The 69,377-nt window shown below is 53.8% G+C and overlaps 5 protein-coding genes across 5 annotated transcripts; 3 read left to right on the plus strand and 2 right to left on the minus strand.

Annotated features, from left to right (window-relative positions):
* Positions 1-906: 906 nt before the first annotated feature.
* LOC132321342 (olfactory receptor 14A16-like) lies at positions 907-2,877 on the plus strand. Its single transcript, XM_059834849.1, has 2 exons — positions 907-1,742; positions 2,544-2,877. The coding sequence occupies exons 1-2, from the start codon at positions 907-909 to the stop codon at positions 2,875-2,877; spliced, it is 1,170 nt and encodes a 389-aa protein (XP_059690832.1).
* An 8,107-nt stretch (positions 2,878-10,984) lies between these two features.
* Positions 10,985-11,908, minus strand: LOC104260577 (olfactory receptor 14J1). The gene has a single exon (XM_009816339.2). It carries the CDS (start codon positions 11,906-11,908, stop codon positions 10,985-10,987), a length of 924 nt encoding a protein of 307 aa, XP_009814641.2.
* Positions 11,909-22,486: 10,578 nt separating this feature from the next.
* Positions 22,487-23,548, plus strand: LOC132321343 (olfactory receptor 14J1-like). Its single transcript, XM_059834850.1, has one exon. It carries the CDS (start codon positions 22,535-22,537, stop codon positions 23,546-23,548), a length of 1,014 nt encoding a protein of 337 aa, XP_059690833.1. The 5' UTR covers positions 22,487-22,534.
* Positions 23,549-53,366: 29,818 nt separating this feature from the next.
* Positions 53,367-54,332, minus strand: LOC132321344 (olfactory receptor 14A16-like). The gene has a single exon (XM_059834851.1). The coding sequence runs from the start codon at positions 54,330-54,332 to the stop codon at positions 53,367-53,369; it is 966 nt and encodes a 321-aa protein (XP_059690834.1).
* A 10,064-nt stretch (positions 54,333-64,396) lies between these two features.
* Positions 64,397-65,320, plus strand: LOC132321345 (olfactory receptor 14A16-like). The gene has a single exon (XM_059834852.1). The coding sequence runs from the start codon at positions 64,397-64,399 to the stop codon at positions 65,318-65,320; it is 924 nt and encodes a 307-aa protein (XP_059690835.1).
* Positions 65,321-69,377: the final 4,057 nt, after the last annotated feature.

Genomic DNA, 69,377 nt, shown 5'->3' on the forward strand with positions numbered 1-69,377 from the left:
TCTGACCCTCCCTTCAGGACATCCCATATTTAGGACATTTGACTCTTTCCCTGGGGGTCCTGCAGGGCTGCAGGCTGCCCTCCAGAGGGTCACAACTCTCCCACAGCATCACTGTGTTTTCCAAGTGCCCAACAGAGAAGACACTGCGAGGCTAAGGCCAAGGAAATGCTGCTGGAGGGCTGGATGTGGGCAGCTGCAATGAGCCCTCGGTGTCCCTGGCTGGGAGGGCAGAGCTGAGAGCCTCCTCTGCTACGATGAGATGGGATGCGGGGTTTGGAGATCCGCACTTGGAAACTGGACTCCTCAGCTCTCAGCATTGTCCTGGATCTTGTGGGGGGAACACCTGAGTGTTATTGTCCTCCAGCTCAAGGAGGTGCCAGCACAGGGCAGCTGAGAGCAGGGCTGATGGACACACCGTCAGTCCTCACTCTGCACTGAGGGACAGTCCCTTTGCCTGTCAGCACCCACAAGATTTCACCTGGAGTGCAGCAGGAATGCCAAGGACTCCAAAACTCCTCAGCAGTGGTGGGGCAGCTAGAACAAAATGCACAAACCAAAACCCCCTCAGCTCTGCTCTGCATTCGGGTGATTTGGGAGGGACAATGCTGAAAAGCTCTTTGATATCAAAAGTGGATTTAATCGGGAATCACCTTGTGTTCCTACTTACTTATTGGTGTAGGGCAGGACTGCATCCTGCAGAGCCCGCAGCAGAGCTCCCTTCTCCCAGGGGCACCCTCAGCCAGCACCAACCACAGCTCATGAAAGGAACCTGCAAAAGGTCTTCCTGAAAGGAGAGAGGAAATTTTGGAGGTTTCCACGAGAAACTGAATAGATTTTGTTCAGATGAATCTATCCTAACTTATGTATATTCCTTCTAGGACAGGATCCCATGCCCAGAGAAAGAACATGTCCAACAGCAGTTCCATCATGGATTTCATTCTTCTGGCATTCGCAGACACGCGGGAGCTGCAGCTCTTGCACTTCTGGCTCTTCCTGGGCATCTACCTGGCTGCCCTCCTGGGCAACGGCCTCATCATCACCGCCGTAGCCTGTGACCACCGCCTCCACACCCCCATGTACTTCTTCCTCCTCAACCTCTCCCTCCTCGACCTGGGCTCCATCTCCACCACTCTCCCCAAAGCCATGGCCAATTCCCTCTGGGACACCAGGGCCATCTCCTACCCAGAATGTGTTGCACAGGTCTTTCTCCTTTTCTTCTTTATTTCTGCTGAGTATTTTCTTCTCACTGTCATGGCCTATGACCGCTACGTTGCCATCTGCAAACCCCTGCACTACGGGACCCTCCTGGGCAGCAGAGCTTGTGTCCACATGGCAGCAGCTGTCTGGGGCAGTGGGTTTCTCTATGCTGTGCTGCACACGGCCAATACATTTTCACTACCCCTCTGCAAGGGCAATGCTGTGGACCAGTTCTTCTGTGAAATCCCCCAGATCCTCAAGCTCTCCTGCTCACACTCCTACCTCAGGGAAGTTGGGCTTCTTGTGGTTAGTGCCTGTTTAGCATTTGGGTGTTTTATTTCAATTGTGCTGTCCTATGTGCAGATCTTCATGGCCGTGCTGAGGATGCCCTCTGAGCAGGGACGACACAAAGCCTTTTCTACGTGCCTCCCTCACCTGGTTGTGATCTCCCTGTTTGTCAGCACTGGCATGTTTGCCTACCTGAAGCCCCCCAGAATTACTTTTCCCCTTCTAAATCTGGTGGTGGCATTGCTATATTCATTGGTGCCTCCAGCAGTGAACCCCCTCATCTACAGCATGAGGAACCAGGACCTCAAGGATGCCCTATGGAAACTGGTTGAATGGACGCTGTTTCATCAGCAATAACCAGCTTCCCCTTCTCTTCATGTTTCCCCGAGTTTATCTTAGGCCACAAAAGTGCATTTTTCTCTTCTAATAATCCTGCTTGTGGAATTTTCTCAGTTCATGGTACTTCACTAGAGGCTTGATGCTGTTGTGCCTGACCCTCGCACAACACTATGTCAAATGTCACCTGTCCAAGAGCAGCTCTTAATAAAAGGGCATCTCCCAGGTACAGAACGTGGAGGTTGGGCTCTTCCTCTAATGGTCCTGCCAATACAACATCTAAGGAACGGGTCTTTTAAAGAGTTTGTTCTTGTGTTCTCAAAGTTTTCTGGGTGAAGCTCACTGTGATATTGGGTTCCATTGGACCAAATGTTCTGGTTTTACAGGCTCTCTTCTTGGCGTCCAGTGGCAGTGGAGATGGTGCATGAGCTCCCCTTTATCTCCTCAGGCTGCTTCATGAATGTCAAGACTCATGGCATTTAGCAGACTCTCTGGAAATTAATTTGGAGGGGTCAGGAGAGGATGGGGACTCACCACATGCCATGGAGTGGGAGTGAATGGAGACACACAAGGGGCAACACCCTCAGAGGTGAAGTCCACTAAAAGCAAAATATTGAATTGAGGTATGCACTGGAGGGGTGATTAAGACGCCTTGGGCTGGTCCTCTGCTGCTGAGCTGGACTGGGCTCCTGGGATGGAGGGAGCTGATGGCAAGTGGTTAGTGCCTGTTTATCATTTGGGTGTTTTGCTTCCATCGTGCTCTCCTATGTGCAGATCTTCAGGGCCGTGCTGAGGATCCCCTCTGAGCAGGGACGGCACAAAGCCTTTTCCACGTGCCTCCCTCACCTGGCTGTGGTCTCCCTGTTTATCAGCACCAGCATGTTTGCCTACCTCAAGCCCCCTTCCATCTCTTCCCTTTTCATGGATCTGGTGTTGGCAGTGCTGTACTCGGTACTACCTCCAGCAGTGAACCCCCTCATCTACAGCATGAGGAACCAGGAGCTCAAAGATGCGCTGAAGAAGCTGATTCAATCAGTAGTCTTTCAGCAGCAATAAGCTGCCCATCTCTCTTCACAAGTGATTTCCAATTCATGGCAGGAACCTCCTGTGTTTGGGCATTTTTTCTGCGACAATCGTATTTGCCCCGAAACGTCTGCATCCACTCCACTTCTTCAGAGGCACAAACCCAGCCTGTCTGACCCAGAGGCTTTTGCATGTGTCTGGCATGATGGCACAGCTGGCCTCCCGTGCTCCATCTCTGTAAGAAAAGGGGGGTTCCTCAGTGCCGGTGTCTGGAGGTTGGGTTCTTCTTCCAAAGCTGAGGTCAGGCAGAGGCTGAAGAAGTTGTCCCCATGAGGCCGTGCTGCTGTGCTGGGCTTCCCCACGGTCTCAGGGGTGGACAGCATGGGGTGATGTGTTAGGGAATGGGACTGGAGAGAGCTGTCTCTGGTGGCCGCGCTAATCGGCCACTTCCAGCAGCGGCCACTCGCCACGGGTTTATGGGTGAGTTTTGCTGCACGGCCATTTCCCACCTCCTGCCGTGCTCAGTGCCTGCACTGGGGAATGGCCAGCCCTGCTCGACCTCTCTCCTTGTCCAGACCCCGTCAGACGCCGGAGCAGGGATGTCTGCAAAAGCCCACATGGGATGCAGACAGCACTGGGTAGGTTCCAGGGCCTGGAAGAGGCTGTCTCAGGTTGGAGGAAGAGAAGGGGGACAGGGCATAAAGGGATGGCAGGGGGATCATGCGCGAGAAACTGTTCCTCACACCAAATACAGCCTTTGCCATGCTGTGTCTGCACAGCGGGGCTGTGGGACCACGTATGGGGCAGAGGGGCTAGCCCGACACAGGGCAGGACGCTGCCGGGGGCCGTGAAGCAGCTGCCGGGGGGTCACCACTTGGAGTTGGTGGCTGCAAGGAAAGTCACGAGCAAAGGGCAGAGCTTCACTTGCTGTGTTAGAGACCAAGGCTGCAGAAGGAAAATGCAGGGCTGCTGCTGAACGAGGACGGTGCTCTCATAACCAGCAGACGCCGATGGGGCTGAGGAACTCAATGCCTTCTTTGCCCGAGTCTTTGCCGAAAAGGTGTCCCAGGCCCCTGTGCTCCATGAAGGGGTTCAAGGAGGAGGAGAGCACGTGTTGGCAGGAACCTCAGGAAATCCCAGAAGGACAAAGGCCAGTTTCTGCCCCTGCAGGAGACTCACCCTGGCAATGGCACAGGCTGGGGGCTGCCGGGCTGAGACCAGCCCTGTGGGAAAGGTCCTGGTGGGCAGGGAGCTGGACAGGAGGCAGCGTGTGCCCTGGCAGCGAGGGAGGCCACCAGCATCCTGGGCTGTACGACCAGGAGCGCGGCCAGGAGATCGAGGGAAGGGATTCTCTGGAATACTCCATCGGGCTTTCAGACCCCCATTCAGGAAAGATATTGTCAAGCTGGAGCGGGTTTAGCAAAGGGCCCTCAGGACAGCCAGGGACTGGAGCACTTTGCCGGTGAGGAGAGGTGGAGGGAGCTGGGCTTGTCCAGCCTCGAGAAGGGAAGGCTGGAGGGAGCTCATCACAGCCTGCTGGTACCTGCGAGGAAGTCGTGGAGAAAACAGAGCCAGGCTCTCAGTGATGGTGCATGTGCATGTTGGGAGGGAAAAACCAATGAGCTTTCAGCCTGGATATAAGGAAAACCTTTTCACCATGAGGCTGAGCTCCTCACTCCCGGGCTCTTGCTTCCAAGCGAACACCCTCCAAGATGAAGTCCCAAGTGTGGATCTGAGGCTAATTTGGCCCGAGATACCCTCCTGACAGTGAGGTATAGATAAAGCCAAGCAAGATTCAATTACTTTGACCTCCAGTGCTGTCCAAAAAGGCCTTGTAGAGGCATGGAAGAGGCTGAAGATCTCATTGCCTCACTTCCCTACTCCTTTCCTCACTCTCAGCATGTTTGTGGATGACACATGACTGGGGGAGCCCTCCATTGAGTAGCCGGCGGGGAGGGGAACAAGACAATGCCCAGAAATAGCTCCCACATTTAATTACTCCATAAATCTTTACTTGGAGTTCTCTGGAAAGACAAAACAGGTAGAGGAAGGAGAAAGGGCAAGGAGGCTGAAGAAGAGATGGGAAATATGTCAATATAGACAGAGTAGGTTTTCAGAACAACATTGCTCCACTCAGAGCACTGGTAGGAAATGTCTTTTGATTAACAGCTCTGTATTAATATCTTGGCAGAGAGAGATTATTGTAGTGTACGCAGGTGGTCCTCCCAAATAAAAAAGTAAAAAGAAAAAAAAATTGCAAGAACTCAGCCCAAATATCTGACATTCTGAAAATGGAGATGGTTTTCAATTATTGACTAGAACAATTTTTAAGTAGGTTTCAACTCAAGACTAAGACCTACATTCAGGTCTGGATTCATTTGTCCACATACAGAGCTGTCCGAGCTGTCCTGGGGTTCCAGAAGTACCCAGAAGGTGATTGGAAATGTGATCCAGGGCTCCCTTCCGGCGCATGAGCTGGTCACCACGAAATCTCCAGGCCTCTCGCTTGAAACAACTTCTTTCTCTCCATTTTCTACAAAGGGAAGTCTGGACAAGGCGATTAGATGTAAACATCTGCATTGAGGTGCCTGGTGTTGGATAAGGGCAATCTTGTCCCTTTCCTCACCTAAAATAGAGTGACCATTCATGTACCCGGGAGGGAATGGGAAGGGAGTGTGTGTTGCTGATGTAGGGACTCCGAGCAGCATATGGGTACTTCGGTGACCCCAGGGCATCTGAGATAGCAACAACGGACAAATGTGGGCAAAGGAGTTAATCAAAGGAATTCGCTCCATCACCTTCCCAGGGACTGAAATGCAGCTGACCAGCCTGTAGTTCCCTGGATGATCCTTCTTGCCTTGCTTGAAAATGGGTGCAACCTTTGCCTTTTTCCCATCACCAGAGAACTCCCTGCTTGCCCTGGCACTTCAAAGATGATCAAGAGCAGCCTTGCAATGACAACAGCCAGCTCCCTCCGCACCCCTGGGCACGTCCCCTCTGGTCCCATGGACCTGTGTGTTCCCAACTGGCTTAAGTGCTCCCGGAGACACATCTTCCACTGCCATGGGTGCAACCTTGCTAGCACAGATGTTGGCAGGAGACTCGAGGACCGGGGAGGCCTCCGGGCAGATCTTACCAGACGAGGATGGGAAAAAAGCAATGAGGTCCTCAGCCTTTTCCAGGTCTCGTCACTACATATCCTGCCCCACTGAGCCATGAGACTCTCTTTTCCTCAGCTGACTCCTTGGGCTGCTGGTGAACTTCCAGAAGGCCTTCTGGTTGCTATCCCTATTCCTTGCTAGTTCCAGCCCCAGCTGAGCTTTGGCTTTCCTGCCTCCATCCCTGTCCCCCAAGGCCATGGCTCTATCTGCCTCCCGGACAACCTGTTTCCTCTTCCAGCCCTGTGCAATGCCTTCTGGTGTTTGAATTCTTCAGCCAGAAGATTCCTGTTCATGCTCCTCAGCTGGAGCAGGGGGAAGAGAGTGAGGAGGAAGGAGCGGCAGAGACGATGTGTAATGAACTGACCGCAAGACCCTACGAAGCTCGGCGGGGAGGAGGTGGAGAAATCAGGAGTGAAGTTGAGCCTGGGGAGAAGGGAAGAGTGGGGGGAAGGTGTTTTAAAGCTTGGTTGTATTTCTCATTATCCTGCTCTGATTTGCCTGGTAATACATTAAATTAATTTCCCCAAGTCAAGTCTGTTTTGCCCATGACGGTAATTGGTGAGTGATCTCCCTGTGCTGTCCATGAACACCAGGAATGTATTTAACAGTCAAAGGGGACATTCAGCTTCCCTGACGCCTGCCTTGCTGTGAGGTGTCCTTGAGCCTTCCCTTCTGCAGGCAGAACAAGCCCAGCTTCATCAGCCTTTCCTCACAGAGAAGGTGATCCAGACCCCTGACCATTTTCAGGGCCCTTCCCTAAATCTGCTTGTCATGGTTTAGTCCCAACCGGCAACTAATCACCACACAGCCGCTCGCTCACTCCCCTTCCTCAGCTGGACAGGAGAGAGAAAATATGACGAAAGGCTCGTAGGTCGAGACAAGGACATAGGGACATCACTCACCAATTACCATCACGGGCAAAACAGACAAATCAGAGTAGGATGATGAGAAATAAAACCAACTCTTAAAAACACCTTCCCCCCACCCCTCCCTTCTTCCCGGGCTCAACTTCACTCCCGATTTTCTCTACCTCTTCCCCCCGAGCGGCGCAGGGGGACGGGGAATGGGGGTTGCGGTCAGTTCATCACACGTCGTTTCTGCCGCTCCTTCCTCCTCACACTCTTCCCCTGCTCCAGCATGGAGTCCCTCCCACGGGAGACAGTTCTCCACGAACTTCTCCAACGTGGGTCCTTCCCACGGGCTGCAGTTCTTCACGAACTGCTCCAGCGTGGGTCCTTTCCACGGGGTGCAGTCCCTCAGGAACAGACTGCTCCAGCGTGGGTCCCCCGCGGGGTCACAAGTCCTGCCAGCAAACCTGCTCCAGCGTGGGCTCCTCTCTCCACGGGTCTACAGGTCCTGCCAGGAGCCTGCTCCAGCATGGGCTTCCCACAGGATCACAGCCTCCTTCGGGCATCCACCTGCTCCAGCGTGGGGTCCTCCATGGGCTGCAGGTGGATATCTGCTCCACCGTGGACCTCCATGGGCTGCAGGGGCACAGCCTGCCTCACCATGGTCTTCACCATGGACTTCAGGGGAATCTCCGCTCTGGTGCCTGGAGCACCTCCTCCCCCTCCTTCTTCACTGACCTTGGTGTCTGCAGAGTTGTTTCTCTCACATATTCTCACTCCTCTCTTCCCCAGCTGCCGTTTCCCAGTTTTCCCCCCTCTTCTTAAATATGTTATCACAGAGGCGCTACCACTATTGCTGATCAGCTCAGCCTTAGCCAGTGGCAGGTCCGTCTTGGAGCCGGCTGGCGTTGGCTCTATCAGACATAGGGGAAGCTTCTAGCAGCTTCTCACAGAAGCCACCCCTGTAGCGCCCCTTCCCCACCCCACTACCAAAACGTTACCGCGCAAACCCAATACACTGCTCCAGCTTGCCGGCACCTTTGCAGTACCGGGGCTCCCAAAACTGGACAAACACAGTGTTCTGGACGTGGTCTAACACGTGCTACATTGAGCGGGAGAGTCCCTTCACTCCATCTCCTGGCCATGTTCCCGGCCGTACAGCCCAGGATGGTGCTGGCCTCCCTCGCTGCCAGGGCACACGCTGCCTCCTGTCCAGCTCCCTGCCCACCAAGACCTGTCCCACGGGGCTGCTCCCAGCCTGGCAGCCCCCAGCCTGTGCCATCACCACAGTGAGTCCCCTGCAGCGGCAGACACTGGCATCTGTCCTTGCGGGATTTTTTGAGGTTCTCCTCCGCCTTGAACCCCTTCATGGAGCACAGAGGCCTGGGAGACCTTTTCAGCAAAGGCTCAGGCACTGAAGGCATTGAGTGCCCCAGCCTCATCTGCGTCTGCTGTTATGACCCCTCCCTCATCATTCAGCAGCATGTTCCTTGTTCAGCCTTTTACTGCAAACGCAGGGACTGAAGCCCTTCGTTTTGCTCTTGGTGTTGCCTGCAGCCCCCATCAGCTCCAGCTGAGCTTTGGCTTTCCTAAACACACAGCTGCATGCTCAGGTCACAGTTCTAAATTCCCCCTTCCTAGCCTGTCCTTGCTTCCACTTCCTGGTCGCTGTGTTGTGGCTCCCATCTGTGACTTGTCCCTGAGCCAGTGCAGCCCCATTGCCCAACACATGTCCCCACGTCCCCCCTCATCAGACACTGCAAGGGAAAGGGTGTGTTTGGGGTGGGGAAACGTCCCCCATCACAAATCCCCATGGCAGCCCTCATGTCCATCCCCACCAGTCCTCTTTCTTTTGCAGCTCGCCAGTGCCCAGCCCTAGCCAAGCCCCAGCCGTGTCTGACCCAGGGGTTCGCAGACAGCCCTGCTCTGGGGTCCGCCACGGTCTGGGCAATAAGAGAGCCTGGGGCAGGGCTGGCTCTTCCTTTGACACAGGCACCAAGACCAGCAGGAGGAAGGAGATGGTTGCAGAGCAAAAACACCGATAAATTGGGGGGAGTGGCCAGTTCTGGAAATGGCCGATGGGAGAGGCTGGGGAGCGACAAATGCTCTGGGGCACCTTCCTGCTCTGTCCATGCCACCAAGGGCACAGACTGACCTCCTTTCTCGGGAGGTCCCCTCCAGGAGACCTAGGTCTGTACCTGACACGCTGGAGCGCGGCCTCGCCCTGCGTGGTCAAACATCTAAGCTAACATTGGTGCTGTCCTCTCCCAGGCACTTTGCAGCCCAGACCCTCCCCAGCTCTTTCCATCATCTCCCCTGCCTGCTCCCCAGCCCAGCCCTGCAGAGCAGCCCAGCCTGGGCTGGCCCCACAGCAGTACCTGCCGCAGGGTGCTGCAGAGCTCTGAGCATTAACCCCATGGCCCCAGCTCCTCTGAAGGGCACAGCAGCTCTGGGGGGCAGGGAGACGTCTCAGCCTCCCCATCAGCTCCAGGGCTGGAGGCTCACCGTGGCAGGAGAAAACGGAGGTCAGCGAAACTGCAGGTCTTGGGTCAAGGAGACCCCCACCACAGACTGACTGTGCCCTTTCCATGTCAGCCCCTATCCCCAGGCCAGCACAAGAGTCCTGGCGAGGCGACAGAGCAGCCTGCCCTGATCGGGTGCCTGCAGAAAGAGGTTGCTTTTTCATTGATTCCTCCCTGCAGGCACAGAAATGCTGCCTTGCTCTCCTCTGCAGTGACCCCTGCTCCCCAGAGAGCCTTTCCCCAGGTAAGCATGTCCGTGCTGGCCTGGCCTGGTTCCCTCCCCACGCTCCCTGCAGGGCCCCAAGCTGGCAATGCTGCCCTGCAGAGGGAGGGGGCTGTGGTGCCCTGGGGCCATGGAGTGCCCCTGAACTGGCCATGCTGGTCAGGGTGCTGAGCAGAGCCAGCTGGATGCAGATCACTGCTGCTGAGACCCTTTTCCATCTTCCCTTGATGGCTCAATAGTCAAAGTTGGGGCTCAGCGGGACCATGGGGCGTCTCCGGTGGCACAGAAGACAGGGAAGGGCTGCACTAGATCCAGCCCATGGCTTTCCATGGGGGTGTCCTGAAACACTCTCCACTCTTAAGTCCCTTCTGGCTCCTCACAGCCTCTCCTGGCATGGCAGGGGCCGTGTTAGCCCCTGGTCTCCCCAGGCTCACCCCTGAGCTCTCCTGGCAACTCCCGATTCGTCTCCAGGATGGCATCTGCCATCAGCCTCACTGCAGGCAGGACAGTTCCAGGTAGAGAAATCAAAGAACCATTGCTGTCTGCTTGGACAAGTGCCACCAGGAAGAGAACTCTTGGTCCAGCCGTCAGGCCCTAACAGATTCCCCTGGGACTCTGAGCTTGTCCCTCCAAAGCCATCAAGAACCCGAGAAGAGCAAAAGTCCTTTTGAGGGAGCAGCTCCTTGGGTGTATTCCAGCTTTGGAAGAGGTGTCCGGCCTTCCGGCCCTGCCCTGAGGAGCCCTTTTGGTGATGGTGGTGCTAGCAGGGAGGCCAGCTCTGACACAGAGGTTCATGTGGCCTGTTCCTGCCTGCAGCCACAGGGATGCCACTGTTGAGAAAATAGGACTGTCTCAAGTTGAAGGAGACCTTAGGGCTTACCCAAAGCTAAGGACACAGCAGGAGAGTGTGAGGAGAGACCAGCACTGAAAAGACCACATCCTGACGCGGTCCAAGGCCATGGCTCCAGAGCAGTGGCAGCCCTGACTCGAAGACGGCAGCGAGGGAGTGCCCGGCAAGGCAGCGAGAGGCAGCTCTGAGGGCCACAGAGCTGCTCCATGAAGCATCTGGACTTTGGGCTCCTTAACCCCTTCTGTAGGTTGGGGCTGGTCCCCGACCTCTGGAGAAGATTGGAAGAGATGGGAGCTCAGACAAACGATCTTCTGCTGGCTTCATTATTTATGCAAGGAGACTGGTTCCTTAGGGACATTAGGATACTTCCTCAGATAAACCATGCTGAATGTCAAGAACTGGGATGAATAATACTATTTACATGCAATTCATATTATCACAGATGTAAAAAGCAAATATAAAATAAAGAAAAGAACAAAAAATAGTCCTGACTTTTCCTGACATAGCCTGAGTGTCATGAGAAGATGATGGATTCCTTAATGATGTTGAAATGATAGTTTCTTCAGACCATGCTTGATCTCCTGGTTCCTCATGCTGTAGATGAGGGGGTTCACTGCTGGAGGCACCAACGAGTACAGGACCGACACGACCAGATCCAGGGATGGGGAGGAGATGGAAGGGGGCTTCAGGTAGGCAAATATGCCAGTGCTGACATATAGGGAGACCACGGCCAGGTGAGGGAGGCACGTGGAAAAGGCTTTGTGCTGTCCCTGCTCAGAGGGGATCCTCAGCACGGCCCTGAAGATCTGCACATAGGACAGCACGATGGAAACAAAACACCCAAAAGCTAAACACGCACCAACCACAAGAAGCCCAACTTCCCTGAGGTAGGAGCGTGAGCAGGAGAGCTTGAGGATCTGGGGGATTTCACAGAAGAACTGGTCCACAGCATTGCCCTTGCAGAGTGGTAGTGAAAATGTGTTGGCCGTGTGCAGGAGAGAATTGATAAACCCACTGCCCCAGACAGCTGCTGCCATGTGGACACAAGCTCTGCTGCCCAGGAGGGTCCCGTAGTGCAGGGGTTTGCAGATGGCAACGTAGCGGTCATAGGCCATGACGGTGAGAAGAGAAAACTCTGCTGAAGCACAGAAAAAGAAAAAAAAGACCTGTGAAGCACATCCAGAGTAGGAGATGGCCCTGGTGTCCCAGAGGGAATTGGCCATGGCTTTGGGGAGAGTGGTGGAGATGGAGCCCAGGTCGAGGAGGGAGAGGTTGAGGAGGAAGAAGTACATGGGGGTGTGGAGGCGGTGGTCACAGGCTACGGCGGTGATGATGAGGCCGTTGCCCAGGAGGGCAGCCAGGTAGATGCCCAGGAAGAGCCAGAAGTGCAAGAGCTGCAGCTCCCGCGTGTCTGCGAGTGCCAGGAGGAGGAACTGGGTGATGGAGCTGCTGTTGGACATTTTCTTCCTCTGGGCAAGGGGCACTGTGCAATAAGGAATCGACAGTGACAAGTTAGGAGAAACTTCTCAGGACAATCCCATGCCATTTCTCATAGAAATCCCTGTCCCTGAGCTGAATGAGGGACAAGTCAGTTCATTCCCCAACCCTATCAACTGAATGACATACTGCCTCACAGTTTCAAATACAACTTGGCCACGTAGTTCCCTTGAAGACACCTCCATTGAAGGACCGCAGTCAGAGTTAGAACAGAAGCTGACTTGCACCATCATGCCAGCCCCGAGAGCAAGAGCACAACGAGCAGGTGCGGAAAAAAGGAAGGCTACTGCTGTGCTCCAAAAAAATGAAGCAGGGACAGAAAGGCAGACAGGCATGCAGGGCAGCCTTCTCCTTACCCGGCTGTGCTCTCCACCTCACAGACACATGCACACATGCATATTCATTGTAGGACCCACGTCTTTCTCTTCTGGAGGTCCAGCTGTGGAGGAGGTAACGCATGCCCTGGACTGGGGGCAGAGGCTCTTCTGGGCGGGAGAAGAGACCGCGGGTTGCTCTGGGGGAGGCACCTGCTCTGCAGGGGATGGCAGGGAGGTGCCCAAATCTTTCCTCCCATGGCGTTTCTGGTAGCAGCTCCCTCTCACTCCCGGCCCATGTCTCTGCTGCCTGGAGCTGTCCCTGCCACCCGAGCTGTTTCTCTGTGCCCTCTTCTCCCAGTCGCTGCTCACAGAGCCCATCCCACCCGCTGTGAGCTCAGCTCTGCCCTGAGATACCTCCTGGCAGCGAGGCACTGCCCAAGGGCATTTCTGGGTGGGCAGGGGCTAAGAAGCAGCTCAGACAAGTGCTATCAAGAACTGGGGTCTCAGTCCCTTCTCCAGAGAAGAGAAATAAATTCATATCTCCCACTGCCCACCCAGCCCACCAACAGTGGGAAACTGAAAGCACAGATACCTTCCCTTTCAAGTAAATGCTGCCTCAATGTTCTTCTTCAAAAGGACACTCTGCAAATGCCCCGAGGCTTATCTGGAGCTGTGAGAAGCCCACGCAGCGCCCTATCTACAGCAGAAGCACCCTGCCCTGCCAGGGTTGCTCCTTCCACCCACAGCTTCTCCCCACAGCGCCGTGGGGAGCTCCCCGGGCAGGCTGAGTGCTGACCCTGGCAGACAGCAGCGTCCCTGCCCCAGCACACAGCCCCCGGGACACAGGGACCCTGCTCTGAAGGACAGCCCTGGGCACCCCTGGCTGCACACCCACCTTCACAGCCCTGCAGCCATCCCTGGGAGAAGGCAGCGAATGTGCCCTGTCCTTCTGACGGTGCAGCAGGGAAGCCCTGCTCTGGAGCACGTCCTCCTCCTCTACGCTGGAGAAACTGAGAGAGTCCTGATAGATCCCGTCAGCTCTCAGATGTACCAGGTTCAGGAGATCCCTCCAGGAACTGAAGCAGCACTGCCCTGCACCCAGAGACTTCCCATGTAGAGAGAGGGCTGTGACGATCTCTCCCCCAGTCAGCTCTCGCACCCTGCCGCTACCAACTGCCTTTCAGCTCTCTCAGCCTCCCTCCTCTCCCCTCGGTGCCTGCAGGCAGTGCCCTCAGCCCTGCTGCGCTTTGCAGAGGAGCTGCTCCTGGGCAGAGCTGTCTCTCTGCAGCGCTGCCCGCTTGCCATCAGCTCCCTCCCTCCATCCCAGGAGCCCAGCCCAGCTCAGCAGCAGAGGACCAGCCCAAGGCGGCACTTTCTCTGCCCCCTCTGGGCTCCCTCCAGGTGTCCCTGGGGCTCCAGGGGAACCTGCTGTGAAACAGGCTGAAGGGATCACTCATCTTCCCTCCTGCAGCTGGGGAGAGAGACTTCTTTCCAGATGCGACATTCAGAGACACAGTTAAGAACCAGAATCCCCTTTCCTTGTCCCATCGTTAGACAGGACACCCAGAAACTTACAGGGAGGGATCTCCTCTAACCCTGCTGAGGGAAAGGATTCACTTGGGTCATTCAAGACATCCCATCCTGGGTTTGAAGTTTTGGGCCTAGAAGAGGACTCAGCTCCCTCCCAGGCACACCACAGTCCCCAAGGATGTGGGATTTCTCCCTCCCCTGTTCCCCTGTGCACAAAATAGGCACCTGCATGTGAGCTGTTTGTCTCACTTGTCACACTAATGGAGATGGAGGGAGTTGTTCAGGTGGGAACATCTGGTGACATTTGAGGTGATACCAGAGCGTGTCCAAGCTATGTGCAGGTGAGTGCAAGCTCTAATGGAGCAATGCTGAGAGACAAGGCAGCATCTGGGGGCATCCTCTTGGAGCCTGGAGGGGAATTCCTTTGGTAGAGGGAAATGACAGCAGATGTTTACAGTTAGGAGAACTAAAACCTTCCCTTTCCCTTATGTCCACAGCACCTACAGAGGTAGCCAGCTGCCCAGATGGAGCCAAGTCCCTCTCCTTCTCTTCCCCATCAGCTGTATTTCCTACATCTCCACGGACTGTAATGGCAGTTGTCTCATGGACATCCCCCAGTGCTTAACCTGGTTCAGGGCAGCTGCTCAATGGCCACACACAGGCCTGGAGTGCTACACGAGATGCCAGGGCTCTCCAGCACAATGGCCTGTGGCTGGCAGGGACAGCACAGGACCTATGGGAAAGCCATTCCCGTTCAGAGGGGATGCGGGACAGACACCCCAGCCAGCGTTGCCGACAGGTTCGCTTCCTTTGTGCAAGCCCAGGTGGCATCTCCGGCAGATTCGGGCTCTGTTGGCCAGCGACTGAATCCCAGCCCTGCAGTGAGGCAAGGTCTGACCCAAGTTCATCCAGCCGATGCAGAGCAGTGCATGAACAGGAAGCCCATCGCACGGGCGGCTCCAATCATTTGGCTGCTCCCAAACTCTCTTGGTGCTTCTTTCAACAAGCCTTTGCTCAGCCCCTTGATGATACAGTCAAGGAAGAGGTGAATGATTGTCACCGTGTTCCTGGATCACCGCATGTCCAAAGCCAAGGACATTTTCAGCAGCACCTTGTCTTCCTGGAGATCAGCTTCACCTCCACCACAGGCCCTCAGAACCTGCAATCAGGAGAAGGCAGAGGAGAAAGGCTTATTTAAGCAAGCCATGGAAGTCTCCAGATCCATGGCCCCAGGTCTTGTTGGGGACTGTAATGACCCCGACACTCACTGGGAGGGGAGCACAGCAGGATGCAGACTGTGCAGCTGGTGTCTGGGGTCTCTTGGGACCTCTTCTTTGCACAGGTGCCAGGCCAACAAAGGTGATCTTTGCCTGAATCTGGTCCTTGCGAAAGAGGCAGTGCTGATGAGGGATGTGAAAACCAGTGTGAGCCTGGGCTGCAGTGACCGTGAAATAGTGGGGGAAGAGTTTAGCCTCTTCAAGGGATTTTTAGTTGTAAGCCCGTGGGCAGCAGAGCTCCGTACAGCGGGTCTTTCTGGAAAGCATCTTCAAAGCACAAGGCGTTTCCAGACCACTAAGCAGGAAAACAACCAGCCATTTCAGGAGAGCAGCTTCGTTAAAGAAGGAACTAATTAAGAAGTTTCATAGAAAAACAGAAGCATTCCGGAGGTGGATGCAAGGACTCAGGGACAAATTTAGAAATGGGGATGGCTTTAGGGAAGCCAAAGCTTCCCTGGTGTGGACCCTTGCAAGAGGTTCGAGGGCATCAAGTGGAGCTGTTAGTACTTCCAGAAAGAGTTTTAGAAAAAAACAAAGAGAACGTGTGGCCACTGCTGAAATTAGTAAGAGCAGGTGTAGACAGCTCTGAGATACTCTATATCTCCTTTGCCTTAGTCTTCCCAGCAAGGTCTCCCAAGCCTTTGCGCCTTGAGGCAGGACTCCGGAGGAAAAGAACCAGCAGTGGATGTGGATCAAGTCAGGGGTCACTTGAGCAAGCGCAATCCTTTCTGGTCACTGGGGCTGGAGGGGCGGCATCCCAGGGAGCTGAGCGAGCTGGCCTTTGTCACAGGGAGAAAACTCTCCATCACCTCTGAAAGGTCATGGAGACTGGGGAACATCCTGATGACTGGCAGCACCTTTGTACATTGTACGCACCTTTCAAAAATGCCCAAGGGATGAGCAGGGGAACAGAAGGCTGTGCCCCCGAGGACGTCCACTCGCGTCCCCTTTCTGGGTGTCTGAAAGGAAGGTGACGGGATTTACCCAGGGAGATTGTGCCTGGCCAGCCTCTTTGCTCTTTCTGAAGAAAGGAGAGGATTGCTGCACGGGGGAGAGCAGTGGTTGTCTTCTACCTGGAGGTCAGCAAAGCTTTCGCCATCATCCCTCACAATATTCAATGTTAGGATATTATGGTCTGCATGGGGGGATAGGTAGATGGGTAAAAACGAGCTGGACAGGTGGGCTCAGAGGTACGTGGTCAATGCGTGGTTCTCTGCCTGCAGGCATCTAGCTAGCAGGGTCCTGCTGGGGTCTACCCGGCAACCTGCCCTGTTTAACATCTTTTTGATGACCTGGAGGAGCTGAGAGAGGGATTATTCATAACATTTGTAGCAGAGACCACATTGAGGAGAACAGACACTACACTGGAGGGCAGGGTGGCCATCCCAAGGGGCATAGACAGGCTGGAGGGATGGACCAGTAGGAACCTCATGGGGTGACAGTGATGTGGGCAAGCAGGGGTGGTGGATAAAATCTTCAAAGGAAGAGGCAGAGGCATCGGGCAGTGTAGGACAGCCCGTGGTGGGGATGGCCCCGTTGCTGGGGCTGGCACCTCCCAACAGAACTGAAATCCTTGTCCTTTTGACTATGGCTGCTGTCTCTTCCACCGAGGTCCCCAAGAGAACACCAGGTCCCTACAGCTCCAGCGCTTTCTTGCCTCTTCACCCACCCACTCACTCCATAGAGCCTCAGAGGAGTCCTCCTGCTGTCCTGCACTTGGCATCGTATGCCCCCACATCTCACTGCCCCCAGCAGCAGCCCTGAGCATGCCATGAGGGAACAGATCCCCATTCCTAGGGGGTCAGGGCTTGAACATCCTGCTTGATCACAGAATAACAGAATCACTAAGGTTGGAAAAGACCTGTAAGAACAGCAGGTCCAACCATCAACCCAACACCACATGCCCACTAAACCATGTCCCGCAGTGCCACATCTACTCGTTCCTTGATGAAATGCATGAAGGCCTTTCACAGTTGCCTCCACATTTGATTTTCCACCTGTAACCAGTGCCTCTGAGTTCCTGCTTCAGCAGCCCCCAGGGATCGTCCCTTTTCTGGTCATTCCCTCCATGGCCTCTTCAGGGATGGCCCTCGCTGGGGCCCACTAACACCCTCAGAAACCTGGAGGCTGTGTGCTGACTTTTACTTCTCCAGAGCCTTGTTCAACCTTCCTGCAGTATCTGCAGTTCAGGAACTTGGCACCAGAGGGCTCCTTAACATGCAAAACTCACTAACAAGCCAAGGCAGTCCACTTTCCACTTTTCTTCATAGCAGCTAGTATGGGGCTGTGTTTTGGATTGTATGGGGCTGTGTTTTGGATTTGGGCTGGAAACAATGTTGATAAAGCGGGAATGTTTTAGTTACTGCTGAGCAGGGCTCACACAGCACCAAGGCCTTTTCTGCTCCTCACCCCACCCCACCAGTGAGTGGGCTGGGGGTGCACGGGAAGTTGGGAGGGGACACAGCCGGGACAGCTGACCCCAACTGACCAAAGGGATATTCCATACCATATGACATCATGCTCAGTATATAAAGCCGGGGGAGGAAGAAGGAAGGTGGGGACATTCGGAGTAATGGCGTTTGTCTTCCCGAGCAACCGCTACGCGTGATAGAGCCCTGCTTCCCTGCAGATAGCTGAACACCTGCCTGCCGACGGGAAGTGGTGAATTAATTCCTTCTTTCACTTTGCTTCTCCGCGCGGTGTTTCTTGCTGTAGTTATTAAACTGTTTTTATCTCAGCCCACGAGTTTTCTCACTTTGACTCTTCTGGTTCTCTCCCCCACCCCACCTGGGGGGAGTGAGTGAGCGGCTGTGTGGTGATTAGTCCGGCTGGGCTTAAACCAAGACACTGCCCCACGCTCTGTTCGTCCATATTCACTCACAGCGAGTCTCACACTGAAGCCGTGAGCTCCCGGAAATCACAGAAGGAAGCAAAGGAACAAAGTGAATCAAATGCTCTCTTTGGAATAGCCGAATCTGCACTGATGCCAACATATCGGGGTCACAGGAGTGTCTTCAAGTAGACTCTGCAGCATCTGGACCCACTCATTTCTCATTCTCCTCCAACGCTGGAGCCCTTGGGTGCACTTGTCCAGGCTTCCCTTTCTTCTCAAGGGAGAGAAATGAGCTGTCTCAGCTGAGATGCTTTGGCCTATCCTGCCTGTCCACCAGCTCCTGCTCCACAAAGGCTCCCATCAGCCCTGGGTCACATTTCCCAGTAGCATGTGGGGTCTTCAGCTACCCCCAGGAATCTTGGAGGCAGTGGCCACCTCTGTGTGGGCAACTGCATCAACCGCTGAAGGAAGGTGTTAGGCAGAAGTTGAAACATATGTGGGAAAGACCTTGGTGTAATAATTGGGTAAGAAGGCTTTGACACTTGTCTGTAAATTCTCATGATTCTTTTACAGGCCATGGCCATGGACCAGCAAGGTAATGACACTTTCTCTCCCTCTATGTAAACACAGATTTATACATCTTGTCCCTTTTGACTGGTAACATTTGGGTTTCCTCAAGTAGCTACTGATTTGGTTCCTATCCACTGATGGCTGTTTTCCTCTCGAGTCCTGCCTTGAGGCACCAAGGCCTGGGAGACCTTGCTGGTGATAAGAGCACATAAACTATCTCAGGTCTATTTAGACCGACTCTCACTAAATTTAGGGGTGATCCCATGTTATCTTTACTTCTTCCTTCACTGTCCCTGAAGTAGTAACAGCTCGTTATGGTGCCCTTGAATTCACTTGCAGGTTTCAACTGAGTTTTGCTATAGACCATTTCTGTGCTTGGAGGACGTTGTCCTTGAAGACCAGCTGTACGGAGCTCTGCTGCCCTTCAATGCTGCTGACCATGAGACCCCACTACAACTCCCCACAATAGGCCAAAGTCTGCTGTCGGGAGTTTCCCGAAGATGTCGGGAGTTCCCCGATGCCAGGAGTTGACCGACGGTTCACAGCTGAAGGAACAGATGCGTCTGACTCAATATGAGTGATAAAGCATAGTTCGTCTTTATTATTCAAGCAACACATATTTATACAGTTAGACCTAATACGCGCCTACTTGTCAGATCCTAATTGGCTGAGCCTAAAAGTTGCTTTTGTTTATGTTCTTCTACTTGCAGTTTGAGCAGCTGTATAACTCCCTTCTACTTTGATCATAACTTCTTGTTATCTACATCCTCATTTCTCAAGGACGCCCAGTCCTTGCCATGTAGCCCTTATTTATTGCTTCGTTTGTAATTTTCCACAGGCCCGTCTTTGTCTCTCTCAGAACAAGTTCTGATCCATCAGCTGCACAGGACCACCCCAGGGGCCCGCATCCTGCCTTCCCACAGACTGCCCCTCTAAGATCCGGCAGCTGCAGTCTCTATTTTCCTTCCTCACTCTCCTCGGGAGCTGGGACCCCACTATTTCAGTGTCACGACAGAAAAGGCTTACGCTGACCTTCAGTTCACTGGCCAGCTCTTCCTTGCTGGCAAGTGTCAGATCCAGGTTGGCATGACCCTTGTTGGCCCATCTGCCAGCGGTGCTAAGACGTTCTCCCAAGACACTCCAGAAGCTGCCTGGACTGTCTGCATGCTGCTGCGTTCCTCTTCCAGAAAATGGCAGGGTCATTCAAGTCCCCAGTGAGGACCAGGCTTCTACATGCCGAGACGCTTCCTTGGGGTGCTTAGAAAAGTCTATGCCAACTTCCCCACCGTGACTGTGGGTTCCTCGTCTCCCACCACGATGTCACCTTCACTGGCCCCTCCTCTGACCCTCACTCACAAGGGCTCACCCAACTTGTCCCTTGCCCCACAGAGGAGCTCCAGACATCCCAGCGACTTCTTCCCTCTGAGGGAACCCCACCCCAGGTCCTTCCAGCCTGTCTCTCCTGAACAGCCTCTGCCCATCCATTGCAGCACCCCAAGCTGTGTCACTTGTCCCCCCATGCCTTGGCCGTTACTCCACGGATGTCAAAAGCACAGGCTACAGCTCGTCCTGGCTGTGCCCTGGCTGAGGGCATCAGTGCGCATTTGGGCTGTAGCCCCTCCGGTGTAGCCCCAGGCCAAGCTCTGACTTGTCTTAGGGAAAGCTGGTACCAAGTGTCCAAGAGCCCGTCTGTGCAAAGGCTTTGCTTCAGAGCAGAGATGTGCGGGAGTGGACCCCAGATGGAAACATCAAGCTGAAATGGGATGCCAAGAGAGTGAGCAAACCCTGCTGTGCCAAGGCCAGAGAGAAACAGGGCTGGGCAGTGCAGCGCAGAAGGAAAAGGGTTTTTTGTCAGTGGTGTCTGTGCTGCCCCTGAGGGCTTTTGCCAGAGGTGAAGCTGATCTCCAGGAATGCCAAGGTGCTGCTGACAGGCCCACTGTGAAAACTGTTGGTCTGCTCCTTGGCTGTGTTATCCAGGGGGTGAGTAAGGGTTGGTGGAGAGAAAAAAGAGCAATTTGAGAGTGTAGGCACATGAGTGGAGACCCGGTGTGATGTGCCTTGTGTTCCTGGACTGCCCTACAGCGACTGGCTGGAGAAGGAACAGACCTTGCCACGCTGCAGGGGTGGCAATCAGTTTCTTGCACAAAGGAACTCTTAATGGGGATGGCTTTGCTGTGCTGTACCTGCCAGCCACATGTAGTTACGTGTGAGAGCCTTGGCATCTCACATCACACTATGGGCCTCTATTTGGACATTAAATACAGTAACTGTCCGGAATTTGATTAGGCAACGTGGGGATGAAAACTGTCATTATAGTGAATGGAGATCTAGTCAACCCAGCTGCTGGAAAAGAGAGAGAGAAACTTAATTCTGCCTATGATACAGATGGCAACATAGGCTGCCAAGAAAAGAGTAAATAGAGACAAGTGCAGTCATCTTGCACATGCCTTGGCCAACCTCTGGCACCTCAGATGTCACCAGGCATTTCATCTGAAGAGCCAACTCCTGACCTACATCTTCATTAATTAGCACAGGAGCTGAGACAAGCAGCTCACATGCAGGTGCCTGTTCAATGCACACCGGAACTGAGGCGGAGGAATCCCACCTCCTGTGCGGTTGTGGCAGCCATGGGAGGGAGCTGAGTCCCCTTGCAGTGCTAGCAATAGAAACACAGGATGAGATGCCTCAACTGACTCAGCTGAATCCTATCCCTCAGCAGGAGTAAAGAAGATCCCTGCCTGTCATTGTCTGGGTGTCCTGACCGACAATAAAATATAAACGGTTATTTTTAGACCTAACTCTACCTCTGATGGGAGAAGTGACACAGCTGGAAAGAAGTCTCTCTCCCCAGCTGCGGGAGGGAAGATGAGTGATCCCTTCAGCCTGTTTCAGGGCAGGTTCCCCTGGAGCCCCAGGGACACCTGGAGGGAGCCCAGAGGGGGCAGAGAAAGTGCCGCCTTGGGCTGGTCCTCTGCTGCTGAGCTGGGCTGGGCTCCTGGGATGGAGGGAGGGAGCTGATGGCAAGCGGGCAGCGCTGCAGAGAGACAGCTCTGCCCAGGAGCGGGGCTGGGGGTACTGCCTGCAGGCACCGAGGGGAGACCTGCGAGGCTGAGAGAGCTGAAAGGCAGTTGGATGAGTGCTCCAGAGCAGGGCTTCCCTGCTGCACCGTCAGAAGGACAGGACGCGTTCGCTGCCTTCTCCCAGGGATGGCTGCAGGGCTGTGAAGGTGGGTGTGCAGCCAGGGGTGCCCAGGGCTGTCCTTCAGAGCAGGGTCCCTGTGTCCCGGGGGCTGTGTGCTGGGGCAGGGACGCTGCTGTCTGCCAGGGTCAGCACTCAGCCTGCCCGGGGAGCTCCCCACAGCGCTGTGGGGAGAAGCTGTGGGTGGAAGGAGCAACCCTGGCAGGGCAGGGTGCTTCTGCTGTAGATAGGGCGCTGCGTGGGCTTCTCACAGCTCCAGATAAGCCTCGGGGCACCTCCCTGCCATCCCCTGCAGAGCAGGTGCCTCCCCCAGAGCAACCCCCGGTCTCTTCTCCCACCCAGAAGAGCCTCTGCCCCCAGTCCAGGGCATGCGTTACCTCCTCCACAGCTGGACCTCCAGAAGAGAAAGACGTGGGTCCTGCAATGAATATGCATGTGTGCATGTGTCTGTGAGGTGGAGAGCACAGCCGGGTAAGGAGAAGGCTGCCCTGCATGCCTCTCTGCCTTTCTGTCCCTGCTTCATTTTTTTGGAGCACAGCAGTAGCCTTCCTTTTTTCCGCACCTGCTCGTTGTGCTCTTGCTCTCGGGGCTGGCATGATGGTGCAAGTCAGCTTCTGTTCTAACTCTGACTGCGGTCCTTCAATGGAGGTGTCTTCAAGGGAACTACGTGACCAAGTTGTATTTGAAACTGTGAGGCAGTATGTCATTCAGTTGATAGGGTTGGGGAATGAACTGACTTGTCCCTCATTCAGCTCAGGGACAGGGATTTCTATGAGAAATGGCATGGGATTGTCCTGAGAAGTTTCTCCTAACTTGTCACTGTCGATTCCTTATTGCACAGTGCCCCTTGCCCAGAGGAAGAAAATGTCCAACAGCAGCTCCATCACCCAGTTCCTCCTCCTGGCACTCGCAGACACGCGGGAGCTGCAGCTCTTGCACTTCTGGCTCTTCCTGGGCATCTACCTGGCTGCCCTCCTGGGCAATGGCCTCATCATCACCGCCGTAGCCTGTGACCACCGCCTCCACACCCCCATGTACTTCTTCCTCCTCAACCTCTCCCTCCTCGACCTGGGCTCCATCTCCACCACTCTCCCCAAAGCCATGGCCAATTCCCTCTGGGACACCAGGGCCATCTCCTACTCTGGATGTGCTTCACAGGTCTTTTTTTTCTTTTTCTGTGCTTCAGCAGAGTATTTTCTTCTCACCGTCATGGCCTATGACCGCTACGTTGCCATCTGCAAACCCCTGCACTACGGGACCCTCCTGGGCAGCAGAGCTTGTGTCCACATGGCAGCAGCTGCCTGGGGCGGTGGGTTTCTCAATTCTCTCCTGCACACGGCCAACACATTTTCACTACCACTCTGCAAGGGCAATGCTGTGGACCAGTTCTTCTGTGAAATCCCCCAGATCCTCAAGCTCTCCTGCTCACGCTCCTACCTCAGGGAAGTTGGGCTTCTTGTGGTTAGTGTCTGTTTAGTCCTTGGGTGTTTTGTTTCCATCGTGCTGTCCTATGTGCAGATCTTCAGGGCCGTGCTGAGGATCCCCTCTGAGCAGGGACGGCACAAAGCCTTTTCCACGTGCCTCCCTCACCTGGCCGTGGTCTCCCTGTTTCTCAGCACCGGCATGTTTGCCTACTTCAAGCCCCCCTCCATCTCCTCCCAGTCTCTGGATCTGGTGGTGGCAGTGCTGTATTCGGTGGTGCCTCCAGCAGTGAACCCCTTCATCTACAGCATGAGGAACCAGGAGCTCAAGGGTGTTGTGAGGACAGTGATTTCAAGGACTTTTTTCAGTAGTCATAAACTTCCCATCTATCCACAAATGACTCCCATGGGAACGCATTCTAAGCCTATACTTTGTGAAGGGTTTTATTATCATTAACATCATTATAATTATATTTATAATTTTCATCATCATTATCCTTATAATTATCACTATCATTATTGCTGTTTTTATTTGTGGTTATTACGTTCCTACACAACGTTTTAGATTCGGGTCACTTCTCCTGTGGAATGAATCTTCTCTGCCTTGCCTGTTGCATGTATACAGGTATGTCTAATGCTGGGTCAGTGCCGACTCACTCACAGCAGCTCTTTCATAAATGGGTTCTCCCCAGTGCAGTTCCTGAAGCCTCACCTTGTCTTCCAAAGCTGTTGCCAAGGATGGACATGAGCAACCTCACCCCAGAAAGGGCCTGTTGCTCCATGGATTCAGGAGCAAAGAGCTCAATGTCATGTGGTGACCTGTTAGAGACCAAGGTTTGGATTTACGTTTCTAGTTACAGTGGAGATGGTGAATGGTCACTGAGGTACATACGTGGGGCTGTCCCACATGGGGGACTCATCCCAGGGCTTCCAGCTATGGCAGGCGATGTCCTTAAGGACGGGAGTCTGGAGTTGCCTGGGGCATCTCCATGGGCAGCGTGTGCTTGGGGTGGGCAGTGACTTTAGCCCCACGAAGTGAGAGATCGCCCAAAATGGAGTCACCCAAAGGGAAAGTGCTGAACCCAGGGTTCTAGAGGAATCGAGGGCTCTGCAATCCCCGGAGAGGCAGTGGGCACCAAGCAGGTATGAAAAAGGAAGACTGGAAAGTGCTTCATGTGTCCTTCAGGCACAAATGAACACATCTCCTGTCCTCCAAAAAGCACCATAGTCCCTTCAAGCACCTGCCACATCCAGAGACCCCCAGGGAGGCGGATTAGCAGTAGTGATCCCCATCCAGCCCAGGACCCTGCAGCAAACATGGGGAGGGGGCCAGGAACCGTCCAGCCACATCAGAGGAGAGGTGGGGGAAGTTGAGGTGGCAGCTGTTGTGGCCTGGAAATTGCCTGGGGGAGAAAAATTCTGGCATTCCGCTCATCAGCGGTAGCATCCAGACTCTGGTTAGCCTAAAACATGTTCACAGTGCAGAGCCAGAAGTCCTTTCTGTCCTGGTGCTCCACGAGGCCTGGGAAGTGGATGAGGAAGAATTGGTGTCCCTCACGCCCCACCCCTTCGTGCCATCGTCCCTCCTGAAGCGTGGCATTGAAAGAGAGGCTGGGAACCTTTGTCAGGGCTTGCACTGAAGGAAGCGCAACCATGGGAGTTCCTGTTGTCCCTCGGTCCCTGTGGCCAGCACCTGCCCTTGAGACAGTCTCCCTCCACCCCCTACGCTGGCCCAAAAGTCACCCCCAAGCCTGACCCTTTGTACCGTCCATTTCCAGCCCTGGCCATTCACCGTGGTCCAGGTGTGGGCTGATCATTTCAATGTGACCGGCTCCGCCTGCACTGGGGGAACATCCAGCCCTTGCCTGGCTCACACAGGCCCAGACCCTGGCAGAGCCCACAGCAGGGCCATCTACGAACCCCTGCATGGGATATGGCCAAGTCTGGGGAGGGACCAGTGCTGGGGAGGGCTGCCAAAGCAGGAGGGCTGCAGAGGGATGTGGCACCGAGGTCTACTGGGCAGACCATACCAGGGGGACGGCTTCCCACCCTGCCCTGTTGATGCCTGCACAGCTGGGCTGCGGGGCAGCAGAGCTGCGCTGGTGCAGGGATGAGAACAAGCGCCATGATGCTCCAGGAAGCTCCCACACTGCCAGGACACCAAAATTACCCTCAAAATAGGCTCAGACAGGCAGGGCTGTCACCCTACTCACCGCACTGGCGGTGCAGGGTGAGCACCACCCGCTCCAGCTCTGCCAGCAGACTCTCTGAAGCCAGAGCAGCTCCCCACAGTCAGGATCGGACTCACTAGTGCTCGCAGGCTTGGGGGTGCCTTGGGGTTGCAGCCCCTGGCACCACTTGCCAGGAGGCCCAAGACACGAGGGCCAGCATCGGCTCCCTCTGCCGCAGCCCATGGTGCCTCCTTTCCTGTGTCACCACCCTCTCTCGGGAGCACCGCTGGGTGCATTGCTCCCTGCCTTGGTTGAAGGGAAGCTGCTGGAGGTCTTGTCTGCTGTCCCCCATGGCCACTGGCTCTGTCCCAGCATCAGCTCACATTCACTACCGCAATCCTTCTGAAAGGCACGTCTTTGCTCGGATCTGGCCACCACAGCCTGCCTGCATGGTTCCAGAGGGTGCCAGCAAGGCTGTGCTTGGACAGTAGGTTGTGATGTAAGGGTGATGATCTGGCTGGGGATCATGAGGAGAAGGAAAAGACAAGAAACCATAAAGACAAGAAGCAGTAAGGGGGATTTCTTATCAGGTTAAGAAAGAAAAAACCCCATGTACATCTATATACTCATACACATATAGATATACACTTATTTCAGCATATATATACACATACATCACCACGATAGAGATTTTCAAAACTCAGCTGGAGAAAGCACTGACCTGCCTGATCGAACTGTAAACTTCTCCCTGCCCAGAGCAGACCTCCAGATGTCCCTTCTGACGCAAAGCCTCAAGGAAGAAGGGCCTGGACATGGACTCGGGGGTAGGGGACACTGCTGTATGTTGAGGCATTGCTGCCATTTATCATCACTGGTCCACCCTGTCCTCAGGGTTGCAACGTGAGGGAGATCCTCCTCAGAAGGAGGCTCTGCTCCAAGGGACACCAGGAGTCCAGGTGGTGCGGGGATACTACAGAAAATATCTCAGAAACACTGCCAGGCAGTGCAGAAGCACAGAATCCCAAAATAGTTGGGTTTGGAAAGGATCTCGATGTTACAATTCTGTAATACAAAAACTCATCTACACAATGTATGTAGGTGAGCAGGCACTTCTTTACTGCAGCGCTGGACGCACAGGGGATCACTCCACCTAGTGTGGGTGCTTAGTTTCTCCACTACAAAAGCTACATTCAATCAAAGTATACATATTCATTGTATTTCCAAGAAACAATTAACAGAGTCATACAATTTCCAAGAACTCATTAATATATGCAAATGCTTCTGACGCATGCGCCTCCAGGTACAGAGGTGGTGGTCTAAGGTCCTCTGGTGGTCGTCCGTAGTCTTCCTCGTGGTGTCCTCTAGTTGAACCCAATCTTTGCGCAGGCTCAGCTTAGTTGCAAAATTCCATTCTTGGAATCTTCCTAAGTTTTCCTCGGTTTACTGACCAGGCCTACAACTTATCATTCTCTTGACACCAAATCCTACCTATTCACAATGCTAGATTGTTCAACAGTTAGTTTATAATTAAATCACAGATAAATCATACCTAGTTACCATCACACAAAATACATAATTTAATTTCTCATTAATTGCTCTCTTGATTATACCATTCTATCAATATCCATACTTAAAATAATCCATGGTTATTTCTATTAATATCTATTGATTGGCATTCTTGATATCCGAATCAAGATGGGAAAGGTAAGGAATTTTCCAGGCAGCATCACCGGTGCATATCAGGTCACATTGTCACGGGACTCAAACAAAACTTCTCTATTTGATTCTTCATTGTTCCATCTCGTTACGATTAGTTCCTTAATAGGGAACAGTGACTCCCTGGGGAGGTTCCTATGGTTATTGGTTCAAACTTAACAATCCTAACTTAGGCATTTGTATTTTACTGTTTTATTTATTAATCAAACTTAACCTTTCTATATCATCAAATCTTGTTCATTTAGACATCAGAGTATTTGCAACAGTATGGCATCCATTGTCATGCCCAGGCTGTTTTGTTTAGGAACACTCCTCACCCAGTCAGGTCGCAGCCCACACTGCTGCACAGGGTTATTCTGTCCCTGGTGCAGAGCTTCTCCCTTCTCCTTGTCGATCTTCGGGAGGGTTTTGGGGTTTTTTTGACCAAATCCCCAAGTGTGTCGGGGTCCCTCTGGGCTGGAGCCCTGTTGTGCCAGCATATAGGGTATGTTTGCTGATGGCAAAGAGGAACTGGAGAGGCTCCAGAGGCGATCTGCCAGGATGGAGTTTGGAGCCTGTGTAGAGAGCCTGAAGGTGCTGGGCTTCTTTAGCCTGCTGAAGTGGGGACTCAGGGTGCTACAGTAGTAGCCTGCAAGAGCTTGAAGGCTGGTTTCAGAAATGATAGAACTTTTCTTGGTAGTGAGAAGAGAAGGAAACCTCCACAAGGTGCAGCTTGGAACGTTCAGACTGGAGGTGAGGAAAAAGAAGTCTCACTCAAAGGGTAGCCTTGTGGTTCAGAAGGTCACCCAGAGGGAGTCTGGATCAGCCCATGGCTTTGTGTTTCAAGGAACAGCCAGCAAGGGTAGAGAGACATCAGTGAAGGTATACAAATGCTGGGATGAGAGCCAGGTGGGAAAACAAGAAGGGTGTCAACAGCCTGAAGGGAAAGAGGTGCGGGCATGGGACAGTGTAGGACAGCCTGCAGTAGAGATGGCCAAGGGCTCTATCAAGGCTGAAAGATCCAACAGGACGGAGGTCTTTGTCCTCTTGGCTATAGCAGTTGCCTGTGCCACCAAGACCAGTGAGATGAAACTTTCAGGGTAGCAGGATCAGCCTTCCCAGGGTCTGAAGTTCAGGGTTTGGCCTTTCTGCTTCATGAAATGAACAAAGGGTTATTTCTTATTTTAAAGGCAATATTTCATTACTTTTTAGTTTAGAGAAGAGTTTATAACAGCATTCTCCAAGTGATAGTGACCTAGGGTGTCTCCTCAGGAGGTCTGGACAAGCAGTTCCTTGAGGTCTGTCACAGTATGGACAACCTTGCTCCTCACCTCCCCAACCCCACCATTTCTCTCATTCTCCCCCTGGGACTTGCATCACCTTTCCTTACATCAGACTTCTGCACCAAAGTCTGCAGCTGGAAGCTACAGCTCCTTTGCACCATCTCCCGCCTGCTTTCCTTAGAGAACTGGCGGCACACAGGCACAGGAGAATTTTTCCTATTTGCAAGCAAAGAAAAGCAAAGCGCGGTAAAGTTTCATAAACAATAAAACACACTCCTCCACCATATGCGGAGTACAAGCTGTCCCGAATGAGGTTGCCTTTCTTCAGGGGATAATCTTATGAGAAATATTTCAGGTAGGTAGGTGCAAAAAGGTAGATATAAAGACAATTAAAGAGTTGCCTAAGGAGACAATTAGACTGTTGAAAGACACGTAAGCTTTTACTCCCTGAAGCTCAAAGCAGCAGCTGAGGTGAGAGGTATCTGAATGAACAAAGAATAAAGGAAGGAGAAAACTGGAGAATAATGGAACTGGACTTTGCCCAGCCAGTCTGCATCTGAAGAGATGACTTTAGAAATGGTCATTGTATCCTGGACCGATGCAGATACATGAAAGAGTAGAGAAATTAAGTATGTGGTATCACAGGCAGAATAGTGGTAGTGACGTTAGAGGGGAAGATTGCTATTTCTTTGGAAATACACTTTTGAAAGGTCATGGGATTGGCAGAGGTCTCTTGTGAGAGAGAACAAGCCAATGTTGCACCCAGCTTTGAAGGAATCCAAAAGGGCAACCCCGGGAACCACGGGCTGTACAAGCTCACTTTGGTGAGGAGTGTGCCATCGACTAGAGTCCTCGTGGGTGACAATTCTGGGCACCTAAAAGAGGGTAACTGTCAACACGGACTTCCCAAGGGTAAATTATGCCTCATCGACCTGATAGCCTGCAGTTGTGCGTGAGGAGATAAAAAGCGGATGTCGTTTCCCTCAGCTTCAGCAAAACTCTTGGCATGGTCTCCCTCAACGTTCTTCTACCCAAGTTAGGCCATGACATTCTGGACGGGGAGACCAACAGATGGGCAAAACACCAGTTGGCTGATGAGGCTGAGAGCGCGCAGTGGTGAAGGGGTCATACCCTACCTGGAGGCCACTGGGACATACTGGGGCATTGTGGGGCAGCACAGGGGACTCTCCTGAGCCCTGTGCAGTTTAACATCCATGACCCGGAGGAGGCAACTCTCACCACATTTGTCGATGGCACTGAATGGGAGGACCATTCCTGTGGTCTAGGGATGCCATTCAGGGGAAACGTGACAGGCAGAAGGACTGTCCTGTCAGGAACTTCATGAGCTACAAGAAGGACAAAGGCCAGATCCTGCATCTTGGATAGACTAATGCCCTGCAGTTGCAGGGCCTTGCGGATTGCCTTGCTGGGGGGTAGCTCTGCAGAAAAGGCCCTGGTGGTGCTGGGAGACAGAAGGCAAAACACGATCCCACCATGCGACCTGGCAGCCAAGGCAGCCAGCAGTGTCCGGGAGCGTATAAAGAGGAGCCTTGCCAAAAGAGTGAGGGAAGTGATTGTCTCCCCATGCTCATCGCTCGCTAGACCACCTGTACACCACTGTGGTAATTTTTGGGCCTCCACTGGCGAAGGGAAGGAGGGAGTAAGCATCTGGGTGGCTGCTGGGCAATCGGCCAGAGACAACCCACCACAGCAAGCAAGAAGATGTGTATAACTGGGAGGGAGTTCAGTGGAGAGTCACCGAGATGCTCAGGGGCTGGCGCACTTGCCTGGGAGGAGAAACTGAGGGAAAGGGCCTTGTTCAACCTGCCGAAGGGAAGGGCTTGGGAACCTCATAGTGACCTGCCAGTCCCTATGGGGAGGTTTACTGGTGAAGGAGGTTCCCACAAGGAGAGCAAAAGCTGCAGTCCCCAAGGCCAGAGAGAAACGGGCCTGGGCTGTGCAGCCCCGGCAGGAGAGGGCTTTGCTCTCCAGGTGACTCTGCAGCACCGCGGGCCCTGTGGCACAGGAGAAGCTCATCTCCAAGAAGGAGAAGCTGCTGCTGCTGCTGCTGCTGAGAAAGTCCGAGGGGGAGGACAGCCTGTGATCCAGCCACGCTGTGGACATCATGCTGGGGGCCGACCGGCTGGAGAGCAGCTCTGCAGAGAAGCACCTTGGGGTGCCAGAGGAGAAGCAGCCGATCACGAGCCATCAGTGCACCCCTGCGGCAAAGGCCAAGAGCCTCCTGGGCTGCATTACGGAAAGCATTGCTGGCAGATGGAGGGAGGTGACCCTCCCCCTCCTGTCAGCACTGGTGAGGCCACATCTGGAGTGCGGTGTCCAGTGCTGGGCTCCCCATTACAGGAAACTGGACCTACTATAGCAAGTCCAGCAAAGGGCCGTTAAGCTGGTTTAAGGGACTGGAGCGTCTTTCATAGAAGGAAAGGCTGCGAGATGTGGGACTGTTCAGTCTGGAGAAGAAAAGGCTTGGAGGGATCTTCTTAATGTATTAATTCCATCTGAGCCCAAGAAAACACTTTTTGGCTCTGAGGGCTGTCACTCACTAGAACAGGTTGCCCGGAGAAGTTGTGGAGTTTCCATCCATGGAGATATTCCAAACCCACCTAGATAAGGTGCTGAGCAACCTGCTCTAGCTGACCCTGCCTCAGCTGGGGGTTTGGACTAGATGATCTCCAGATGTCCCTTCTAATCTTAACATTTCTGTGATTCTGTGAGTATAAAGGAGAAAAGTAAGAGAGAAAGAAATGAACACCACATAGCCTTGACTGCAAATATGGTGGGATGTGATGGAGAAGACCCATGCTGGAGGAGGGGATAAGTGTGAGGTGGAAGGAGGGGCAGAGATGTTCTGTTCTGACTGTTAACCCCCTCTTCACCATCCCCCCTGTGCCTCTTGGGCTTGGGCCGGGTAGATGAATTGAGAACAATGGAGGAGTTTGAGCCTGGGAGGAATTGTGAGCATTTCTGGTTTATTTTCTTTCTTCCATTGCCCTTTTGAGTCAGGAGAATGACTGAGCCTCTGGGTACTGCGGTGGCTGCTGCTAGCAACAACCCACCGCAGGACCGCATCAGGAGTGCTGCATCCAGATTGAGGCTTCCCTGCACAAGAAAGACCCTGACAGACTGGAGCGAGTCCTGCAGAGGCCAGAAGGATGGCTGGGGCCTGGAGCACATTTTGGACAAGGAGAGGCCGAGAGAGCTGGCTTTTGAGAAATACTTCAGAGCAAAACACTGGAGCAAGGACCCAGGCTAGTTGGTGGGATCTCAATCCATGGAGATGTTCAGTATTTGTCAGGACAAGGCCATGAGCACCTGGCCTAGCTGGGGCTGTTTGAGAATGGGCTTGGCTGAGAGACCAGCTGTGGCAAGAGCTCTGAGACTTGTGTGTAACGAGTGTCAGTAGGAAACTGGTTCCCTTTTTATTAAGAATGGCAGTGGAGTTGGGTATCACTGAGCCCCAGAGGAGGACAGAGATGACCATGCAGATAAGGTCCCTCGACAGGGCTGGGGTGTATGACCAGACAAGGAAATGGCCAGTGTGTGGGATCGATCTGGTACAATTTTGCTGGGGCAGCTTCCCCAGGGTGTCCAGGGAACGTGGCACAGATGAGGCCCCTCTCTTCCGCACCTTTGGTGCCTTGCTTCCTTCACCATGACACCTGGCTCTGCACGGTGAGCACACTGCTGTGTGCCCCCACCCTGCACACTCACTCAGCTGAGCTCTACACTGGCGTTTTCCTCTCCCAGGCTCTTCCCAGCCCACCTCAGTCCCACCCCAACTCTCCCCACAACCCCTGCCCGCTCCCCAGTCATACCAAGCACAGCAGACCAGTCTGGGCTGACCCCACGGCAGTGCCCACCACAGTCGCTGCAGAGCTCTGGGCACTGACCCCACAGCCCCAAGACCCTCTGAAGGGCACAGCAGGTCCTGGGGGGCAGAGAGGGGTCTCAGCCTCCCCATCAGCCCCAGGGCTTGTGCTGCCCTCAAGGGAATGTGGAAACAGAGGCTAGGCACTCTCTGGCTCTCCTGAATTCATATTGTAGGTGATCCCCAACCCTGACCGAATTTGCCCCCTCCTCTGCTCCCACCAGCCCCACTCCCCAGGGCAGCACAACAGTCCTGGCCCTGGGGGTGCTCAGGAAGCTCCTGCACCTCTCCAGTCTTCCCTCCCTGTGCCTGCTGGCTCCCCACTGACTGCCATGGCACTGCAGAGTTCTTGTTCGTGGATACCTCAATTTAGTGCTCTGCTTTTAGGGGACTTCACCTCTGAGGGTGTTTCACCTTCTGTGTCTCCATTGACTCCTGACCCCAGGGCACATGGCTGGTGCCCGTCCTCTCCTGACCCCTCCAAATTAATTTCCAGACAGTCTGCTAAATGCCATGAGTCCTGACATTCATGAAGCAGCCTGAGGAGATAAAGGGGAGCTCAGGCACCAACTCCACTGCCACTGGACACCAAGAAGAGCCTTTAAAACCAGAACATTTGGTCCAATGGAACCCAAATGTACGATGAGCTTTACCCCAAAATCATTGAGAACAGAAGGAGAAGAGACTCTCTAAAAGACCAATTCCTTGGACATTTTATTGGCAGTGACTTTGGAGGACAGCCCAGGCTCCAAGCACTGCTCTTGGGAGATGACCTTTTATTGAAGAGGTGCTCTTGGACAGGTCATATTTGACACAGTGTAGTGTGAGGGTGAGCCACAACAGGATCAAGCCTCAAAAGAACTAGCATAAACTGAGAAAATTCTACAGAAGTAGGGTTATCACAAAAGAAAAAAAGCAGACTCATGGCCTAAGATAAACACGGAAAAATGTGAAGAGAAGGGGAGGCAGGTTATTGTTGGTAAGCATCCATGTGGCCAGTTTCCATAGGGCATCCTTGAGCTCCTGGTTCCTCATGCTGTAGATGAGGGGGTTCACTGCTGGAGGCACCACCGAGTACAGCACTGCCAACACCAGGTTCAGACCAGGGAAGGAGAGGGAGTGGCACTTCAGGTAGGCAAACATGCCAGTGCTGATATACATGGAGACCACGGCCAGGTGAGGGAGGCACGTGGAAAAGGCTTTGTGCTGTCCCTGCTCAGAGGGGATCCTCAGCACGGCCCTGAAGATCTGCACATAGGACAGCACGATGGAAGCAAAACACCCAATTGCTAAACAGGCACTAAACACAAGAAATCCAACTTCCCTGAATTCGGAGTGTGAGCAGGAGAGCTTGAGGATCTGGGGGATTTCACAGAAGAACTGGTCCACGGCATTGCCCTTGCAGAGTGGTAGTGAAAATGTATTGGCCGTGTGCAGGAGAGAATTGATAAACCCACCGCCCCAGGCAGCTGCTGCCATGTGGACACAAGCTCTGCTGCCCAGGAGGGTCCCGTAGTGCAGGGGTTTGCAGATGGCAACGTAGCGGTCATAGGCCATGACCGTGAGAAGAAAATACTCAGCAGAAATAAAGAAGAAAAAGAAAAAGAGCTGGGCCACACACCCTTGGTAGGAGATGGCCCTGGTGTCCCACAGGGAATTGGACAGAGCTTTGGGGAGAGTGGTGGAGATAAACCCCAGGTCGAGGAGGGAGAGGTGGAGGAGGAAGAAGTACATGGGGGTGTGGAGGCGGTGGTCACAGGCTACGGCGGTGATGATGAGGCCGTTGCCCAGGAGGGCAGCCAGGTAGATGCCCAGGAAGAGCCAGAAGTGCAAGAGCTGCAGCTCCCGCGTGTCTGCGAGTGCCAGGAGGAGGAACTGGGTGGTGGAGCTGCTGTTGGACATGTTCCTGCTCTGGGTATGGGGACCTGTTCAAGGAAGAAAGCACAAAGTTAGGATAGATTCATCTGAACAAAATCTATTCAGTTTCTCGTGGAAACCTCGAAAATTTCCTCTCACCTTTCAAGAAGACCTTTTGCAGGTTCCTTTCATGAGCTGTGGTTGGTGCTGGCTGAGGGTGCCCCTGGGAGAAGGGAGCTCTGCTGCGGGCTCTGCAGGATTCAGTCCTGCCCTACACCAATAAATAAGTAGGAACACAAGGTGATTTCCGATTAAATCCACTTTTGATATCAAAGAGCTTTTCAGCATTGTCCCTCCCAAATCACCCGAATGCAGAGCAGAGCTGAGGAGGTTTTGGTTTGTGCATTTTGTTCTAGCTGCCCCACCACTGCTGAGGAGTTTTGGAGTCCTTGGCATTCCTGCTGCACTCCAAGTGAAATCTTGTGGGTGCTGACAGGCAAAGGGACTGTCCCTCAGTGCAGAGTGAGGACTGACAGTGTGTCCATCAGCCCTGCTCTCAGCTGCCCTGTGCTGTCAGTTCCTTGAGCTGGAGGACAATAACACTCAGGTGTTCCCCCCACAAGATCCAAGACAATGCTGAGAGCTGAGGAGTCCAGTTTCCAAGTGCGGATCTCCAAACCCCGCATCCCATCTCATCGTAGCAGAGGAGGCTCTCAGCTCTGCCCTCCCAGCCAGGGACACCGAGGGCTCATTGCAGCTGCCCACATCCAGCCCTCCAGCAGCATTTCCTTGGCCTTAGCCTCGCAGTGTCTTCTCTGTTGGGCACTTGGAAAACACAGTGATGCTGTGGGAGAGTTGTGACCCTCTGGAGGGCAGCCTGCAGCCCTGCAGGACCTCCAGGGAAAGAGTCAAATGTCCTAAATTTGGGATGTCCTGAAGGGAGGGTCAGATCTTTTCCAGCCCCACACACTGTAGTGACTCAGAGCTGCAAAAATCGGGAGGGGGTTTGGTTGCTTTTCCTGCATGGAAAACTCTGCATGACAGGACCCACAGCGCTGGTGTCTCAGCTGAACTTGCATTCTTAACCCCCCTCTTTGTTGTTCAAGCTGCTGGGAAGGCAACAGATGGCCAAGTGCTTGTGACACTGAGGGTGGGGAGCAATGCTGTGTGGGAGAAGAGACCAGGGAAGGTGCTTGCACTGCAGGGGATGGCAAGGAGGTACCTGAATCCCCCTCCCACTATCTTTCTAGGATCTCCACCTTCTCCCTCTCTGACAATGTCTCTGCTGCCTGGAGCTGTCTCTGGCAGGAACTATTTCTCTGTGCCCAAGTCTCCTCCCTCTCAGTGCTCACAGAGAGAGAGCCCCATCCCACTCACTGTGTGCTCAGCTCTGCCCTGCAAACACCTCCTGGCAGTAGGGAACTGCTCCGGGGGCATCTCGGTCTGTACAGGGGCTAAGGAGCAGCTCAGGTAAGTCCTAAAGAGAATGGGAATCTCTGGGTCTCCTCAAGAGTGGAAAAATAAATTCCCACCGCCCACTTCCCAGCCAGGCAACCAAGAGGACTGATCTCAAAGCACACTGCTTCCCTTTCAAGTCATTCCCCACTTTGACCGTCCTCTTGAAAAGTCTCCTTGGAAATGGCCTCAGGGTGATCCCCAGGGGTGCAGGGACCCTCCTCGGAAGGACAGCCTTGGGCACTCCTGGCTGCACACGCAGCTTTGCACCCCTACAGTCATCCCCACGACAAGGAAACCATCATTCCCTGTCCCACTGAGCGTGCAGCTGGGAAGCCCTGCTCAAGAGCACGTCCTCCTCCTCTACACTAGGGAAACTGTGAGAATCCTCCTGCCAGAGCCTACAGACCGTGGGATGAACCAGCTCAAGGAGATCCCTCCAGAAACACGAAGCTCATTGCCCTGCAGCCAGAGACTTACCATGTAGAGGACTGTGAGGATTTCTGCTCGAAGGAGCCCTCATCCTCCTCCCACTGCACACTGCCTTTAAAGTCTCTCTGCCTCCCTCCTCTCCCCTCGGTGCCTGCAGGCAGTGCCCCCAGCCCTGCTGCGCTTTGCAGAGGAGCTGCTCCTGGGCAGAGCTGTCTCTCTGCAGCGCTGCCCGCTTGCCATCAGCTCCCTCCCTCCATCCCAGGAGCCCAGCCCAGCTCAGCAGCAGAGGACCAGCCCAAGGCGGCACTTTCTCTGCCCCCTCTGGGCTCCCTCCAGGTGTCCCTGGGGCTCCAGGGGAACCTGCCCTGAAACAGGCTGAAGGGATCACTCATGTTCCTTCCCCAGCCGGGGAGAGAGACTTCTTTCCAGATGTGACATTCAGAGACACAGTTAAGAACCAGAATCCCCGTTCCTTGTCCCATCATTAGACAGGACACCCAGAAACTTACAGGGAGGGATCTCCTCTAACCCTGCTGAGGGAAGGGATTCTCCTGAGTCATTCAAGACATCCCATCCTGGGTTTGAAGTTTTGGGCCTAGAAGAGGACTCAGCTCTCTCTCCCAGGCACACCACAGTCCCCAAGGATGTGGGATTTCTCCCTCCCCTGTTCCCCTGTGCACAAAATAGGCACCTGCATGTGAGCTGTTTGTCTCAGTTGTCACACTAATGGAGATGGAGGGAGTTGTTCAGGTGGGAACATCTGGTGACATTTGAGGTGACACCAGAGCGTGTCCAAGCTATGTGCAGGTGAGTGCAAGCTCTAATGGAGTAATGCTGAGAGACAAGGCAGCATCTGGGGGCATCGTCTTGGAGCCTGGAGGGGAATTCCATTGGTAGAGGGAAATGACAACAGATGTTTACAGTTAGGAGAACTAAACCCTTCCCTTTCCCTTATGTCCACAGCACCTACAGAGGTAGTCAGCTGCCCAGATGGAGCCAAGTCCCTCTCCTTATCTTCCCCATCAGCTGTATTTCCTAGATCTCCACTGACTGTAATGGCAGTTGTCTCAAGGACATCCCCCAGTGCTTAACCTGGTTCAGGGCAGCTGCTCAATGGCCACACACAGGCCTGGAGTGCTACACGAGATGCCAGGGCTCTCCAGCACAACGGCCTGTGGCTGGCAGGGACAGCACAGGACCTATGGGAAAGCCATTCCCGTTCAGAGGGGATGCGGGACAGACACCCCAGCCAGCGTTGCCGACAGGTTCGCTTCCTTTGTGCAAGCCCAGGTGGCATCTCCGGCAGATTCGGGCTCTGTTGGCCAGCGACTGAATCCCAGCCCTGCAGTGAGGCAAGGTCTGACCCAAGTTCATCCAGCCGATGCAGAGCAGTGCATGAACAGGAAGCCCATCGCACGGGCGGCTCCAATCATTTGGCTGCTCCCAAACTCTCTTGGTGCTTCTTTCAACAAGCCTTTGCTCAGCCCCTTGATGATACAGTCAAGGAAGAGGGGAATGATTGTCACCGTGTTCCTGGATCACAGCGTGTCCAAAGCCAAGGACATTTTCAGCAGCACCTTGTCTTCCTGGAGATCAGCTTCACCTCCACCACAGGCCCTCAGAACCTGCAATCAGGAGAAGGCAGAGGAGAAAGGCTTATTTAAGCAAGCCATGGAAGTCTCCAGATCCATGGCCCCAGGTCTTGTTGGGGACTGTAATGACCCCGACACTCACTGGGAGGGGAGCACAGCAGGATGCAGACTGTGCAGCTGGTGTCTGGGGTCTCTTGGGACCACTTCTTTGCACAGGTGCCAGGCCAACAAAGGTGATCTTTGCCTGAATCTGGTCCTTGCGAAAGAGGCAGTGCTGATGAGGGATGTGAAAACCAGTGTGAGCCTGGGCTGCAGTGACCGTGAAATAGTGGGGGAAGAGTTTAGCCTCTTCAAGGGATTTTTAGTTGTAAGCCCGTGGGCAGCAGAGCTCCGTACAGCGGGTCTTTCTGGAAAGCATCTTCAAAGCACAAGGCGTTTCCAGACCACTAAGCAGGAAAACAACCAGACATTTCAGGAGAGCAGCTTGGTTAAAGAAGGAACTCATTAAGAAGTTTCATAGAAAAACAGAAGCATTCCGGAGGTGGATGCAAGGACTCAGGGACAAATTTAGAAATGGGGATGGCTTTAGGGAAGCCAAAGCTTCCCTGGTGTGGACCCTTGCAAGAGGTTCGAGGGCATCAAGTGGAGCTGTTAGCCCTTCCAGAAAGAGTTTTAGGAAAAAACAAAGACGATGTGTGGCCACTGCTGAACTTAGTAAGAGCAGGTGTAGACAGATCTGAGATAGTCTATATCCTCTTTGCCTTAGTCTTCCCCAGCAAGGTCTCCCAAGCCTTTGCACCTTGAGGCAGGACTCTGGAGGAAAAGAACCAGCAGTGGATGTGGATCAAGTCAGGGGTCACTTGAGCAAGCGCAATCCTTTCTGGTCACTGGGGCTGGAGGGGCGGCATCCCAGGGAGCTGAGCGAGCTGGCCTTTGTCACAGGGAGAAAACTCTCCATCACCTCTGAAAGGTCATGGAGACTGGGGAACATCCTGATGACTGGCAGCACCCAAACATTGTACGCACCTTTCAAAAATGCCCAAGGGATGAGCAGGGGAACAGAAGGCTGTGCCCCCGAGGACGTCCACTCGCGTCCCCTTTCTGGGTGTCTGAAAGGAACGTGACGGGATTTACCCAGGGGAGATTGTGCCTGGCCAGCCTCTTTGCTCTTTCTGAAGAAAGGAGAGGATTGCTGCACGGGGGAGAGCAGTGGTTGTCTTCTACCTGGAGGTCAGCAAGGCTTTCGCCATCATCCTCCACAATATTTGATGTTAGGATATTATGGTCTGCATGGGGGGATAGATAGATGCGTAAAAACCAACTGGACAGGTGCGCTCAGAGGTACGTGGTCATCACATGGTTCTCTGCCTGCAGGCATCTGGCTAGCAGGGTCCTGCTGGGGTCTACCCGGCAACCTGCCCTGTTTAACGTCTTTTTGATGACCTGGAGGAGCTGCGAGAGGGATTATTCATAACATTTGTAGGAGAGACCACATTGAGGAGAACAGACACTACACTGGAGGGCAGGGTGGCCATCCCAAGGGACATAGACAGGCTGGAGGGATGGACCAGTAGGAACCTCATGGGGTGACAGTGATGTGGGCAAGCAGGGGTGGTGGATAAAATCTTCAAAGGAAGAGGCAGAGGCATCGGGCAGTGTAGGACAGCCTGTGGTGGGGATGGCCCCGTTGCTGGGGCTAGCACCTCCCAACAGAACTGAAATCCTTGTCCTTTCGACTATGGCCGCTGTCTCTTCCACCGAGGTCCCCAAGAGGACACCAGGTCCCTACAGCTCCAGCGCTTTCCTGTCTCTTCACCCACCCACTCACTCCATAGAGCCTCAGAGGAGTCCTCCTGCTGTCCTGCACTTGGCACCGTATGCCCCCACATCTCACTGCCCCCAGCAGCAGCCCTGAGCATTCCATATGGAACAGATCCCCATTCCTAGGGGGTCAGGGCTTGAACATCCCGCTTGATCACAGAATAACAGAATCACTAAGGTTGGAAAAGACCTGTAAGAACAGCAGGTCCAACCATCAACCCAACACCACATGCCCACTAAACCATGTCCCGCAGTGCCACATCTACTCGTTCCTTGATGAAATGCATGAAGGCCTTTCACAGTTGCCTCCACATTTGATTTTCCACCTGTAACCAGTGCCTCTGAGGTCCTGCTTCAGCAGCCCCCAGGGATCGTCCCTTTTCTGGTCATTCCCTCCATGGCCTCTTCAGCGATGGCCCTCGCTGGGGCCCACTAACACCCTCAGAAACCTGGAGGCTGTGTGCTGACTTTTACTTCTCCAGAGCCTTGTTCAACCTTCCTGCAGTATCTGCAGTTCAGGAACTTGGCACCAGAGGGCTCCTTAACATGCAAAACTCACTAACAAGCCAAGGCTCTGCGCATAACTTTCCCTAATTCCTCAGTCCTTATGGGGTTCATTTGAGAGGTTTGCGGAGTGTAGTCAAAGTGAAAAGTTTTCGATACTCAATATCAGTAAGAAACAATTTCTTCTCTTTCCAATTTTTCTTTTTCTGCTTATTCATTAAGTGATGTCAGCAAATTCCAATTCTTACTGACACAGAACACCTCCTGATAGAGTCCTAATACCTATGGAAGTCAAGACCCTGTATGTCAGACACCCTATGGGCAGCCTTTGTCCCTCCCTCCAACCCCACCAGTTCTCTCATCAGCCACCTGGGACTCGCAGCACCTTTCTTCAAATTGGAGCTTTCTCCACTGCAGTCAGTAGCTGCATGTTTCAGCCCATGGACACCAACTCCCACTTGCTTTATTTGGAGAATGAGCTGCACGCAGACACAGAACAATCGTTCTTTATTCCAAAACCCAAAACCAAAAGAAGGCTTGGTTCGATAAAAAATAAAACACACTCCTCTGCTGTACATTAAGTCCACCTGACCTCCTGTGGAGTCCACTTTCCACCGTGGATGGCCTTAGGCCAATAAAAACATATGTGGGAAAGACCTTGGTGTAATAATTGGGTAAGAAGGCTTTGACACTTGTCTGTAAATTCTCATGATTTTTTTACAGGCCATGGCCATGGACCAGCAAGGTAATGACACTTTCTCTCCCTCTATGTAAACACAGATTTATACATCTTGTCCCTTTTGACTGGTAACATTTGGGTTTGCTCAAGTAGCTACTGATTTGGTTCCTATCCACTGATGGCTGTTTTCCTCTCGAGTCCTGCCTTGAGGCACCAAGGCCTGGGAGACCTTGCTGGTGATAAGAGCACATAAACTATCTCAGGTCTATTTAGACCGACTCTCACTAAATTTAGGGGTGATCCCATGTTATCTGTACTTCTTCTTTCACTGTCCCTGAAGTAGTAACAGCTCGTTATGGTGCCCTTGAATTCACTTTCAGGTTTCAACTGAGTTTTGCTATAGACCATTTCCGCGCTTGGAGGACGTTGTCCTTGAAGACCAGCTGTACGGAGCTCTGCTGCCCTTCAATGCTGCTGACCATGAGACCCCACTACAACTCCCCACAATAGGCCAAAGTCTGCTCCTCTAAGATCCGGCATCTGCAGTCTCTATTTCCCTTCCTCACTCTCCTCGGGAGCTGGGACCCCACTATTTCAGTGTCACGACAGAAAAGGCTTACGCTGACCTTCAGTTCACTGGCCAGCTCTTCCTTGCTGGCAAGTGTCAGATCCAGGCTGGCATGACCCTTGTTGGCCCATCTGGCAGCGGTGCTAAGACGTTCTCCCAAGACACTCCAGAAGCTGCCTGGACTGTCTGCATGCTGCTGCGTTCCTCTTCCAGAAAATGGCAGGGTCATTCAAGTCCCCAGTGAGGACCAGGCTTCTACATGCCGAGACGCTTCCTTGGGGTGCTTAGAAAAGTCTATGCCAACTTCCCCACCGTGACTGTGGGTTCCTCGTCTCCCACCATGATGTCACCTTCACTGGCCCCTCCTCTGACCCTCACTCACAAGGGCTCACCCAACTTGTCCCTTGCCCCACAGAGGAGCTCCAGACATCCCAGCGACTTCTTCCCTCTGAGGGAACCCCACCCCAGGTCCTTCCAGCCTGTCTCTCCTGAACAGCCTCTGCCCATCCATTGCAGCACCCCAAGCTCTGTCACTTGTCCCCCCATGCCTTGGCCGTTACTCCACGGATGTCAAAAGCACAGGCTCCAGCTCGTCCTGGCTGTGCCCTGGCTGAGGGCATCAGTGCGCATTTGGGCTGTAGCCCCTCCGGTGTAGCCCCAGGCCAAGCTCTGACTTGTCTTAGGGAAAGCTGGTACCAAGTGTCCAAGACCCCGTCTGTGCAAAGGCTTTGCTTCAGAGCAGAGATGTGCGGGAGTGGACCCCAGATGGGAACATCAAGCTGAAATGGGATGCCAAGAGAGTGAGCAAACCCTGCTGTGCCAAGGCCAGAGAGAAACAGGGCTGGGGAGTGCAGCGCAGAAGGAAACGGGTTTTTTGTCAGTGGTGTCTGTGCTGCCCCTGAGGGCCTTTGCCAGAGGTGAAGCTGATCTCCAGGAATGCCAAGGTGCTGCTGACAGGCCCACTGGGAAAACTCTTCCTTGACTATATTATCCAGGGGGAGAGTAAGGGTTGGTGGAGAGAAAAACCAGCGGTTTGGAAGCGTAGGCACACGCGTGGTGACCCCGGTGTGATGAACTTCCTATTCCTGGACTGCCCTACATCGTCTGGCTAGAGAAGGGACAGAGCTTGCCCCACGGCAGGGGTGGCAATCAGTCTCTTGCACAAAGGCACTGCATCTGTCTGCAATGCTGTCTGGGGAGTCTGACACACACTCGCTCTGAATGGGGATGGCTTTCCTGTGTGGGGCTATTCCTGTCACTGCCAACCGCACGCAGCTGTGTGTGAGAGCTGTGGCATGTCGCGTAACATTACAGGCTTGAAATTGGAATTAAATAGAGTAACTGCCCTGAATTATCCCTATGTGGGGATGTTCTTGAAATCACGCTCGTTATAGTCAACGGAGATCTAGTAAAGCTGGCTCAAAACCTGGCTGATGACAGGTGTGTCAAGGTCCCCTTGGATGGAACCTCCAACAGTGCAGCTCTTAAAGCATGTGTGCCAATGGTCGTCCTGAGTCATGCTGCTTCTAACAAGACCATAATTTCCCCAGTGGGGTCTGTTTTGCCCATGACAGCAATTGGTAAATTAATTGGTCAATAAATGGCCTTCCTCGGGGTCATGGATAGAGGTGTTACACTGCAGAGGGCCCAGGAGAGTCCCCTCTGCTGCCCCACCATGCCCCAGTACGTCCCACTGGCCTCCAGGTAGGGTATGACCCCTTCACCACTGTGCTCTCAGCCTCATTCTCCACCTGGTGTTTTGCCCATCTGTCTGATCGTCCAGACTGTAAAGGCCTCCCTTGGGTACAAGAATACCGAGGGAGACCATGGCAAAAGTCTTGCTGCAGCTGAGGTAAATGCCATCCACTGGTCTCCCCTCATGCACAAATGCAGTTACTTCATCAGGAAGGCAATCAGGTTGGCGAGGCATGATTTACCCTTGGCAAGTCCATGCTGACTGCTTTTGGACGCATTCCCTGCGTTGCACTTTTGGCCCCTTTCAAAGGTGGGGGCAACGTTGCCTTTCCTCACTTACAAGAGACTCTACCGATCCCATGTCCCTTTCCAAGGGATATTCCAAAGAAATATTGATCTTCCCCTGTAACTTCATTACCGCTTTCCTGCCTGTGACATGGTGTCTTGAATTTCTCTAGTTTTTCATATATTTGCACCTGTCCAGGATACAGTGACCATTTCTAAAGTCATCTTTTCAGATGCAGACTGCCCAGACAAAGGCCTTTTCCATGATTCACCATTTTTCTCCTCCCCTTATTCTTTGTCCATCCAGATACCTCTCACCTATGCTGCTGCCTTGAGCTTCAGGGAGTTAAAAGCTTGCCTGTCTTTCAGTAGTCTAATTGTCTCTTTAGCCAACTCTTTAGTTACGTCCATCTCTGTCTTCTTGTACCTATCAAAAACATTTCTGATCAGATGATCCCTTGTAGAGAGGCAACTTGTACTGAGCATATGGTTACAGAGTGTGTTTTACTGTTTATGAAAACTCATCATGCTTTAATTTTCTTTCCTTACAAATAGGAAAGACTCTTCTGTGCCTGTGTGCAGCCAGTTCTCGAAGGAGAGCGGGTGGGAGATGGTGCCATGGAGCTGTAACCTCCAGCTGCAGACTTCAGCGGAGAAGTCTGATGCAAGGAACAGTGATGTAAGCCCCAGGAGGCCAAAGACAGAAATGGCGAGGTTGGGGAGGTGAGGAGCAAAGTTGTCCATGCAGTGTCAGACCCCAAGGGACTGCTTTTCCTGCCTGTCCAGACCTCCTGAGGAGACATCCTGGCTCAATAGCACTTGGAGAATGCTGCTATCACCCCTTCTCTAAACTGAAAAGCAATCAAAAATATCCTTGAAAATATTAGATGCACTTTGAAATCTCCCTCCTTAACTACACTATGACACCTCTCTAATTAGCTGTACAAGTCCTGAAGACTTGAAGAAAATTACAAGAAGAGACATGGCTCGTTAGGGCTTTCTGTATTCTAATGAGCCCCACGGTGTATTTGGTGCTGAGTCCGTGAGCCTCAGATACTGAGAGAAGATTGAACAAAGTGCTCAAGAAGTCAGAAGCAAAACTCCAAGGGCCTTGAAGCATTAATGGGCCCCACTGAGGGCCATTCCTGACAAAGCCTCCCCAAGGACTTGTTAGAGCAGAGAATTGGAGGCCATGATTGCAGGTAGGCAAAGGCACTGGGCAGGTGGCTCTCATGCTGAGAAAACCCTTTGTTTCTTTCATGAAGCAGAAAGGCCAAACCCTGGGAAGGCAGATCTTGTCCCTCACGTGTGGCTCAGAGCTCTTCTTGGGGGCAGTGGGATGTGAGGGTGAGCAATGCCAAGTGTAAGAAAATTCTATGACACCTCCTGGCCTCCCCAGGCAGGGGAAACAAAGTCCAGAGCCTCAAAAGAAAGTTTCTGCTGGTAGGCCTTGGTGGAAGAGGCAACTGCCATGGCCAAGGGGACAAAGACCTCGGTCCTGTTGAGGCTTTTAGTCTCTCCAGAGCCCTTGGCCCGTGCCTGCACCTCTTTCCCTTCAGGCTGTAGACACCCATCTTGCTTTCCCACCTAGCTCTCACCCCAGCATTTCTATACCTTCACGGATGTCTCTCCACCCTCACTGGCTTTTCCTTGACATACAAAGTCATGGGATGGTCCAGACTCCCTCTGGATGACCTCTTGCACCACAATGTAACCTTTGGATTAAGACTTCTTTTTCCTCACCTCCAGTATGAACGTTCCAAGCTGCACTTTGTGCAGGTTTCCTTCTCTTCCCACTACCAACAAAAGCTCCAGCCTCCAAGTTGCAGGCTACAACTGCAGTGCCCTGAGCCTCCACTTCACCAGCCTAAAGAAGCCCAGGACCTTCAGCCTCTCCAAAAAACCCCCCACCCCATCCTGGCAGATTTCCTCTAGAACCTTTCCAGTTCCTCCCCATTCCTCCAGACAGGGGAACCCCACACCCAGGCACTCTAGTCCAGACGTGGCCACAGCAGTGCTGAGTCAAGGGGGATGAGGACTTTCTTGTCTGGGTGGCCACCCTCCTCCTAACGCAGCCCCGTATGCACTTGGCCTTATTAACTTTGAGCATGCACCACTGGCTCATATGGCACCCCTTGGAACACCCAGGCCCTTCACCTCAGGGTCACTCCTGAGCTGTTCAGGTCCCAGCCCGCCCTCATGGTTGGGGTTCTTCTGGCCCCAACAAAGGACTCGCAACTTCTGCTTCTAAAACTTCATGAGTTTTCTACTGCCAAATCTGAGAGCTTCTCAAGGTCCCCCTGGAGTCAAGCTCTGTTTGGACAGCTGTCAATGTGTGCATACAGATGGCCCACCAGATTAGTGGTGCCTCAGACAAGATCTCAGCAGGAAGAATTGCAGGACACTAGAGACAATAGAAGACATACTAGTGTAATGGAATCGCTGGCAAAGGTCGAAACATCCCTGGTGACAAGCTCAGAAACACCAAAGGAAGGTACAAAGGAAGCCAAACTGGGGCCAGGGAGGAAAGGGTAAAGAGAGATGGGCTGTCTGCATGGGAGGGTACAAGGATGGTCAAGGGCAAGAAGTTGTGAGTGGCAAAAGGGGGAAAAAGGAAAGAAAAAGTGAAGGAAATGAAATGGTCAGGGCTGTTTGGGGTACCTGCCAAGCAGCCCTGCATCTGAATAATAATGCCTGGAGTGCGACAAGAACGTCACAGATCACCTGACCAAACTTCCTTCTGTCTGACTTCAGTGGTCACCAGGAACCCGAGTGCTTTGCCTCCCATCCTGAAGGCAAGATCTGTGGTGGATGGAAGCACAGAATCATTCATGCCGGAAGGGACCTCAGGAGGTCTCTAGGCCAACCTCCTGCTCTCAGCAGGGTCAGCTATGAGGTCAGAGATGGTTTCTCAGGGGATGAGTCATTGTGGGCTTTAAAAGCTCCAGGGATGGAGATGACACAAGCTCTCTGTGAAATCTGCTCCAGTGCTTGACTGTCTTGATGGGGAGAAAGTTTTTCCTGTCTTGTTTCAGCTGATGTCCATTGGCCCTCATCCTCCCATCATGCACAACAGTGAAGAACCTGGCTCCATTTTCTTGCTGGTATCCAAGAAGATGTGGGAAGGCTGTTATTAGGTCTCCCCAATGCCTTAATTCCTCCTGGCTTTGCACCTTGGGTGGACAAGGGCATCCTGGGCTGCATTAGGAAGAGCACTGCCAGAGGGCTGGTGGAGATCATCCTTCCTCTCCACTCAGCCCTGCCACAATTTGTCTTGCACTCTTCCCTCAGGGTTTTCCACCCTACCCCCTCACTCACACTGCAGCCAAAGCGACCATCCACATCTCCCACCAGTCCTGCCTTGTCTTCTTGTGAAAAACATATCCTGGAGAGCGTTCTCAGCATGGTGGGCCAGGGATCACTTTCCACCTTCCCTGTAACTGAGGTCTTCTAGCAGAGGTCCATGGTCTTCAAAGGCCCCCGGTGATTACCAGGGCCTAAAATAGTGTCCCTTCCTCCAGCTGCCTGGAGGACACTCATCCTCTTCCCAAACTTCCTCAGGCAGTGCAGTGATCCTGACCAAAAGACCATTGATACCTGAAGGAGTTGGGGATCCATCTAAGAGGAAACCTGAGTAGACCCAGGCCTGGGCTGTGCTCCACGTACAGCTTGGCCTTCAGGCTCTCTTGTGCAGATCATACTCCTGGGTCGCAGAATAAATTGGATTGTGATGAGAAGTCTGCAGGAAGCTCCCACCTGATACCAGTGATTAGGCCAACTGCATGTCCTTACCTATATCTAGAACTGCCACAGCAAATTCACAGGTGAACTGCCTCTTTTGGGGGCAGTAGAAATGAGGACTTGACTTTTTTCCTTCTAAGGAAACACTGAAAGGGATCACAGGATGAAAATGGGATCACCTTTCTACAGATGGGATCTGCAAGACTTGCTGCACCAGCCGACGAGGCAGAAGCGACCTCACCATGACCTCCCAAGCCACATGCCTGCTGCTGGCCTTTCGGCTTCTCCCATAAACACAACCAAACCGTGTGCGTACTGCCGTCCCATCAGGTACTCAGGCGGAAAGGAGATGACAACCCATATCCAAGCCCTCCTCCTGTGTGGGCCTACCAGGTTCTTAGGGAAAGGGATTCCCACAATCAACTTGCCAGCCAGGTGCCTGCTGCTGGTCTGTCAGAGACTCTGGCAGATGTGAGCCTAGAAGCACATGTCCCAGCCACCAGTCAAGGGCTGACCTGTCAGCTACTTGAGAAAGAAGTGACCTCACAGGCCCTTTCCCAGACGTGTTCCTGCTGCTGGCCTGTCAACTCCAGAGACAGAAGTGACCTCACAGCCACCTTCACAGCCTCGTGCCTCCTGCTATCCCGTGAGATCCTGAGGCACAGCTGACCTCACCAGAGCATTCCCACCTAACTAACACTGCTGTGAGCAGAGGTGGGGCTGTCCCCAGTCGGGAAGCTGGCCAGCAGCCGGGACATGCTGGTGGAGCTGTAGCAAGTGTTGCAGTGTTCCACCCCCAGCAGAATGATGAGGGTGTTCCCAACCCCAATCCTAGGACAGGTCATGAGAGAGAGGAGGAAGAGAGTTGTCTAAGAGTTGGGGACATTCCCCATTCGCAGTAAGTTGCCCAGCTCTGCATTCGTGTGAGATTCCCCACGGCGTGGGGAATGGACACGGGGACCTTGGTTCAAGGAAGGAGATCCCAGTGCTGCATTCAAGTGGTTTCCCAGGGGACATTACAGTCAACGTGAAGTGACCTCGAGACACCGTCTGTTCTATACACCTCCATGGACCCCCCAGGAATAGCTGATGGCATCTGTGCTCATTTGGGTTCCTCACCTCACGTACGTGATGGGCATGCTTGCGTCTCATCCGAACAATGCAAACATGAACTTCTGAGCTACTCACTCGCTGTCCCTCTGAGGGACAGTGAGAGCTGGCAGTGGTGCTGCCACGGTGCATACGGGCTTTTCAGGAGACGCAGGCCGGGAAGATGGGGAGGGGGATGCCCTCCATCTGAGGGAGCTTGTCGTATGCGTGGTGCTCCTCTACGGGATGTGCAACAGGTTGAGTGAGCCCTTGTGGGCGAGGGTCAGAGGAGAGGCCACTGAGTGTGGCATCCTGGTGGGAGATGAAGGGCCTGCAACCAGGGTGAGGAAGTGGACTAAGCCTTGTTTAAGCAACCCAAGGAAGTCTCGAGATGAATGACCCCAGGTCTTGTTGGGGCCTTTAATGACCCTGAAGGGGTCACTGGAAGGGGAATATAGCAGGACGCAGACTGTCCAGCTGGTGTCTGGGTCTCTTGGGACAAGTTCTGTGCACAGGTGCAAAGTGTGGATAGAGCTGAGATTCTCTATGTCCTTCTTGCCTTAGTCTGCTCCAGCAAGGTCTCCCAGGCCTTTGTGCCTTGAGGCAGGACTCAACTCAACAAAACAACTACTGGTGAATTTGGATGAAGTCAGGAGTAACTGGAGCAAACTCAATCCTTACCAGTCTATGGGACTGGAGGGGCGGCATCCAAGGGAGCTGATGCCACAGTGAGGCCATTCTCCATCACCTTTGAAAGGCCATGGAGACTGGGAGATCTCCCTGACACCTGGCAGCACCCAAATGCTGCCTGCACTCTCTGAAAAAGGCCCAAATGGTGAGCAGGGGAGCTAAAGGCTGTCCCTGGAGAGTGGGCACCGGGGTCCCATTTCTGGCTGTCTGAAAGAGCAGGTGACTGGATTTAACCAGGGGAGATGTGCCTGGCCAGCCTCTTTGCTTTCTCTGATGAAAGGACAGCATTGCCGTATGTGTGGAGAGCAGTGGTTGTCTTGACCTGGAAGTCAGCAAAGCTTTCAGCATCGTTCCTCACAATGTTCTTGTGTCCAAGTTAGGTCATTATGGTCTGCACGGGTGAATAAGTAGATGGGTAAAAAAAAGAGTTGGACGGACGTGGTCAGTGCGTACTACTCTGTGTGGAGGTCTCTAGCTAACAGGGTCCTGCAGGGGTCTGTCCTGTACCTGCCCTGTTTAAAGCATTTTTAATTACCCAGACAGGATGGGGGAGTGCTTTTTCATAACATTTGTAGATGACAGCATTTTGAGGAGAGCAGACACTACACTGACGGGCAGGGCTGCCATCCCAAGGGACATGTGGGACGTGGCTTGATGGGCATGGTGTTGTGTGGTGTGGGTGGGGTTTTTTTTGTTTGTTGTGGTGGTTTGGGTTTTTTTGGTTTTGTTTTTGTTTGGGTTTTTTTCTGTAATGGTTGGACTTGATGATCTTACAGGTCTTTTCCAACCTTAGTGTTTCTGTGTGATTCTGTGATTCTGTGTGACATAGATGAGCTGGAGGGATGGGCTAATAGGAACCTCAAGGTACGCAACCAGGACAAATCCCAAGTCCTACTCTTGAGGTGCACTAAGGCTCTGCAAAGACAGAGGCCTGCGGCTGCCTAGGTGTAGGAAGCAGCTCTGTGGGAAAGGCTCTGGTGGTCCTTGGGTTACAGTAGGCAAAACATGAGCCATTCTGCAGAGAAGGGCAACAGCATCCTGGGCTGCTTGAGCAGGAGCACAGCCAGGGGCAGTGATGATCTTCCTCTACTCAGCACATGTTAGACCACATCCAGAACATTATACATGGGTTTGGTGCACCCTGATGGCAGAGAGACATTGTCAAACTGGAGCCAGTTCAGCAGAGGGCCAGAAAGATGGTGAGGGCTGGAGCACTTGCCCTGTTAGGAGGGGCTGAGGGAGCTGGGCTTGTTCAGAGTGGAGAACGGAGGGCTCTCAAGGGAGGATGTAACAGCCTTGCACTGCCTATGGTGAGGTTTCCAAGAAGACACTGTGGTGTAAGGCACAAGTACAAGAAGCAATGGGCGTCTGCGTTCTTGGGGAACAGGAGAGGGTCAGGCTTCTTATAGGGAGAAGCATCGGATGCATGAGGACAGTGAGACATGTGAGGACTCTTCCCAGAGAGTGTGGGCTGCCTCCATCCCTGGAAGTTTCAAAGACCCACATGGATAAAGCCATGAGCAACCTGGTGTGACCCTGCTTTGAGTAGAATGTTGGTCGATAGACGTCTTGCAAGGTCCCTTCCAGCCTGAATGGAACTTTCATCTCTTCTCCTTCATGTCGTCAACATTAGGGAAAGCACTCAGGTTCCCTCTGACTTTGGAAATAATTCACAGTGGGTGCAGGGCTGCACCACAGGAGCCCCCCAGGGTGGATGGTGACAGTTCCCACCAGCTGTCCATGTCAGGAAGATGCAGGTGACGCCACAGAGGGGACACCGACTGGTGGTCACTTCCCTTGCAGGAACAGGATGTAACAGCAGAAGGGAGGCAGGACGAGAGGGCCCATGAGGTGAAAAAGCGCATCAGAGAGTTGGCGCAGTCCCGATGACACCAGAAGGAGAAGGAGATGCAGGTGACCCGGCTGGGACAATGCTTCCGCGGTAACATCTGCCACACGCACACAGAGACAATCAGAGGCATTGGGAGGTGGTGGAGTGGGTGCGAAAGGTGCCTGGGAGGGAGGAGAGCCCGGGGGGGTGGGGGACGGAGATGGAGGGGAAAAATCCGGGCTGTTGGCAGTGAGGACGCTCCTGCTGTGCAGCTGCTTACGTTGTCACTGGTGGCTGAGTAGCTGATAGGCCAGGAGTATGCAGGTGGCTTGTGGCCCTGCTTGTGATGTCACTGGTGGCTCTGCAGCAGTTATGGCAGGCGGATGCAGCGGGCTTGTGCAGGTGCTTATGACAACACCTTGTCCGACTCTCCTGCTCCAGGCCGGCTGAACTAGGGGAGGTTGTTCAAGGCCGCCACCCAGCTTTGCATCACCCACAAAGGAGCTGGCAGTGCGCCCCGTCCCATCTTACAGGGGGATAAAGAAGACATTCAACAGTGTTGGCCCAAGTGCTGGTCACTGAGGGATGCCGCTAGTAACTGGCTGCACGGAGGACTTTGTACCACTAATGACACCTGGGTTTGATCATCCAGCCAACCTCCCACCCTCCCGAATGTCCAATTTCTCAGCCCAGAGAGCACCAGTCTGGCTATAGGGACCCGACGGGAGACCGTGTCAAAGGCCTTGCAAAGTTCCCTGTGCACAACAGGCCCTTCTTTCCCTTGCCTACTTTGGTTCAGCAATCCCTTTCTTGTCCTTCAAGTACCTGGCAATGGCTGCAGGAGGAGGCGTCCCATCACCTTCCCAGGGACGGAGGTCGGCTGAGCAGCCGGTCATTCTCCCAGTTCTCATTCCTGCCCTTCCTGAAGATGGGTCTGACGTCTGTCTTTTCCAAGGATGCCAGAACCTCTCTGATTGCTCTGGCACTTTTGAGGGCACGGTCCAGAATCACAGGCAAGGGTGATGTAGCAGACAGGAGCATTTGCAATGATCCTCTCCAAGGCAGCTGAGCTGAATCTCACTGGGATGGTGGGAGTTGTTGCTGGAGGCACACACAGAAATGTCAGGGCTCTGTCAGGCACCCACAGCCGAGCTGGCCTCGTGCACTCATCTTACACACAGGGGTGTTCAGAGACGCGAGTCTTTCCCTCTCACACACACAGGCAGTGCATTGCAGCAGTCGTAGTGTCTCCCTGGCCTCCTCTTGCCTCTCCCAGAGGCTGGGAGACACCTCAGCCCTGAGGTGTGTTCTCCTGCTCTGCACTCGTGTGAGGTGCCCCACGGCATGGGGAATGGACACAGGGACCTTGGTTCAAAGAAGCACAGCCCAGTGCTGCATTCAGGTGGTTTCCCAGGGGACGTTACTCTCCAAGTGAAGTGACCTCGAGACACTGTCTGTCCCACACACCTCCGTGGATCCCCAAGGAATAGCTGACGGCATCTGTGCTCATTTGGGTTCCTCTCACCTCACGTACGTGATGGGCATGCTTGCATCTCATCCGAACAATGAAAACATGAACTTCTGAGCTGCTCACTCGTTGTCCCTCTGTGGAGGTACAAAGAACCTCTCTGAGCTGGGGTGAGAGGCCAGTGCTGGAAATGGTGGTTGTGAGGGGCTAGTCAGTGATGATTGCCCGGGGCAGTGACGTGGTTTAACCCCAGCTGGCAACTAAGCACCACACAGCTGCTCACTCCCTACACCTCCAGGTGGGAGAGAGTCAGAAGGGTAAAAGTAAGAAAACGGATTGGTTGAGATAAAAGAGAGTTCAACAGGTAAAGCAAAAGCCGCGCACGCAAGCAAAGCAAAACAAGGAATTCATTCACTACTTCCCATCGGCAGGCAGGTGTTCACCGTCTCCAGGTAAGCAGGGCTCTATCACACTTAACCGTTACTTGGGAAGACAAACGCCGTCACTCCAAATGTTCCCCCCTTCCTCCTTCTTCCCCGAGCTTTATATGGTATGGAATATCCCTTTGGTCAGTTGGGGTCAGCTGTCCCGGCTGTGTCCCCTCCCAACTTCTTGTGCACCCCCAGCCTACTCGCTGGTGGGGTGGGGTGAGGAGCAGAAAAGGCCGTGACGCTGTGTAAGCACTGCTCAGCAGTAACTAACACAGCCCTGCTTTATCAACACTGTTTTCAGCACAAAACAAAAACATAGCCCCATGCTAGCTACTATGAAGTAAACGAGCTCTGTCCCAGCCAAAAGCAGCGCAGGCAGCTCTCCCAGGGTGTCCAGCGAACACGGGCACAGAGCAGACCCTGCTCTGCTGGGCCCTCATGTCTGTCCCAGGAGGCCTGGCTGTCCCAGGACACTGCTGCGTGCCCCCACCCTGCACACTCACACTGTTTAGCTGTTCACTGGTGTTTTCATCTGCGGGACACTTTCTTGGGCACGTTCTTGAGCGCAGCTTTGGAAGAAGACCTAAGCCTTCAGGCAGTGCCCTCAGGAGAACCCCTTTCATGATGGAACCGCTCTTAGGGAGGCCAGCTCTGTCACAGAAGTGCCCATTGCCTGTCCCTGCCTGCGGTCACACGACTGCCACGCAGCAGGGCTGTGACCAAGCTGCCAGGGCAATCAGACCTTACACCAAACCCAAGAGATCACAAGGAGCGTGCGGAAGTGAGAAGAGAAAACCTCAGGAAGACCAAGGGCTCCCTGGCAGTGCTGCCATGCTGGGACTCTCTTCCGCTCCACCTCTGCACACAGGAATTCTCCTGCAGATATAAAAACATGTCTTGGAGGAAAGAGCTCAGAAAGCAAACTGTCAGTGCAGGGCCCTTTATTTTCTTTAAACGCAGAGGGAGAGCACGGGTCCACATTGACACAGGCACTTGGTCAGAAAAGAAAAGCAGAGAGTCAACTGGAAAGGGGATGACAAGTGAAACACCACGACCAACAACAAAAAATACAGATGACAGGCTGAGCCTGTAATGAGTCACGTTATAACTGCTGTGCAGAAGAACATGGGCAGTTTATTGCTTCAGAAATACTTCCAGTCATCAGTTTCCACAGTGCATCCTTGAGCTCCTGGTTCCTCATGCTGTAGATGAGGGGGTTCACTGCTGGAGGCACCACCGAGTACAGAACTGACACCACCAGATCCAGGGATGGGGAAGAGATGGAAGGGGGCTTCAGGTAGGCAAACATGCCGGTGCTGATAAACAGGGAGACCACGGCCAGGTGAGGGAGGCACGTGGAAAAGGCTTTGTGCCGTCCCTGCTCAGAGAGGATCCTCAGCACGGCCCTGAAGATCTGCACATAGGACAGCACGATGGAAACAAAACACCCAAATGCTAAACAGAGACTAACCACAAGAAGCCCAACTTCCCTGAGGTAGGAGTGTGAGCAGGAGAGCTTGAGGATCTGGGGGATTTCACAGAAGAACTGGTCCACAGCATTGCCCTTGCAGAGGGGTAGTGAAAATGTGTTGGCCGTGTGCAGGAGAGAATTGAGAAACCCACTGCCCCAGACAGCTGCTGCCATGTGGACACAAGCTCTGCTGCCCAGGAGGGTCCCGTAGTGCAGGGGTTTGCAGATGGCAACGTAGCGGTCATAGGCCATGACGGTGAGAAGAAAATACTCTGCTGAAGCACAGAAAAAGAAAAAAAAGACCTGTGAAGCACATCCAGAGTAGGAGATGGCCCTGGTGTCCCAGAGGGAATTGGCCATGGCTTTGGGGAGAGTGGTGGAGATGGAGCCCAGGTCGAGGAGGGAGAGGTTGAGGAGGAAGAAGTACATGGGGGTGTGGAGGCGGTGGTCACAGGCTACGGCGGTGATGATGAGGCCGTTGCCCAGGAGGGCAGCCAGGTAGATGCCCAGGAAGAGCCAGAAGTGCAAGAGCTGCAGCTCCCGCGTGTCTGCGAATGCCAGGAGGAGGAACTGGGTGGTGGAGCTGCTGTTGGACATTTTCTTCCTCTGGGCAAGGGGCACTGTGCAATAAGGAATCGACAGTGACAAGTTAGGAGAAACTTCTCAGGACAATCCCATGCCATTTCTCATAGAAATCCCTGTCCCTGAGCTGAATGAGGGACAAGTCAGTTCATTCCCCAACCCTATCAACTGAATGACATACTGCCTCACAGTTTCAAATACAACTTGGCCACGTAGTTCCCTTGAAGACACCTCCATTGAAGGACCCCAGTCAGAGTTAGAAGAGAAGCTGACTTGCACCATCATGCCAGCCCCGAGAGCAAGAGCACAACGAGCAGGTGCGGAAAAAAGGAAGGCTACTGCTGTGCTCCAAAAAAATGAAGCAGGGACAGAAAGGCAGACAGGCATGCAGGGCAGCCTTCTCCTTACCCGGCTGTGCTCTCCACCTCACAGACACATGCACACATGCATATTCATTGCAGGACCCACGTCTTTCTCTTCTGGAGGTCCAGCTGTGGAGGAGGTAACGCATGCCCTGGACTGGGGGCAGAGGCTCTTCTGGGTGGGAGAAGAGACCGGGGGTTGCTCTGGGGGAGGCACCTGCTCTGCAGGGGATGGCAGGGAGGTGCCCAAATCTTTCCTCCCATGGCGTTTCTGGTAGCAGCTCCCTCTCACTCCCGGCCCATGTCTCTGCTGCCTGGAGCTGTCCCTGCCACCCGAGCTGTTTCTCTGTGCCCTCTTCTCCTCCCAGTCGCTGCTCACAGAGCCCATCCCACCCGCTGTGAGCTCAGCTCTGCCCTGAGATACCTCCTGGCAGGGAGGCACTGCCCAAGGGCATCTCTGGGTGGGCAGGGGCTAAGAAGCAGCTCAGACAAGTGCTATCAGGAACTGGGGTCTCAGTCCCTTCTCCAGAGAAGAGAAATAAATTCATATCACCACTGCCCACCCAGCCCACCAACAGTGGGAAACTGAAAGCACAGATACCTTCCCTTTCAAGTAAATGCTGCCTCAATGTTCTTCTTCAAAAGGACGCTCTGCAAATGCCCCGAGGCTTATCTGGAGCTGTGAGAAGCCCACGCAGCGCCCTATCTACAGCAGAAGCACCCTGCCCTGATGAGGGTCACTCCTTCCACCCACAGCTTCTCCCCGCAGCGCTGTGGGGAGCTCCCCGGGCAGGCTGAGTGCTGACCATGGCAGACAGCAGCGTCCCTGCCCCAGCACACAGCCTTTACAGTCTGGACGATTAGACAAACAGATGGGCAAAACACCAGGTGGAGAATGAGGCTGAGAGCACAGTGGTGAAGGGGTCATACCCTACCTGGAGGCCAGTGGGACGTACTGGGGCATGGTGGGGCAGCAGAGGGGACTCTCCTGGGCCCTCTGCAGTGTAACACCTCTATCCATGACCCCGAGGAGGGCCATTTATTGACCAATTAATTTACCAATTGCTGTCATGGGCAAAACAGACCCCACTGGGGAAATTATGGTCTTGTTAGAAGCAGCATGACTCAGGACGACCATTGGCACACATGCTTTAAAAGCTGCACTGTTGGAGGTTCCATCCAAGGGGACCTTGACACACCTGTCATCAGCCAGGTTTTGAGCCAGCTTTACTAGATCTCCGTTGACTATAACGAGCGTGATTTCAAGAACATCCCCACATAGGGATAATTCAGGGCAGTTACTCTATTTAATTCCAATTTCAAGCCTGTAATGTTACGCGACATGCCACAGCTCTCACACACAGCTGCGTGCGGTTGGCAGTGACAGGAATAGCCCCACACAGGAAAGCCATCCCCATTCAGAGCGAGTGTGTGTCAGACTCCCCAGACAGCATTGCAGACAGATGCAGTGCCTTTGTGCAAGAGACTGATTGCCACCCCTGCAGCGTGGCAAGGTCTGTTCCTTCTCTAGCCAGTCGATGTAGGGCAGTCCAGGAATAGGAAGTTCATCACACCGGGGTCGCCACGCGTGTGCCTACGCTTCCAAACCGCTGGTTTTTCTCTCCACCAACCCTTACTCTCCCCCTGGATAATATAGTCAAGGAAGAGTTTTCCCAGTGGGCCTGTCAGCAGCACCTTGGCATTCCTGGAGATCAGCTTCACCTCTGGCAAAGGCCCTCAGGGGCAGCACAGACACCACTGACAAAAAACCCATTTCTTGCAAGGGTTGCATTGCCCAGCCTTGTTTCTCTCTGGCCTTGGCACAGCAGGGTTTGCTCACTCTCTTGGCATCCCATTTCAGCTTGATGTTTCCATCTGGGGTCCACTCCCGCACATCTCTGCTCTGAAGCAAAGCCTTTGCACAGACGGGGTCTTGGACACTTGGTACCAGCTTTCCCTAAGACAAGTCAGAGCTTGGCCTGGGGCTACACCGGAGGGGCTACAGCCCAAATGCGCACTGATGCCCTCAGCCAGGGCACAGCCAGGACGAGCTGGAGCCTGTGCTTTTGACATCCATGGAGTAACGGCCAAGGCATGGGGGGACAAGTGACACAGCTTGGGGTGCTGCAATGGATGGGCAGAGGCTGTTCAGGAGAGACAGGCTGGAAGGACCTGGGGTGGGGTTCCCTCAGAGGGAAGAAGTTTCTGGGATGTCTGGAGCGCCTCTGTGGGGCAAGGGACAAGTTGGGTGAGCCCTTGTGAGTGAGGGTCAGAGGAGGGGCCAGTGAAGGTGACATCGTGGTGGGAGACGAGGAACCCACAGTCACGGTGGGGAAGTTGGCATAGACTTTTCTAAGCACCCCAAGGAAGTCTCGGCATGTAGAAGCCTGGTCCTCACTGGGGACTTGAAGGACCCTGCCATTTTCTGGAAGAGGAACGCAGCAGCATGCAGACAGTCCAGGCAGCTTCTGGAGTGTCTTGGGAGAACGTCTTAGCACCGCTGCCAGATGGGCCAACAAGGGTCATGCCAACCTGGATCTGACACTTGCCAGCAAGGAAGAGCTGGCCAGTGAACTGAAGGTCAGCGTAAGCCTTTTCTGTCGTGACACTGAAATAGTGGGGTCCCAGCTCCCGAGGAGAGTGAGGAAGGAAAATAGGGACTGCAGATGCCGGATCTTAGAGGAGCAGACTTTGGCCTATTGTGGGGAGTTGTAGTGGGGTCTCATGGTCAGCAGCATTGAAGGGCAGCGGAGGTCCGTACAGCTGGTCTTCAAGGACAACGTCCTCCAAGCACGGAAATGGTCTATAGCAAAACTCAGTTGAAACCGGAAAGTGAATTCAAGGGCACCATAACGAGCTGTTACTACTTCAGGGACAGTGAAGGAAGAAGTACAGATAACATGGGATCACCCCTAAATTTAGTGAGAGTCGGTCTAAATAGACCTGAGATAGTTTATGTGCTCTTATCACCAGCAAGGTCTCCCAGGCCTTGGTGCCTCAAGGCAGGACTCGAGAGGAAAACAGCCATCAGTGGATAGGAACCAAATCAGTAGCTACTTGAGCAAACCCAAATGTTACCAGTCAAAAGGGACAAGATGTATAAATCTGTGTTTACATAGAGGGAGAGAAAGTGTCATTACCTTGCTGGTCCATGGCCATGGCCTGTAAAAGAATCATGAGAATTTACAGACAAGTGTCAAAGCCTTCTTACCCAATTATTACACCAAGGTCTTTCCCACATATGTTTCAACTTCTGCCTAACACCTTCCTTCAGCGGTTGATGCAGTTGCCCACACAGAGGTGGCCACTGCCTCCAAGATTCCCGGGGGTAGCTGAAGACTCCACATGCTACTGGGAAATGTGACCCAGGGCTGATGGGAGCCTTTGTGGAGCAGGAGCTGGTGGACAGGCAGGATAGGCCAAAGCATCTCAGCTGAGACAGCTCATTTCTCTCCCTTGAGAAGAAAGGGAAGCCTGGACAAGTGCACCCAAGGGCTCCAGCGTTGGAGGAGAATGAGAAATGAGTGGGTCTATATGATGCAGAGTCTACTTGAAGACACTCCTGTGACCCCGATATGTTGGCATCAGTGCAGATTTGTCTATTCAAAAGAGAGCATTTGATTCACTTTGTTCATTTGCTTCCTTCTGTGATTTCTGGGAGCTCACGGCTTCAGTGTGAGACTCGCTGTGAGTGAATATAGACGAACAGAGCGTGGGGCAGGGAGTGCTTTGGGGGTTTTTGGGATCTGTGCTTGACACAGCAATGTGTTTTTATTGGCCTAAGGGCATCCACTGTGGAAAGTGGACTCCACAGGAGGTCAGGTGGACTTCATGTACAGCAGAGGAGTGTGTTTTATTTTTTATCAAACCAAGCCTTCTTTTGGTTTTGGGTTTTGGAATAAAGAACGATTGTTCTGTATCTGCGTGCAGCTCATTCTCCAAATAAAGCAAGTGGGAGTTGGTGTCCATGGGCTGAAACATGCAGCTACTGACTGCAGTGGAGAAAGCTCCAATTTGAAGAAAGGTGCTGCGAGTCCCAGGTGGCTGATGAGAGAACTGGTGGGGTTGGAGGGAGGGACAAAGGCTGCCCATAGGGTGTCTGACATACAGGGTCTTGACTTCCATAGGTATTAGGACTCTATCAGGAGGTGTTCTGTGTCAATAAGAATTGGAGTTTGCTGACATCACTTAATGAATAAGCAGGAAAAGAATAATTGGAAAAAGAAGAAATTGTTTCTTACTGATATTGAGTATCGAAAACTTTTCACTTTGACTACACTCCGCAAACCTCTCAAATGAACCCCACAAGGACTGAGGAATTAGGGAAAGTTATGCGCAGAGCCTTGGCTTGTTAGTGAGTTTTGCATGTTAAGGAGCCCTCTGGTGCCAAGTTCCTGAACTGCAGATACTGCAGGAAGGTTGAACAAGGCTCTGGAGAAGTAAAAGTCAGCACACAGCCTCCAGGTTTCTGAGGGTGTTAGTGGGCCCCAGCGAGGGCCATCGCTGAAGAGGCCATGGAGGGAATGACCAGAAAAGGGACGATCCCTGGGGGCTGCTGAAGCAGGACCTCAGAGGCACTGGTTACAGGTGGAAAATCAAATGTGGAGGCAACTGTGAAAGGCCTTCATGCATTTCATCAAGGAACGAGTAGATGTGGCACTGTGGGACATGGTTTAGTGGGCATGTGGTGTTGGGTTGATGGTTGGACCTGCTGTTCTTACAGGTCTTTTCCAACCTTAGTGATTCTGTTATTCTGTGATCAAGCAGGATGTTCAAGCCCTGACCCCCTAGGAATGGGGATCTGTTCCATCATGGCATGCTCAGGGCTGCTGCTGGGGGCAGTGAGATGTGGGGGCATACGGTGCCGAGTGCAGGACAGCAGGAGGACTCCTCTGAGGCTCTATGGAGTGAGTGGGTGGGTGAAGAGGCAAGAAAGCGCTGGAGCTGTAGGGACCTGGTGTCCTCTTGGGGACCTCGGTGGAAGAGACAGCGGCCATAGTCGAAAGGACAAGGATTTCAGTTCATTGGGAGGTGCCAGCCCCAGCAACGGGGCCATCCCCACCACAGGCTGTCCTACACTGCCCGATGCCTCTGCCTCTTCCTTTGAAGATTTTATCCACCACCCCTGCTTGCCCACATCACTGTCACCCCATGAGGTTCCTACTGGTCCATCCCTCCAGCCTGTCTATGTCCCTTGGGATGGCCACCCTGCCCTCCAGTGTAGTGTCTGTTCTCCTCAATGTGGTCTCTGCTACAAATGTTATGAATAATCCCTCTCTCAGCTCCTCCAGGTCATCAAAAAGACGTTAAACAGGGCAGGTTGCCGGGTAGACCCCAGCAGGACCCTGCTAGCTAGATGCCTGCAGGCAGAGAACCACGCATTGACCACGTAACCTTGAGCCCACCTGTCCAGCTCGTTTTTACCCATCTATCTATCCCCCCATGCAGACCATAATATCCTAACATCAAATATTGTGGGGGATGATGGCGAAAGCCTTGCTGACCTCCAGGTAGAAGACAACCACTGCTCTCCCCCGTGCAGCAATCCTCTCCTTTCTTCAGAAAGAGCAAAGAGGCTGGCCAGGCACAATCTCCCTGGGTAAATCCCGTCACCTTCCTTTCAGACACCCAGAAAGGGGACGCGAGTGGACGTCCTCGGGGGCACAGCCTTCTGTTCCCCTGCTCATCCCTTGGGCATTTTTGAAAGGTGCGTAGAATGTACAAAGGTGCTGCCAGTCATCAGGATGTTCCCCAGTCTCCATGACCTTTCAGAGGTGATGGAGAGTTTTCTCCCTGTGACAAAGGCCAGCTCGCTCAGCTCCCTGGGATGCCGCCCCTCCAGCCCCAGTGACCAGAAAGGATTGCGCTTGCTCAAGTGACCCCTGACTTGATCCACATCCACTGCTGGTTCTTTTCCTCCAGAGTCCTGCCTCAAGGTGCAAAGGCTTGGGAGACCTTGCTGGGGAAGACTAAGGCAAAGAGGATATAGACTATCTCAGATCTGTCTACACCTGCTCTTACTAAGTTCAGCAGTGGCCACACATCGTCTTTGTTTTTTCCTAAAACTCTTTCTGGAAGGGCTAACAGCTCCACTTGATGCCCTCGAACCTCTTGCAAGGGTCCACACCAGGGAAGCTTTGGCTTCCCTAAAGCCATCCCCATTTCTAAATTTGTCCCTGAGTCCTTGCATCCACCTCCGGAATGCTTCTGTTTTTCTATGAAACTTCTTAATGAGTTCCTTCTTTAACCAAGCTGCTCTCCTGAAATGTCTGGTTGTTTTCCTGCTTAGTGGTCTGGAAACGCCTTGTGCTTTGAAGATGCTTTCCAGAAAGACCCGCTGTACGGAGCTCTGCTGCCCACGGGCTTACAACTAAAAATCCCTTGAAGAGGCTAAACTCTTCCCCCACTATTTCACGGTCACTGCAGCCCAGGCTCACACTGGTTTTCACATCCCTCATCAGCACTGCCTCTTTCGCAAGGACCAGATTCAGGCAAAGATCACCTTTGTTGGCCTGGCACCTGTGCAAAGAAGTGGTCCCAAGAGACCCCAGACACCAGCTGCACAGTCTGCATCCTGCTGTGCTCCCCTCCCAGTGAGTGTCGGGGTCATTACAGTCCCCAACAAGACCTGGGGCCATGGATCTGGAGACTTCCATGGCTTGCTTAAATAAGCCTTTCTCCTCTGCCTTCTCCTGATTGCAGGTTCTGAGGGCCTGTGGTGGAGGTGAAGCTGATCTCCAGGAAGACAAGGTGCTGCTGAAAATGTCCTTGGCTTTGGACACGCTGTGATCCAGGAACACGGTGACAATCATTCCCCTCTTCCTTGACTGTATCATCAAGGGGCTGAGCAAAGGCTTGTTGAAAGAAGCACCAAGAGAGTTTGGGAGCAGCCAAATGATTGGAGCCGCCCGTGCGATGGGCTTCCTGTTCATGCACTGCTCTGCATCGGCTGGATGAACTTGGGTCAGACCTTGCCTCACTGCAGGGCTGGGATTCAGTCGCTGGCCAACAGAGCCCGAATCTGCCGGAGATGCCACCTGGGCTTGCACAAAGGAAGCGAACCTGTCGGCAACGCTGCCTGGGGTGTCTGTCCCGCATCCCCTCTGAACGGGAATGGCTTTCCCATAGGTCCTGTGCTGTCCCTGCCAGCCACAGGCCGTTGTGCTGGAGAGCCCTGGCATCTCGTGTAGCACTCCAGGCCTGTGTGTGGCCATTGAGCAGCTGCCCTGAACCAGGTTAAGCACTGGGGGATGTCCATGAGACAACTGCCATTGCAGTCAGTGGAGATCTAGGAAATACAGCTGATGGAGAAGAGGAGAGGGACTTGGCTCCATCTGGGCAGCTGACTACCTCTGTAGGTGCTGTGGACATAAGGGAAAGGGAAGGTTTTAGTTGTCCTAACTGTAAACATCTGCTGTCATTTCCCTCTACCAAAGGAATTCCCCTCCAGGCTCCAAGACGATGCCCCCAGATGCTGCCTTGTCTCTCAGCATTGCTCCATTAGAGCTTGCACTCACCTGCACATAGCTTGGACAAGCTCCGGTGTCACCTCAGATGTCACCAGGTGTTCCCACCTGAACAACTCCCTCAATCTCCATTAACTGACATGAGAGCTGAGACAAACAGCTCACATGCAGGTGCCTTCTATGTGCACATGTGAACAGAAGCAAGAGGAATCCCACCTCCTGGGGGTTTGTGGTGTGCCTGGAGGGAGCTGAGTCCTCTTCTAGGGCCAAAACTTCAAACCCAGGATGGGATGTCTTGAATGACCCAAGTGAATCCCTTCCCTCAGCAGGGTTAGAGGAGATCCCTCCCTGTAAGTTTCTGGGTGTCCTGTCTAACGATGGGACAAGGAACGGGTATTCTCATGCCTAAGTGTGTCTCTGAAAGGAGAAATGTCACAGCTGGAAAGAAGTCTCTCTCCCAGCTGCAGGAGGGAACATGAGTGATCTCTTCAGCCTGTTTCACAGCAGGTTCCCCTGGAGCCCCAGGGACACCTGGAGGGAGCCCAGAGGGGCAGAGAAAGTGCCGCCTTGGGCTGGTCCTCTGCTGCTGAGCTGGGCTGGGCTCCTGGGATGGAGGGAGGGAGCTGATGGCAAGCGGGCAGCGCTGCAGAGAGACAGCTCTGCCCAGGAGCAGCTCCTCTGCAAAGCGCAGCAGGGCTGAGGGCACTGCCTGCAGGCACCGAGGGGAGAGGAGGGAAGTGAGAGAGAGGTTAAAGGCAGATGTGAGTGGAAAGACCTACAGAGCTCACTGGAGCAGAAATCTTCACAGCCCTTGACATGGTAAGGCTCTGGGTGCAGAACAACGCACATGAGTGTTCTGGAGGGATCTCCTAGAGCTGGCATATCCCATGGTTGGTGCAGTGGAGAGGGACAGGCTCCAGAGCAGTGATTCTGTGCCGCACCATGAGAGGGACAGGGCATGACACCTCCACTGTCTCAGGCATGGCTGCAGGGCTGTGAAGGTGGGTGTGCAGCCAGGGGTGCCCAGGGCTGTCCTTCAGAGCAGGGACCCTGTGTCCGGGGCTGTGTGCTGGGGCAGGGACACTGCTGTCTGCCAGGGTCAGCACTCAGCCTGCCCGGGGAGCTCCCCACGGCGCTGTGGGGAGAAGCTGTGGGTGGAAGGAGCAACCCTGGCAGGGCAGGGTGCTTCTGCTGTAGATAGGGCGCTGCATGGGCTGCTCACAGCTCCAGATAAGCCTCGGGGCATTTGCAGAGCGTTCTTTTGAAGAAGAACATTGAGGCAGCATTTACTTGAAAGGGAAGGTATCTGTGCTTTCAGTTTCCCACTGTTGGTGGGCTGGGTGGGCAGTGGGAGATTGGAATTTATTTCTCTTCTCTGGAGAAGGGACTGAGACCCCAGTTCCTGATAGCACTTGTCTGAGCTGCTTCTTAGCCCCTGCCCACACAGAGATGCCCTTGGGCAGTGCCTCCCTGCCAGGAGGTATCTCAGGGCAGAGCTGAGCTCACAGCGGGTGGGATGGGCTCTGTGAGCAGCAACTGGGAGGAGAAGAGGGGACAGAGAAACAGCTCGGGTGGCAGGGACAGCTCCAGGCAGCAGAGACATGGGCCGGGAGTGAGAGGGAGCTGCTACCAGAAACGCCATGGGAGGAAAGATTTGGGCACCTCCCTGCCATCCCCTGCAGAGCAGGTGCCTCCCCGAGAGCAACCCCCGGTCTCTTCTCCCGCCCAGAAGAGCCTCTGCCCCCAGTCCAGGGCATGCGTTACCTCCTCCACAGCTGGACCTCCAGAAGAGAAAGACGTGGGTCCTGCAATGAATATGCATGTGTGCATGTGTCTGTGAGGTGGAGAGCACAGCCGGGTAAGGAGAAGGCTGCCCTGCATGCCTGTCTGCCTTTCTGTCCCTGCTTCATTTTTTTGGAGCACAGCAGTAGCCTTCCTTTTTTCCGCACCTGCTCGTTGTGCTCTTGCTCTCGGGGCTGGCATGATGGTGCAAGTCAGCTTCTCTTCTAACTCTGACTGGGGTCCTTCAATGGAGGTGTCTTCAAGGGAACTACGTGACCAAGTTGTATTTGAAACTGTGAGGCAGTATGTCATTCAGTTGATAGGGTTGGGGAATGAACTGACTTGTCCCTCATTCAGCTCAGGGACAGGGATTTCTATGAGAAATGGCATGGGATTGTCCTGAGAAGTTTCTCCTAACTTGTCACTGTCGATTCCTTATTGCACAGTGCCCCTTGCCCAGAGGAAGAAAATGTCCAACAGCAGCTCCATCACCCAGTTCCTCCTCCTGGCACTCGCAGACACGCGGGAGCTGCAGCTCTTGCACTTCTGGCTCTTCCTGGGCATCTACCTGGCTGCCCTCCTGGGCAACGGCCTCATCATCACCGCCGTAGCCTGTGACCACCGCCTCCACACCCCCATGTACTTCTTCCTCCTCAACCTCTCCCTCCTCGACCTGGGCTCCATCTCCACCACTCTCCCCAAAGCCATGGCCAATTCCCTCTGGGACACCAGGGCCATCTCCTACTCTGGATGTGCTTCACAGGTCTTTTTTTTCTTTTTCTGTGCTTCTGCTGAGTATTTTCTTCTCACCGTCATGGCCTATGACCGCTACGTTGCCATCTGCAAACCCCTGCACTACGGGACCCTCCTGGGCAGCAGAGCTTGTGTCCACATGGCAGCAGCTGCCTGGGGCAGTGGGTTTCTCTATGCTGTGCTGCACACGGCCAATACATTTTCACTACCCCTCTGCAAGGGCAATGCTGTGGACCAGTTCTTCTGTGAAATCCCCCAGATCCTCAAGCTCTCCTGCTCACACTCCTACCTCAGGGAAGTTGGGCTTCTTGTGGTTAGTCTCTGTTTAGTCCTTGGGTGTTTTGTTTCCATCGTGCTCTCCTATGTGCAGATCTTCAGGGCCGTGCTGAGGATCCCCTCTGAGCAGGGACAGCACAAAGCCTTTTCCACGTGCCTCCCTCACCTGGCCGTGGTCTCCCTATATGTCAGCACTGGCATATTTGCCTACCTGAAGCCCCCTTCCATCTCCTCCCCATCCCTGGATCTGGTCGTGTCGGTCCTGTACTCGTTGGTGCCTCCAGCAGTGAACCCCCTCATCTACAGCATGAGGAACCAGGAGATCAAGCATGGTCTGAAGAAACTATCATTTCAACATCATTAAGGAATCCATCATCTTCTCATGACACTCAGGCTATGTCAGGAAAAGTCAGGACTATTTTTTGTTCTTTTCTTTATTTTATATTTGCTTTTTACATCTGTGATAATATGAATTGCATGTAAATAGTATTATTCATCCCAGTTCTTGACATTCAGCATGGTTTATCTGAGGAAGTATCCTAATGTCCCTAAGGAACCAGTCTCCTTGCATAAATAATGAAGCCAGCAGAAAATCATTTGTCTGAGCTCCCATCTCTTCCAATCTTCTCCAGAGGTCGGGGACCAGCCCCAACCTACAGAAGGGGTTAAGGAGCCCAAAGTCCAGATGCTTCATGGAGCAGCTCTGTGGCCCTCAGAGCTGCCTCTCGCTGCCTTGCCGGGCACTCCCTCGCTGCCGTCTTCGAGTCAGGGCTGCCACTGCTCTGGAGCCATGGCCTTGGACCGCGTCAGGATGTGGTCTTTTCAGTGCTGGTCTCTCCTCACACTCTCCTGCTGTGTCCTTAGCTTTGGGTAAGCCCTAAGGTCTCCTTCAACTTGAGACAGTCCTATTTTCTCAACAGTGGCATCCCTGTGGCTGCAGGCAGGAACAGGCCACATGAACCTCTGTGTCAGAGCTGGCCTCCCTGCTAGCACCACCATCACCAAAAGGGCTCCTCAGGGCAGGGCCGGAAGGCCGGACACCTCTTCCAAAGCTGGAATACACCCAAGGAGCTGCTCCCTCAAAAGGACTTTTGCTCTTCTCGGGTTCTTGATGGCTTTGGAGGGACAAGCTCAGAGTCCCAGGGGAATCTGTTAGGGCCTGACGGCTGGACCAAGAGTTCTCTTCCTGGTGGCACTTGTCCAAGCAGACAGCAATGGTTCTTTGATTTCTCTACCTGGAACTGTCCTGCCTGCAGTGAGGCCGATGGCAGATGCCATCCTGGAGAGGAATCGGGAGTTGCCAGGAGAGCTCAGGGGTGAGCCTGGGGAGACCAGGGGCTAACACGGCCCCTGCCATGCCAGGAGAGGCTGTGAGGAGCCAGAAGGGACTTAAGAGTGGAGAGTGTTTCAGGACACCCCCATGGAAAGCCATGGGCTGGATCTAGTGCAGCCCTTCCCTGTCTTCTGTGCCACCGGAGACGCCCCATGGTCCCGCTGAGCCCCAACTTTGACTATTGAGCCATCAAGGGAAGATGGAAAAGGGTCTCAGCAGCAGTGATCTGCATCCAGCTGGCTCTGCTCAGCACCCTGACCAGCATGGCCAGTTCAGGGGCACTCCATGGCCCCAGGGCACCACAGCCCCCTCCCTCTGCAGGGCAGCATTGCCAGCTTGGGGCCCTGCAGGGAGCGTGGGGAGGGAACCAGGCCAGGCCAGCACGGACATGCTTACCCGGGGAAAGGCTCTCTGGGGAGCAGGGGTCACTGCAGAGGAGAGCAAGGCAGCATTTCTGTGCCTGCAGGGAGGAATCAATGAAAAAGCAACCTCTTTCTGCAGGCACCCGATCAGGGCAGGCTGCTCTGTCGCCTCGCCAGGACTCTTGTGCTGGCCTGGGGATAGGGGCTGACATGGAAAGGGCACAGTCAGTCTGTGGTGGGGGTCTCCTTGACCCAAGACCTGCAGTTTCGCTGACCTCCGTTTTCTCCTGCCACGGTGAGCCTCCAGCCCTGGAGCTGATGGGGAGGCTGAGACGTCTCCCTGCCCCCCAGAGCTGCTGTGCCCTTCAGAGGAGCTGGGGCCATGGGGTTAATGCTCAGAGCTCTGCAGCACCCTGCAGCAGGTACTGCTGTGGGGCCAGCCCAGGCTGGGCTGCTCTGCAGGGCTGGGCTGGGGAGCAGGCAGGGGAGATGGAAAGAGCTGGGGAGGGTCTGGGCTGCAAAGTGCCTGGGAGAGGACAGCACCAATGTTAGCTTAGATGTTTGACCACGCAGGGCGAGGCCGCGCTCCAGCGTGTCAGGTACAGACCTAGGTCTCCTGGAGGGGACCTCCCGAGAAAGGAGGTCAGTCTGTGCCCTTGGTGGCATGGACAGAGCAGGAAGGTGCCCCAGAGCATTTGTCGCTCCCCAGCCTCTCCCATCGGCCATTTCCAGAACTGGCCGCTCCCCCCAATTTATCGGTGTTTTTGCTCTGCAACCATCTCCTTCCTCCTGCTGGTCTTGGTGCCTGTGTCAAAGGAAGAGCCAGCCCTGCCCCAGGCTCTCTTATTGCCCAGACCGTGGCGGACCCCAGAGCAGGGCTGTCTGCGAACCCCTGGGTCAGACACGGCTGGGGCTTGGCTGGGGCTGGGCACTGGCGAGCTGCAAAAGAAAGAGGACTGGTGGGGATGGACACTGAGGGCTGCCATGGGGATTTGTGGTGGGGGACGTTTCCCCACCCCAAACACACCCTTTCCCTTGCAGTGTCTGATGAGGGGGGACGTGGGGACATGTGTTGGGCAATGGGGCTGCACTGGCTCAGGGACAAGTCACAGATGGGAGCCACAACACAGCGACCAGGAAGTGGAAGCAAGGACAGGCTAGGAAGGGGGAATTTAGAACTGTGACCTGAGCATGCAGCTGTGTGTTTAGGAAAGCCAAAGCTCAGCTGGAGCTGATGGGGGCTGCAGGCAACACCAAGAGCAAAACGAAGGGCTTCAGTCCCTGCGTTTGCAGTAAAAGGCTGAACAAGGAACATGCTGCTGAATGATGAGGGAGGGGTCATAACAGCAGACGCAGATGAGGCTGGGGCACTCAATGCCTTCAGTGCCTGAGCCTTTGCTGAAAAGGTCTCCCAGGCCTCTGTGCTCCATGAAGGGGTTCAAGGCGGAGGAGAACCTCAAAAAATCCCGCAAGGACAGATGCCAGTGTCTGCCCCTGCAGGGGACTCACTGTGGTGATGGCACAGCCTGGGGGCTGCCAGGCTGGGAGCAGCCCCGTGGGACAGGTCTTGGTGGGCAGGGAGCTGGACAGGAGGCAGCGTGTGCCCTGGCAGCGAGGGAGGCCAGCAGCATCCTGGGCTGTACGGCCGGGAACATGGCCAGGAGATGGAGTGAAGGGACTCTCCCGCTCAATGTAGCACGTGTTAGACCACGTCCAGAACGCTGTGTTTGTCCAGTTTTGGGAGCCCCGGTACTGCAAAGGTGCCGGCAAGCTGGAGCAGTGTATTGGGTTTGCGCGGTAACGTTTTGGTAGTGGGGTGGGGAAGGGGCGCTACAGGGGTGGCTTCTGTGAGAAGCTGCTAGAAGCTTCCCCTATGTCTGATAGAGCCAACGCCAGCCGGCTCCAAGACGGACCTGCCACTGGCTAAGGCCGAGCTGATCAGCAATAGTGGTAGCGCCTCTGTGATAACATATTTAAGAAGAGGGGGGAAAACTGGGAAACGGCAGCTGGGGAAGAGAGGAGTGAGAATATGTGAGAGAAACAACTCTGCAGACACCAAGGTCAGTGAAGAAGGAGGGGGAGGAGGTGCTCCAGGCACCAGAGCAGAGATTCCCCTGAAGTCCATGGTGAAGACCATGGTGAGGCAGGCTGTGCCCCTGCAGCCCATGGAGGTCCACGGTGGAGCAGATATCCACCTGCAGCCCGTGGAGGACCCCACGCTGGAGCAGGTGGATGCCCGAAGGAGGCTGTGATCCTGTGGGAAGCCCATGCTGGAGCAGGCTCCTGGCAGGACCTGTAGACCCGTGGAGAGAGGAGCCCACGCTGGAGCAGGTTTGCTGGCAGGACTTGTGACCCCGCGGGGGACCCACGCTGGAGCAGTCTGTTCCTGAGGGACTGCACCCCGTGGAACGGACCCATGCTGGAGCAGTTCGTGAAGAACTGCAGCCCGTGGGAAGGACCCACGTTGGAGAAGTTCGTGGAGAACTGTCTCCCGTGGGAGGGACTCCATGCTGGAGCAGGGGAAGAGTGTGAGGAGGAAGGAGCGGCAGAAACGACGTGTGATGAACTGACCGCAACCCCCATTCCCCGTCCCCCTGCGCCGCTCGGGGGGAAGAGGTAGAGAAAATCGGGAGTGAAGTTGAGCCCGGGAAGAAGGGAGGGGTGGGGGGAAGGTGTTTTTAAGAGTTGGTTTTATTTCTCATCATCCTACTCTGATTTGTCTGTTT

This window comes from Gavia stellata, unplaced genomic scaffold, assembly GCF_030936135.1.
Source record: "Gavia stellata isolate bGavSte3 unplaced genomic scaffold, bGavSte3.hap2 HAP2_SCAFFOLD_59, whole genome shotgun sequence".
NCBI lineage: Eukaryota > Metazoa > Chordata > Aves > Gaviiformes > Gaviidae > Gavia > Gavia stellata.

What these genes read in the sequence shown, in the direction of transcription:
- LOC104260577 (XM_009816339.2), bottom strand. Translation starts at nt 11,908, where the DNA reads ATGTCCAACAGCAGCTCCATCACCCAGTTCCTCCTCCTGGCACTCGCA.
- LOC132321343 (XM_059834850.1), top strand. Translation starts at nt 22,535, where the DNA reads ATGTCCAACAGCAGCTCCATCACCCAGTTCCTCCTCCTGGCACTCGCA.
- LOC132321345 (XM_059834852.1), top strand. Translation starts at nt 64,397, where the DNA reads ATGTCCAACAGCAGCTCCATCACCCAGTTCCTCCTCCTGGCACTCGCA.
- LOC132321342 (XM_059834849.1), top strand. Translation starts at nt 907, where the DNA reads ATGTCCAACAGCAGTTCCATCATGGATTTCATTCTTCTGGCATTCGCA. An exon ending in GCATTGCTATATTCATTGGT is followed by an intron (nt 1,743 to 2,543) that starts GCCTCCAGCAGT and finishes GCAAGTGGTTAG; the next exon opens with TGCCTGTTTATCATTTGGGT.
- LOC132321344 (XM_059834851.1), bottom strand. Translation starts at nt 54,332, where the DNA reads ATGTCCAACAGCAGCTCCACCACCCAGTTCCTCCTCCTGGCATTCGCA.